The following is a 72,089-nucleotide window of genomic DNA, read 5'->3' as shown; positions in this document are numbered from 1 at the left end:
TCTCTTCGTAATTCCTAAGCCGGATCAAACTTTTATGAATTTCTTCAACAGATCTGACCAACGAAGCGTCCAACTCGATCGTTGCTTTTGTACCGTACTGAGCAAAGATCGAGAACATGTTTCTCATGTTGTCGTCGTTCATGAGCTTCATCTGACTTAACCGCACAGTCCCTGCTGAGTCAATAGATGGACGTCAATACTCAACACCGTCCACCCTCCTCATGTCTCTGTGGTTGAGTTGACAGTTGATTTGATCCAGCTAATCCTTCAACTCGGAGAGGGTGACATCAATGCGAATCCTGAATAGATGGGATAGTTTTCCCCTGTTATAGTAAACTGTAACTAGCTTGGTATTCGGATCAATGGCAGAAATTTCCCTGAATTTTTTTGTGTGTTTTACTGCTTATGAAAACAAACACACTTATTTATAGAGGTTTATGGGCATCAAGGACCACAGAAACTGTCGGTGCAATGTGGACCACACAAAAAATCATGTACATTTTATTTTTGGATTGTATAACCCGAAATATCCCTCATCCTACAAAATGCAAAGTTTGAGTCATTTTCACCTATTATTGAAGCATTTCGGATTATATAATCTGAAAAGCTTTGATAATTTTTGGATTATATAATTTGAAACAAGTCAGATCTTTGTAACGATAAAAGTAACTCATGGAGCACATTGTTTAAAGGGTTTTACCAGCCATTAAAGCTAGTAAAACCCTTTGAACACGTTTTTTGACTCATAATTAAGAGTTGTTACACTTTGAACCAAAATCTTCACAAATTTCCCCTATAAATACCCTTCAAATCTTCACCAGTTCTCAAACCATCATCTCACACACTCTCCTCCTCTTCTTTTACAACAATATTTTTCCATTGGCCTTTCATAAAAAAAGGCTACTTTTGAAATTTAGGGATTGTATGAACGGTCAATGAGGATGGTGTCACGCTGCAAAGAAGCGCCTAGGTGTTAGGTTGGTCTGTCTTGCACCACTGATTTAGCTTTGAGTTTTTAATAGATTAGCACTAGGTTTGAATATTTTATGTAATAAGCTTAAAAAACATTAAGCTTAAACATTATTTTATTGTAAGTGTATTGATATTTTAATAAAATGAGGTTTTGCTTGTATCATTTTGTCCTTTTAATTTTGTTTATATTTGCATTTATTTTACGTTTTTGTCATTTATATTTATGTCATCGAAATAATATAAACAACAGATTCTTTAAAAATCTAGGCAAAGCATCATAATCCGAAAAACCTAACAATTTGTTTCAGATTCAAAAACCCGAACAAATGATATTTTTGAAGAAAAAAAAATTGGTGCGTGAGAAACTGATAGGTGGAAAAGTAATAGCCATGCATAATAACCCTAATTCTTAACCACAATCACCATGCCTCTAAAACTCGAAGCTGCCACCATTACATTCATTTATACCTTTTAAACACATCTTTCTTTTTCTTCTTTGATTACTTTATATCCTCTCTGATGTATTTCTTCTCAATCCTTTCTTCTTAGAGTGAAGGGTGATACAGAGTGCAGATACAATTTTACTTTTTCTTTTGTTGAAAAACAGCTTGACCCGGTCCGAGTTGAGTAGCCACTGATTTACCAGTTTATTTGAAAAATCGACTGAGTCATCCTGTTCACGCTGGGTCAATTGCATGGCCGATCAAATTAGTGACTCGAACCGGCTATACAACCGGTTCACGGTTCAACCATCCGGTCCGAGCAGTTTTTTTTTTTTTTACAAAATCAAAAAATATTCATTCATTCAAATCGATATATTACATCATTCAAGACCGATAAAATAGTAAAGGATGAATCTGCGAACAAACTCACAACATCCAAGTTAATACCATATAACGTCATAATGTCTACAAAAATATATGATAAAATTATATAGACCAGAATACCCATGCCTTCGATTCTGCAACGTTGATGTTCAATTCTTTGATTGAATAATTGATCTTTCAATATGAATCAAATGAACACCGTAACAATACGGGAAATCAAACGACGTTGCACAAGACGACGAACAACATAACACCACTCTCGGATGATGAAATCACGAAGAAAAACCTAGATTTATGTGAAAAATCACTTATTTAGATTGAATTAGAGAGAAAAAGATGAAGATGGGTGATTTCAAGTCAAAAATTGATTAAAAACCACCTTCAATAAAGAAACTGAAAAAGAAAATCTAGAGACAAAAAACTAGCACCGGCTTTTTGGAGAGATAGAAAACCTTAGGATAGACAAAACAATGGTCCGAGTAGGGTTTTAAAACTAAAACTACAACCGAAAAAAACCAAAATAAATTGAGAGGAGAGAGAGTCTTGTAGGTTTTGTTAACTACGCTTTCTCACTTTCGCCACCCTCCTATCTGAACCCTAACCTATTCTGTAGAATCGTAAGAGAAGAGCCTTGGGTTTCTCTCTCTCCAACCTCTTTACATTCTTAGGTATTTCTTCTTCCTCTTTGATAGGTTCTTCTACTAATCTGTAATTTATTGACTTTTATTTTCATATGAGATTTGCTAGGTTTAGGGTTTTTGTTAAAACTTGGTATATCACATCAACATTTATGCTTCTCTGATCGAAATCAATTTTATGTTGAAATCATAAAGAGAAAGATCCATAATAACATTTGCATAAGCTTCAAGTTTTCAATTTTGATATATTTCATATATGGCAAAATTATGTCACTTCTTCTTATTGATCTTTGTTTATTTGTTTTGTTATGTATCGTTCCATGACTCTTTTTCATTTGTCTTTCTATTTGCTTTTTAAGAAATTAAGGTCATGTGTTATTTTTATCTACTGTAAATTAAATTTGTGATAACTCCCTATCTCATTCTCTTAGGTCCTGGAAACATTTCACTCCAAGGATTTAGTGTAAGCATCAACGCTCAAAGATTTCAGCAACTGAAGCATTTGGTAGATACACACCAACACTCAAAGGATTTCTCCCTTGATTAAAGAAACCAATAATCAAAATCAAGATTCTCGGAAACCTACTCTTGGTTTTAAAGAGCAAAGTTCTGCAGTACAGCGACCGATTAAAGTGGTTGGCCTCTAAAACTTGTGCCTTTATTTGTTTTCTCATTAACTCGTAAAAGTTGAGTGTTGATACGTAGTAAATTCTTTGAATTTGATATTATTTTTAGATGGCATCTATTTCGCCTAAAGCATTTAGTGCAACACTTGATGAAATTTAAGACATTGTCCATTTTAAGAATGAAATACCAGAGGAAAAATTGTTATATCAAATGCCAGAGATTGTTCGTGAAGTAGGATTACCGACCTTTATTGTTCTCGAAGGCGAAGTCTTGCCACTAAAGTATTTAAATTACATTGAATATTGATGCATGTTCATGAGCAAGATTCTGACTTGCAATTATTTGTTCCCACAGGATGGAAAAAGCCTCGCAGCTTTTTTGCAACCACTTTTGGTACTCCGCGTTAATGCTAGAATGTGCGACAATTTCAATCAGTTCACCCACGTTGCAGAATCGGACTCGAATTCATTCGCCATGAAATGAAAAGTGCCGTCGAATTGTGGTAATCTTAGTTTTTTCTTCTACTATTGAAATTTACTAGCGTAGTATGCTGTTATATTTTTCCTCACTTCTTTTAAGAACTTTAATGTCACATTGTTAACTCTAACATGAAAATCAGAATCTTTTAGCAAATATAATAGACATAAACAATCAATTGTTTGACAATGAGGTGGTTATCGTTGAAAAGGAAAATATGAAAGTGCGCTAGGAGTAGCTTTCGAACAAATTGAATGATTACTTGTTAAAATCATGTACATTGCAATGACTATCAATCAAAGCCATGTATCTCACTTCATTTCTGATAAAAATGTAAATGATTTTATATTATGTTTTCAATTATTCACATTGATTATTTTGATTTTCATTTCATTGACTATGTATATAAGTTTTGCATCATTGATCAAACCATGGCGGTTGCTCATTCTTGTAAGTTATCCATCTTCCTCTCTTCTTATTCTGTATGAATTGCAACTAAAAGTCAGGTTCGAGACTATGATTGTACTCTTTTTCTTTTATATTTTTAAGCAACCATTGGTAGTTATCAATGGTTAGAAGCTACTTTGATCCAAAAAAGATATTAATGTAATAAAACAGATTTGTCCCATTAAGGTAACTTTTGGAAAGATTTGTTTATGTTTTTGATATTTCAAAAGAATTATTTTTGATTTATCCAAATTATTAGTAATAATGCTGATTATTTCCGTAGTCTAATTATTAGTAATAATGGGGATTATTATATCCTATGAAACTTAATTTTTCTCTATACATAGAGATTCTGAGAATGGTTAAAATGAGTTCGAGAAAACGAAATTGATTTATTATGATAAAAACATATTTTTATTGGATCAAAGCAGCTTGTAAATACAAAATAGTATCAAAGTATCCAAACATAACTGGATAACTACTTACAACTTGATGCATAGTTGCTCAAAAGTATAAATGAAAAGGAGTACAATCATAGTCTTTAATGTGACTTTCAACCACAATTCATCCAGAATATAACAAGAGAAGAAGAGATATAACTTGCAGGAATAAGCAACCTCAACGGTTTGATCAATGACTACAGAATCAATATAATAATCAATGAGATGAAAATCAAAATAATCAATGCAAATAGTTGAAAATAGAATATAAAATCACTTACCTTTTTATCATAAGTGAAGTGAGATACATGGTTCTGATTGATAGTCACTGCATTGTACATGATTTTAATACGTGACCCTTCACTTTGTTCGATGGCTACTCCTAATGCACTTTCAATATTTTCCTTTTCAGCGATAACCATCTCATAGTCGAGAATCGATTGTTTATGTTTTTTATTTCCACTAAAAGATTCTTGCAAGAAGTGAGAGAAAATAATGACATACTCATAGATTTCAATGGTGGAAAAAAAAAAACCAAAGATTACCACAACTTGAGGGCATTTTCCTATCATAATGAATGTGTTCAAGTGATTCTGTAGCGTCAATGAACTTATTTAGAAACCTTCACATCTTCTCGCACAAAATGACATGTGATTGATCATTCTGACATTTTGCTTGGATCGATGAGTTGGGACCAAAGGAAAGGAAAATCATCATAAAAACAAGAAGTTGCCATAGACAAGACAATCAAACCCGTCTTCGTCCATTACTTTCAAGAACTAGGACTACTGACCTTTATTGTTCTTGAAGGTGAAGTCTTGCCACTAAAGTATTTAAATTACATTTATTATTGATGCATTTTCATGAGCAAGATAGTGACTTGCAATTATTTGTTTCCACAGGATAGAAAATGCCTCGCAGCTTTGTTGCAACCACCTTTGCACGTTTGTGCTAGAACGTGTGACAATTTCAATTAGTTCACTCACATTGCAGAATCTGACTCGAATTCATTCACCGTGAAATGAAAATGCTCTCGAATTGTTGTGGTAATCTTCTTATTTTTTTATTTTCTACCATTGAAATCTACTAGAATACTATGCCGTTATATTTTCCTCACTTCTTTTAAGAACTTTCCTGTCACATTGTTAACTCTATCATTAAAATCAGAATCTTTTAGCAAAAATAATAGACATAAACAATCAATTGTTTGACAATGAGGTGGTTATCGTTGAAAGGGAAAATATGAAAGTGCGCTAGGAGTAGCTTTCGAACAAATTGAATGATTACTTGTTAAAATCATGTACAATGCAATGACTATCAATCAAAGCCATGTATCTCATTTCACTTCTGATAAAAAATGTAAATGATTTTATATTATCTTTTGAACTATTCACATTGATTATTTTGATTTTGATTTCATTGACTATGTAAATAAGTTTTGCATCATTGATCAAATCATTGTGGTTGCTTATTCTTGTAAGTTATCCATCTTCCTCTCTTCTTATTCTGTAACGTGACTTTCAAGGGCAATTCATTTAGAATAACAAGAGATGAAGAGATATAACTTGCAGGAATAAGCAACCGCAACGGTTTGATCAATGACTGCAGAACCAATATACATAGTCAATGAGATGAAAATCAAAATATTCAATGCAAATAGTTGAAAATAGAATATAAAACCATTTACCTTTTTATCATAAGTGAAGTGAGATACAAGGTTCTGATCGATAGTCACTGCATTGTACATGATTTTAACAATTGATCCTTCACTATGTTCGGTCGCTACTCCTAGCGCACTTTCAACATTTTCCTTTTCAGCAATAACCATCTCATAGTCAAACAATCGATCGTTTATGTTTTTTTATTTCCACTATATGATTCTTGCAAGAAGTGAGAAAATAATGACATACTCGTAGATTTCACCATATTTCCACTATATTGATAATGATCATTCTGATATTTGGCTTGGATTGACGAGTTATGGAGGTTAGGGCCAAATGAAGTAAAATCATTGTAACAACAAGAAGTTGCAAATGATGGAAAAGACATGTAGGGACACAAATATATAGTTCCAACTTCTAACCGTCATAGTGACACAGTTATATGAAAAACTTGTAGCCTAACTAGTACTCCAACCCTTTTAGTACATATTTTGGATTGAAATTAGTTTCACAAATAATTTTGTTGATATAAAACATATTCCAATGTTCTCATATGTATTTACATAATTCTAGAACGATTACAAGAAAGTATAAATGCTACAAGCACAATACCATGAAGCTGCATCAGCTATGGCTTTTAAACTTGAAATTGGTCCCTTTATTGAGTTGAAAGTAGCCATAATATGATCAAGAAACCAAAAAGAGAAAATATGAATGATATGAGAGAGTGAAATATATATGAGCAAAAAGAATGCTTTGGAAAGTTATAAAGAAAAAGAAAATACGGGCCCGATGTGAGTGAGGCTCAATTTTTGGCTGTTACTAAAAAAGGGAGTTGATGTGGAGAATCAATCACATTCTTTTGTTTTTGAGAGGCAATGACATTATTTTATGGCTAAAATATGGTTTTAGTCCCTGCAAATATGCCTCGTTTTGGTTTTAGTCCCTGTAAAAAAAAATTTGTTTTTGGTCCCAGCAAAATTTTGTTTTGAATATAGTCCCTGACCCCACTTTTGTGATGATTTGCATACGTGACACATTATAACTAAACCAATTTTGTAGTTTTTGGTCCCTGCAAAATATTTTATTTTTAAAAAAGGTCTCTTCAAAATTTTTGACAAATTTTTTTTTACAGGAACTAAAACCAAAACGAGACATATTTGCAGGGACTAAAACCATATTTTAGCCTTATTTTATTTATTTATCTATCTATTTATTTATTAAAGCACATTCTTTGTTTAGACTAAACTAACATTCTTACTTCTTATCTTTAATGTTTACTTTTTTTTTTTTTGCACTCAAGGTTTGTATTATATTTGGACCTACACCATCTTGCAAACCACTGAAATAATCCTCCCTTTACTAATTATTCAATTTTTATTATTTTGTTCTTACATGGGGGTGTGGGGGATAGAGGGTTACATGCCACCACTATAGATTATATGTTAATTATTATCTTGTCAAAAAAAAAAAAAAAATTATGTGATACAAAATAGGCAATTATACATTATCCATATATAGTCGATCTTATCGAATTTGAAAGGAAAAAAAATATCCATATAGCCAAATGTCAAAAAAAGAAAAAAGTAATCATTCATACAACGAGATGTCAATTATTTGACTAATAATTGAACAATATAATCACCAAACAAATTATTGTAACAATATTTATCAGACATGGTATGAATTTGGTTAATTGAAATGTTGTTGATTGGTAGCTTACATACTTTTTGATTAATGATTTAGTGCCTGTTTGTTTGAGCGGTGACCCTCGGCTGCCGCACGTTTTCACTCATTTTTACCGTGATAATGAAAAGCTACTAGTTGTAGGGTGTGTTCGGTAAAATTAAGCTATAAGCTAGCTGGTAGCTGATAGCTGGAAGCTTATGGCTGTAAAGCTAGTTGATTGAAATTAAAGTGTTTGGTAGAATTAGCGTTTAAAGTGACTGATAAATATAAAATAACAGAAAAGTACACATAAGTTTAATATGTTTTATTAAGGACATATATTTAATATGTTATGAATTATATTTATAAACATTTTAAACTCGGGGACGGTTTCATTGCCCGGCAACCCCGGGCGGTCGCCCGGGCTCGATCGATAATTTTTGCACATTAGACTCAACCCAAAAGCCAATTAACACACTTACAAAAAGAAAAATTTGGGCAATCTTAAAACTCTCACACGCAAATAGGTCTTGGAATTTTATTTAGCACACTATTGACGGGTTCATCTCTCTTATTTGAACGGGTTAATTGTTTAAATTGACTCTGTCATATACCTTATGTCTGAAAAATGACCCTTAAAAATACAAAACATATATTATAGCATTGTAACTTGAATTTCTTCTTATTTTTGACCACCCTGTAATATACGTGTAGTCTAAAAATGTGACCTACATGTTGAATTTTTTCATTATTTTTTTCATACATGATTAGCACGTTAAAATATAGCTTTACATAAAAAATTAAATTTCTTCGACCAGAGATAAATTAATTATGAATTTTCATTCCCTCATAATTATGAATTTCTTAAACAATTTATAATTAATTTGTATCTCGTTTAAAGACTACAAAATTTCACTGTGAAAGTTCTTATCATGCTCTAGTCATGCCTACAAAATTAGGGAACTAAATTTGACTTGTGAGTATACGCTTACGCGGAACAAAATTTCAATTTTGCACGTTTTGGTTGAAAAATCATAATAAATTTAAACGACTTCGAAATGCTATGAAACTTTACATATCCTTTTTATATATTTTTATAGATGTCTCTGCAAGTAATGAGCTCAAAATTCGATTTATAGGTCGAGATTTTCATTGTTTTGTTTTTTGAGTTTTTGACACTTTAAAAATTCATAATTAATTTGTCGTTTGTCGAAAATTTATAAATTTTTTGTGTAAAACCGTATTTTAACGTTCTTAACTCGCCTCTAACAAATCATGAAAAAATTCAATCTCTCGGTTGCTTTTTTGGACTTCGCGTATATTACAGGGTTATAAATAGTAAAAATTTCGAATTACATGGTCAAAATACATGTTATTTAATTACAGGACCAATTTTTAGACTTCACATATATTACATGGTCAATTTTAATTAATAAGCCTATTTTAAATTGTACTTTTATTGACAAATTGATAAACCTCTTTTATTTCGATTTTTTTAATTATTAAAATTAAAAAAAAATTGATTTATGACTGTTGATATAATTTGGGATAAATTTTTCGCCCGGGCTCCATAAATTTCCTGGCTCCGCCACTGTTTTAACTAATATATTTATTATAACAATTTTAATTTATTTCAAAGTATTTTTTGCCTTTAAAATGATAAATGTGATATATGAATTTAATTGAGATTATATTTAATAAATTTTGTACATATTATTACAAAAAAAATTGAATGAGACCGTATAAAAAAATACAAACCTCAAAACATAAGGAACATTAAAAAAAACATCAAATAGAAAGAAAAAAAAAGTGAAAACACAACGTGGGTAGTTCTGTTTTCTTGAGTGGGTAGTTTTCTAAAATAAAAAATGATATAAAGGTCAAAAATTGAAGAAAATATAAAAAGCTACCAGCTATAAGCTAAAAAGCTACTTGAATTAGCTTTTCAAAAAACGTTATAGGCTGTGTTTGGCAACACAAAAAAGCTAACTTATAGCTTCTTGGATTAGCTTATAAGCTTGTTGAATGAAAACGTGATGTGTTTGGTAACAAACTTTTCTTATGAGCTTATAGCGTTTTTTGAAAAGCTATTTCAACTAGCTTTTGAGCTTATAGCTGGTAGCTTTTTATATTTTCTTCCAATTTTAACCTTTTATTAATATAGTTTAATTTAATTTTAATTAAAAAACCTACCCACATTCTTATTCAATTGCCCACGTTTAAAAAAAAAACTACCCACAATCTTTTTCAAATTTTCTTGTTCACTTTATTTTTTACATACTCTTAATTCAATAATAAATAATTTTACATAAAACTTACAATAAAGAGTGAAGAAAGTTTAGTTGAGTAAAATTCATTAAAAGAAAGTTTTGTTAAATAAAAAATGTCAATTGAATTCATAAATACATTTATCATTTGGGAGATGAAAATATTTTGAAATAAGTTTAAACATTTAAAATGAAATACAATAATTAATAAAAATTGTATATATGATTTATAAAAAAAAAAAATTGTCCTTTTACGTCATTTTATATTTATCATCCACTTGAACAACTAATTTTACCAAACACTTTTTATTTTAATAAGCTAACTTTTCAGCTATCAGCCATCAGTTACCAGCTAGCTTTTCAGCTATTAGCTAGCTTATAGCTTCTTTTTACCAAACACACTCATAAGCTCATGAGAAAAGCTTGTTACCAAACACGTCACGTTTTCATCCAACGAGCTTATATTTATCAGCCACTTGAACAACTAATTTTACCAAACACTTTTTATTTTAATAAGCTAACTTTTCAGCTATCAGCCATCAGTTACCAGCTAGCTTTTCAGCTATTAGCTAGCTTATAGCTTCTTTTTACCAAACACACTCATAAGCTCATGATAAAAGCTTGTTACCAAACACGTCACGTTTTCATCCAACGAGCTTATAAGCTAATTTAATAAGTTATAAGCTAGCTTATTTATGTTATCAAATACAACCGTAGCTTCTTATCAAAAGTGATTGTTGGCCGCGATATTGTTAGTTTTCAAACACATGCTTAGATTTACTAAAACCACGTGTATGGAAATTGGAAGCTTAATTAAGTGTTTGTGGATGGTGGGCTCTTAACAAGCTTATTGTGGTCGGTCATGTCTGAGTGCTTGGAATTTGCCTCACCCACTCAAAGAAGAAATATGGAAAATTTTAGCTGAGAAATCAGGAAATGGGACGGTTGTAGTGGGTAGTACAACTTTATATAGCTTATGAAAATCTAAGATTATTTCACGTTGCAATAACCGCAATTTCAACAGCAACATCGCATATGCGACCGACACCGCAATTTAAAATTAGGGTCTGGTGCCCCTGGGCACGGGTTAATCATACCATAAAAGAGAATTATTATTATAAAAGGAAACTGTTTTTGACTTTATTATAAATTAATTACACAATTTCAATACATTAACTGCTATATAATTTCTTTTTTCATATCCTTAACCAGTGCCCTGGAGCACCGGTTAGCATTTCCCTTAAAATTATGGCACTGAAGGTTATCTTTGTGTATTGTTTGTTGAGAAGCATACTAGATATGTTTTGCAGAATGATTTCCACTAACTGTAAATTTTTGTTATCAATCAAAGTTACAAGAATTATAGAGTGAGTAATAGCAAGGTTGTTTTAGAGCCTTTCTGAAGATTGAAAATATGATTGAACAAAACTCCCATTAAACTCTAAACCTTTTAACAAGATATTTCATTTTATCCATATCTAGTGTGACATAATAAGAGCATACTTTATCTATTTATGTAAGTAAAAACATCCCTTGTGACAGATGCCACGTGTTACTCAAAATTCTCAACTAAAATTTTCCAAGTTTCTTTCAAATCAGAAGAAGCACTTAAGTCATGACCGACCTCAACAAGCCTGTCAAGAGCCCACGTACCATCTAGGCATCTACAACCCAGCTCTATAAATATAATATCCTTTGGATTTGAGTAATCATTATGTCTGAAATACTCTCAACCAATCCCAAGCCACCATTCAATTTTCAAGATGTGTATCATTTTCATTTTTTTTTATTCTATCTATCAACATTGATTGCTCTCGTGAGTTATGCTAGAAGCCATCCATGAAGGTGTTTTTAGCAACCCACACCTCAAGGTGTGATTTCCATTTTTTAGTTATAACTTTGCTACCTTCATAAAAATTAGTTGGTGTCTTTTAACAAATGTTAATATAATAACTTGCTAAAAGACACCTTCATAAAAGGTGTCTTCTAGCAAAACTTTATATATTCAAATACCTTAGTTAGGGTAGGACAGAAAAAAATATTCAAATATATCTTTATTTTATGATAGTTATACCAGTACTTTTTAGAGACAAGAAGATTGTATTGTATGTAACTAATACTAAAAAAACCATTAAATTGATAAAAATTGGGAATTTTGACCACGAAACTATTTCAAGAAAAAATCGATTAAATTTGTGGTGGTTAGACAGTAGTAAAATAATAAAAATTAATGAGGGAAAATATGAAATATCTATCTAATTCCATTATTAAATTTTGCAATCAAATAATTTGTGAGATATATTATATTTTCAATCACTAATTTTCGTTCCTAATTTAGTAGTGAGGAGTTATACTTTTAACGGTTTGCAAGATGTCACATGTCCAAATCTTGTTACAAAACACTGTGTCTACAAACAAAAATATATTAAAGCATAAAGAATAAGAAGTAAGAAGTAAGAAGTTAGTTTAGTTCTCGACAAAAAGAAGAGAGAAAAAGAACGTGATTGATTGACGTAAACACCATCTTTCCCCATTTTTTTTCTCCCTCTCAACTCCCTTATATAATAATTTCCAAAGCACTCTTTTCTCTTATATTCATCTATCTATCTATCTCTCTCTCTCTAATATCTTGATTAATAATGGCTACTTTCAACTCAAGAAAGGGAGCAATTTTAAGTTCAAAAGCCATAGCTGAAGCAGCTTCATGGTATTGTGCTATTTTTCTTGTAGCCCTCATTCTTCTAAGCATATTTAGAGATAGCTCTATGATTCCAAATAATAATGATCACAACATGATAGAGAGCAACCATTTCTTGTCTTCCAAACCATGCGACGAAATCTATGTAGTTGGTGAAGGTGAGACACTAAACACAATTAGTGATAAGTGTAATGACCCTTTCATTGTTGAGAATAATCCTCATATACATGATCCTGATGATGTCTTCCCTGGCCTTGTCATCAAAATTACACCTTCATATTATCATACTTAAATTATTATTCTTTGTTTTGTGTAATTTATAGGAATTTGATCAACAAACTTTTACTTTCTACCTCTATTGATTCTTGTAATAGTTATAGAATTATGTAAATACATATGTGAACATTGGAATTATATGTTTTATATCAACACAATTATTTTTCGTCTTTTTGTATAAATAATTTAGTTCGAAATTTGGTTTTTCTTCTTCTTCTTCTTCTTCTTCTCAAGTTTTGGCTTACAATGATATATAGCATGTAATTGAGGATGGCATTAACCTTAGTGAATAATGAATATGCGGTTGATGACAAGATATAAGAACAAGCTTACAAAGCTTTCATTGTCAATGAATCATTCTCATAGACTCATAGCTAACGTGCAAGTCTTGAATATGATCGTCAATACATATAAGATTTTTCTTTTAATAGCTAAATGATTTTGTTTTTCACGCAATAAGTTGATCTTATTTTGTTATATATGTGGCTGAAGGGTGTATAAATGACTTACACTAATTAAGGCAAACATTTAGTCGTCAAGTCTATCTTTTATTAAGCAAAAAATAAATAAAATAGAGCAAGTTTTATCAATGTTTTCAAAATCCTATCGGATATTGAACCAGCAAGGTCACTGGATTATTGGTCGAACCGCGTTGAACTGCATGATAAAACCGGATAAAATCATATGACTTGATCGTATAATAAATCAGATTTAACTAGATGATTTTGCCTCTAAAGAATTAAAAAAAAAAAACTCATATCACTTGCCAAATTTTAATAATCATCGAAGAAATTAACATTTTTCACAAGTTCATTCTTAAAATTCATCGATCATAACATATTATCTGAAACAAGAGCTATTCTTTTATGGTCACAAGACCAAATAAATAGTCTTTGGACATACACACATAAAGATATTATCTTTAAAATATTCGATCACTTTTTTTTTTTATCATTTTCCTTTTTATTATTAAAAAATGCTTTTTAATATGTGTGTGTCCAAACACTATTTATTTGGTCTTATGATCATATTAGAATTTCGCTTAAAACAAATCTCATAAACTAGTTACAAATATTATAATGTCTATAAAGTTCATACATATTTAAGAATTTTTTATATTATAAAATAATAGTGGGAGTGGTTAAATCCCTCATTGGTGGACCACCTTAAAAAGTAACTATGAACCATTAGATCAATCTATCTCACACATTTTATTATAGACCGTATGCACCACGTCACAACTTTCTTCTTCCAACTCTTCCTCTCAGAGCATCCCTGCTCCCAAACCTTGTCTCAGTTGAGCCCTAAAAGTACATCTTTCAATTATAATTTCAGAGTTCCGATGAAAACCAACTAAGTTATATTAATTTGATTTGACTCAAACCTCCTATTTTAATTTTTAACGAGTTGCCAATTACTTGATATTTTCCGTACAAATGTTAAGTTGAAATCAATAGTTTACTTTCCTAAAATCAAGCTTCTGAGACCTAATTTCAACATTATTTTTCGAGAATTTCTACCGAAAAATTAAAACCGATGCTCTAGTCACTAGACTATTTGACCAAAAATAAAAACCCAAATAGACGAAATTGCAATTATTATTATTTTCCTTAATTATTATTACTTTTACCAAATTCACGACTCTCCCTACGGGTCAAAGACATCAGAGGGGATCAGATTTATTGGAAAAATATGTAACACATTGGCTATCAGAAAATAGTTATCCTTTTTGAAAATGAATACCGATGAGTCTCTAAATCTTCACCAAGATTCATATTCTCTTTGTTGATTTGGAGAGATAGTTTATGCTCAACATATTTAATTACACTATATGTGTTTTATTATTTTGAAGTCTTACTTATGGTAATGGCTATGCTATGTTTGGGAGCAAAGATGGGGAAAACGAAAGAGGAAAGATGGAAAATAAAAATAAAAAGGAATGTTGTGATGTCGTGCATGAAGTGTATAATAAAATGTGTGAGATAGATTGATCTATTGGCTGTTAATTGCTCTTTAGAGTGGTTCATCGTGAGAGATTTAATTGAACTCTCATTCTAGAATCCACCTATATTATACCGAGAGATTTTTTGTTTTACTAAATAATAGATTTTTTGTTAGGTATCTCTCCATGCAAAGAGTTCAACACACCCCAAGGTCATAAAGTCTTTTCTCATCATCCTCGATCACATGTCAATGTAAGATGCATGTATAAACATAGATTAAACCATGAGAATGCAGAAATAGAGTAGAGTAAACAAGACAATATAGATCAGTAAATTATCGTAACGTTTCGATTTTTTGGTCTAAAACAGCAAACTTGTGTTCTTTCCATACAACTCAAACTGAAGATAATCAAACAATATGCATGATATTCCTCAACCTTCTTGCAAAGTCACACAACGAACAAAAATGGAGAACAAAATCCGATAAGTGAAAGGGAATCACCGTAGAAACGTCCATCCATTGCAAAACTAAAATCAAATGGTGCCAAAATAACTGCACTACGAAAACAAATGATCAACTTATTCTTGTTGGCCACAACCAGCAATACAAACATTTAATTAAATTATGTTGGAGGATTCCGCACATAACAAGATTATCCTTTGTAACAATATGGTTCCTAAAAAACCGCTACACAAAAATAAAAACATTTAACGGAACTATTTTATTCCAAATTATATCTTGAATGTCATCGCGATATTGAAGCTCGTTTATCATCTGGGTTTTTTAGCCCAACCTGAAAAAGCCTCAGAATGTTATAACTTGGCTTGATGCTGGTCCATAAACTCATTTTTATTAGCTCTATTCTTCATAATTTATGGCCAATTTTTTTTCCCAAAAACATATTTTTTAGAAATATAGATGATGATTTTCGCAACACAAAATCTGAGTTGTGTCATTAACCATTTTGACAACTTCATTAACCACAAAAATGTACGTTGTTAACCATTTTTTTAACTTAAATTTCATTAAACACAAAATAGCAAAACATGGACCACTTATTTTACATAAATATATGTATTTCGACCATATTTTTGAAACTATGTAAAATAATTGGTTAAGAACTTGACATTTTGTTTTCATTAACGAAGTAGTAAAAATGGTTAGAAAAACTTAAGTTTTCAAAAGTGGTTAACATCATATATTTTTGTAATTAATTTAGCTTCGAATTCGATTAATAACACAACTCAGTTTTTGTCTTACAAAAATTGTGAAATATAATAAAAAATAAAAAAAAAGTGTAATGAAAGGCACTTTTCATTGTATTTTTTTTAGTGCTACAAACAATAAAATAAGTTTATGTTTCTTTTCTAAAAATGACTGTTTCTTTGTTGGTTGTCTTATAGTTTTTACACACCAAAGTTAACCACATTTTTTAATAGGTACATGTTTCATTCTTAAAATGACTTTTTTCTGGTTGGTTGACAATTTTTTTTTTTTTTTGAAGAATCTGGTTGAGACATTCTTAAAAGGATTTCGAGTAGAATTTAAATTAGGTTCAATTCACATCCTTAATCCTCGGAGATAATTTATAAGAAAAAGATCACAATGACATGATTAAAAAATAAGATAGTGGGCTATTTTATGTCATACTCCTGCCCTATTCCAACTCGCCCACTTAGTTCTCTTAACCTCAAAACAACTCGTCCACTATCTTATGAATATACAAACCAAAGTTAAATAACTGTAATAAACATTGCAGCAACCAATTATGGAATGATTTTAATATGAAACGATTGTAATGGTTTTTTTTTTGTTGACACACATTGGCCGAATAATAGCAATGACTTTGGTTAACAATTATGTAGGCTGGTATAATACTCAATTAAATTAGTGGTTCTATCTATTAATTAATTTCAAATTAGAGACAGTTCGACAAGGAAATAGAACAAAGAGTGAAAAAGGCGACAATTCAATTACGAACACAGTTGGTGCACAACTCGCTAAACTTGTTTTATACTTTGATTCTATTCCATGGGAGAAATATATGCGTAATTAAATAATAAAGGAACGCAACTGAATCCTTCTCGCTATGAGACAACATCAGATGCGTGGTTGAGAGATGAAACTTGAGGCTTAGGAATCGGTGGTGGATTTTGACTTATTTTGTTGGGGTGCCAAATATTCGTAGAATATATAGTTAATTTGTTTCATTTGATTGACACAAATTGATATATTGTTTAGCGGTTTTATTGTGCTTGAGTGCTACCTAATGAGTTATGAGCATGGGTTCAAGTCCTAGCAAGACCCTTTTTAGGAATAAAACTAAAAATGCAGAAAAATAATAGAAGAAAGAGCAGGTAGGACTAGAACTCGCAACCTCATGTTGCAAAACATCTCTTTAATTTCCACTGCAACACAATCAAATATTTTAATTAATAAATTACACCTAATATAATATTTCGAGGCCATCATTTGGAGAAAGCCAGAGGGGTTTTTGTTTGATGAGTACAAACCTAGGTTAGTTTTACCGAGGCCCCACGGTGGCACCAACTGTACTGGCGGTGAGGAAGATATCAAAAACTAAGGTCTAGTATATGTTTAGGTCACGTCTTTAGAATGCTCGAAATGAGGGTATTTATAGCCTCTTTGGACTTATATTTTCGTGTCTTAGGCCCAGAGATAGCAGGCAGGCATTCTAGAAGTTTCTAGAAGCTGGGAAAGGTGGTTTACACCTTATAAGGCCAAAGGCGCTCCCCGAAGGGTCGACAAGCCTTTATTTAAGGACGACAAATCTAATATAATATTGGTGGTCCATGCCTATAAAAAGGTTGATTGGGGTTGAATGAAAACTCACCCCAACTTTTTAATGTGAGGGTGGTTATAAAACTACTAGACACAATTTCAAACACAATTTTCAGTATAGCACTAAGGTTCAATATTTACCAAGCATGAATATCACTAAGTCCCCTTACCATTTTGTTCATATCTCATATATTGTTGGAGGAACCTTTGAAACTGATTATCTACCTATTGATATTCTTAATTTTGTTGTTTTTAAAAAATTTACTCTTCTAGCGTTGTTTACCTTGGTTTTAGTAAACAACCGCTGGTTTACAAATGGTTACTTGCAAGATCAACCAGTAAATTTTAAGAATATTGTATTTATTGTTTTTCTAGTAAATGATGAATGTTCTTGATGTTGTTATGCAGAATATGAATATAACCGTCGAATCCAACAAAGGTTGAATCAGTCGAGATTATCTTCAAAGAATTAATGTAAAATGCTTGATAAAAATTAGTAAATTGCAAGGAATTTAAAGGAATGAACTTAAATTGCATAAATTGAATGTAAATTGGTACACAAATTCATACATTGTGACTTGTTACTCGTTAGTTTGAGTGTAAGTTTTCTGTATGATTGAATTGTGATCCGTTTTTCCTATGAAAAACTATTATTTATACTAAGTAACTACCTACACAGAAACGTTCGGACGTAACTGCTAATAACTAACTAAGATACATCTTAATTGAATTTCAACTAAGACCCTTCGATGGTAACCACTACGTGATTCCTTCGTCCGACATGAACTTCTCTTCGTCTCTTGCTTCCTTGCATTGTTTATCGAACCAATCACCATGAAGACAATTAATCTTTTTAAGTCCCAGAATTCGACCAAATTAAGGAATCGAAACTCATTAACTCTTCTTCAAAATATGAGTCAAACTTCATTGACTACATTTATTGTAGCCTGTCAAAAATACAGGCTAACAACCGCGCATTACCTTCAATAACCTAATAGTGGTCTTTTTCTTGGTTATTTTGTTGTCCTTTTTTCGTTTGAATCTCATGCGATATCAATAATAATTTTTCCATTTTATTTTTCCATTTTAAAAAATATAACAAAAATAATAATAATCATGATTCATATGTTACAGTTGGCCGATGATTTGATATTAAAAATTAAATGATTTGAATTCATGTTTTAGAAAATTCATACTAACTATATAATATTTTCCATCTCGCGAAACATTTTATTTTATTAACTTAAATAATAATTGTATATGTTTGATAATTCATATTTATTGCATCACTTAGTATATTGCCTTTTTTATTTTTACGTAAAGTAAAAAAAGACAGACTACAATGGATACTTCAACTTTGTAGAACATTACCATTCTTGACATTGTACTAGACTTTCTTTTTAATTTTAAAATATATAAAATTGTATGAACATAATTATTTCAAATTCTTGGAATTATCCAGGTACAATATATAACTGGAAAAAGAACAATTTTTTTTTAACGATGAATTATCTTCCATATATACCTGTAAAAAGAGATATGTTGATAATCTCTCAATCTAGTAAATATTTTATTTTGTAATGAAAAGTCACAACTTTCGAAAAACAACCGCTTCTTGAAAATATATTCACAAAATTTGAGCGGAAATATACTCACAAAATTTGTCTATAAAATAACTCCTTGACGCCCAATTCCAATGTATCATTTCTTAGTCTAAATTTACAAATACACTCACCTACCCTTTTCTTTCTCTCGTTTTGTACTTCAACCATGTCGAGTGAAAGGAAAAGCCGAGGTCGCCAAAAGATTGAGATGAAAAAAATGAGCAACGAGAGCAACTTGCAAGTGACTTTCTCGAAGCGCCGTAGTGGGCTCTTCAAGAAAGCCAGTGAGCTTTGCACTCTCTGTGGTGCAGATGTTGCTCTTGTTGTTTTCTCACCTGGGGAGAAGGTATTTTCATTTGGCCAACCCAATATTGATACGGTCATAGATCGTTATCTCTCTCGAGTCCCACCCCAAAACAATGGTACCATGCAATTCATTGAGGCTCACCGCAACGCCAACGTGTGTGAGCTCAATACCCAGCTGACTCAGATCAACCAGCTACTGGACATGGAGAAGAAACGTGCTGAAGAGCTGAGTCACTTGCGCAAGGCGACCGAGGCTCAATTTTGGTGGGCTGGTCCCGTTGATGGGATGAATATGGCCCAACTTGAATTTTTCAAAAAGGCTTTGGAGGAGACTAAGAAAGTGGTTGCACATCATGCTGATAGGCTTGTAATTCAGGGTGCTCCTACTCAAACCTTTCCATTTTTTGTTGGAAATGGTTCATCCTCTAACATGCCTCTCCATCATCAACCAAATCCTTCGCAAACCCAAATGTTTCCAGCACAATTTTTTCAGAATCCTATGTTACAATCTCATTTGTTTGGTTCCAACAATATGAGGGGAGGAGGTGGATATGGACCCTCCAGATTCTTTTGATCCGAGCCCTTAGATCCACCTTAAGATGTCTGTGTTAATTATGTTTGTGTTTTTATGTTTCATGTTGTTTTAAATTAATTTTCAAGCACACATGCTTAACCCAGTTTCATGTATGTGACTTGGTTAGGATCGAGTCTTAGTGTTATTGAGTCTTTCATTGTATTTATAGTTTGAAGTTGAATTTGTACTTGTGTTGTATTCTTTATTATTTGAATAAAGGGCATCTTATTTATCTATATTTTCATATTGCTTCAAAATTTTATTTAATCTTTTTAAGTCCAATATGAATTTGTTGCATTCCCTCATCATTTTTTAATCATTAGTTGCGAGTTTCAAAATCATGATCAATTGTAAAAAAAAGGTGGGTCAGAGGATAAAAATTAGCATTTGTGCTAAAATCAATTAAAAGTTATGGGATAATTTACATATTTTTTGGTTTTTCACAATTTATTTCAATTGAAGATAATCCTATTAGAGGTATTGTGCTCGCGATTTTCGGATATCAAACCATTAATTGATTTGAATCGTCGATCTTTGAACTCTCGATTTTTATTCGTGGGAAGGGAAAAAATGAGTAAAAACCCTCATCGAGACTTTGGATTCGGGGGTTGGTTATGCGAAGGGAAGGTGCTAGCACCCTAAGCATCTACGGTATTCCGTAGGAACCTCTTACCTAAATTATCTTGTGCTAAATTCATTGCTTATTTGAAAATTAACTACCTAAAAATCTAAGTGAAAGAATGGGGGAAGAAGAAGCATGTTTTTGGTTATTTTTATTTGATTTGGAAGGATACAAATCCCATGCCTACATACCCTTGAAGAGAAGGGATCAAAACCAATGTAGTTCACCTAAAAAGTTTCTTTTTGGTGGGTTAGGTTGATTTTAACAATTTTGAAAAAAAGGTTTTAAGAAGGGATAAGAGGCCTCAAGGCATGAGAGAAAATAAAGTGCGGTTGGTCAAATTTTAATTACAAGAAATCAAGTCTATTATGAATATTAATTCAATTAAGCATTTGATTAAGAAAATAAAAGGAAAAAGGACACTTGGGTTACAAGCCAAGGTTTATTAAGAAAATATTTTTGGAGTTTTGCCTATTTGATTTTTTTGGAAAAAATGATTTTTCTAAACTAACGGTAAAAACTAACATAGCGGTGCAACGTCGCAAGAAATAAACGTGAGGTGTCGGTGCAAGTGTCGGTGCTTGTGTTACCTACATTATTACATCATTCCTAGATACATTCTATGGTCTCAAGAGAAATATAATAATGAGAAATAAAAAATGCGCAAGATAAATTACATCAATTTCCTAATTATACACACTAAACAAAATTAATGACAATAAAATGACAAGAAATTAAAATATGCATGAGATGATTCTAAATAAAAAAAATGGGAATTATAAAATAAAAACAGTAAATAAAAATTAAAACAAACACCATATTTTTGTAGGTTTTTTTTAGATAATTTTCCTTTAGCAAAGGGGTGCAGAAAGTAAAAAACAGAGGTGTAATTAACAAAACTGTAGTGAAATTTGAAAACAATTGGGCTTAGGCAAAAACGGGTCGTGGGTGGGTCGGTTAGACCCGCCCGGTTCGGATTAATATAAATAGGGTGTAAGACCCATTTTTCTTCATTTTCTCAAATCCTTTCTCTCTCTTCTCTCTTCCTCTCACGTGAATCTCTCTTTTCTTCTTCTTCTTCTCCGGCGAGCTTCGCCGCTCCGGCGTGGTGGTCCGCCGGCCCAACAGGGCGGCGCCGCCGCGCCGGAGATGTGAAAGTTCTCCGTTTTCAATTTTTTTTACATTTTTAGATACCCTTTTTTGTTTTAAACACGAATCTAAACTCAGTTTTTTGAAATACTACCTTACAAACTCTAGATCTACAATTTTAGAACCGGACAAAAGAACAACCAAAAACAAACAAGCAACACGTTCACCAAACATTAAGAAAGAACAGATCTACATGATACATGAATTAGCGAAGCTTTACCTCTGATTGGATCGGAGAAAAAGCGAATTTAAACGAGAGGATTTCGATCTGCTGCTTGCTATGCCAGAGTCGGAAAACTCTTTCCCTCTTCCGAATATCCCACGAACCTGTTGTGTTGTTTATGAGCCTGAAACAAAAAAACAGATCGAAAACGAACGTTGGTGACAGATCCGAATTCGTTGTTGTTAGCGATGAACAATTTTCGGGTTTGGAATTAGATGCTCTTCCTATTATTCATGGTTCCTGGTAATATTTGGATGTTATACGATTTTGTGGTTTGTGAGTTTCTGGTGAATTTGTGGCTTATGGAAAATTTATGGATAAACATTCATGAATTGTTCATAAGGTGTTCATGGTATTTTTTGGATTTGATTAGGGTTTTGGATGATGTGACTGCGGTTGAAAAGTCTCTGTTTTTTCTGTTTGCGGCTAAGTTTTTTTCTTCTCGCGGCTGTTTTGTTTTTTCTGTCCCATTCTCTTTTTGCAGCCCTGATTTTATACCATTAGGGTTGAAGATAATAAGGAAATAACTTGCAGATTACTACTGAGTGGCTGGATTTGGCAACATTCATTTGACCCTATGAATCTGCCTAAAATGAGGCATGCGAAGAAGGAAAGAAAAAATATGGACCCTTGCCGGAAATTTTCGGACTTACTGACAATATTGGACAAAAACGGAAAATAAACATTCATGAAATATTAAAAAGAAATAACTGGCTTTAAAATTAAAATTAAAAAATGGAAATTAGACAATGCAAAATAAAAATAAAAAAGAAAATAATGGGAGAGAAAAGGGTCCGATTCAGAATAAAAATGAGGTATTTTAAAATACCTCCCTGCCGAAATTTTCACTGGATCATGAGATCGGCTAGAGTCAAACAACGCGTGTCCGTGGGATCCTTGGTCAAAATTTAGGGTATGACAGATGCCCCTATTTAAGTTTTTCCGTCACAGGGATTTTACAAATATCAATTTTAGAATCCATGGGTCGGAGAGACTTAAATATTAAGTACGCTAATTTTGACCAATTGAAATGCTAAGAATGCCATGCTCATGACTGTAATATATGAACACTTACGATGCACTTACGAATGCAAGGGTACTGAACCGATACTGACCGGGGGACATACCGATAGGTATCACTGGGGAGGAAACACTGCTTAGACGAACGTACGAAATGAAATACTGTCTATTACCATTACTGCGGTAAAGACCAACATACGGAAAGAGATACTGTCCATTATCTCAACTCGGATAACGACCAACATACGAAAGTGAAATACTGTCAATTACCTCGACCAACTTACGAAAAAGAAATACCGTCAGTTACCTCGACTCGGATAACGACCAACTTACGAAAAAGAAATACCGTCAGTTACCTCAACTCGGGTAACTACCGACTTACGAAAAGGAGATACCGTCAGTTACCTCAACACGGATAACGACCAACTTACGAATAAGAAATACCGTCAGTTACCTTTACTAGGGTAACGACCGACTTGTGGAAAGGAGATACCGTCAGTTACCTCAACACGGATAACGACCAACTTACGAATAAGAAATACCGCCAGTTACCTCAACACGGATAACGACCAACTTACGAATAAGAAATACCGTCAGTTACCTCAACACGGATAACGACCAACTTACGAATAAGAAATACCGTCAGTTACCTTTACTAGGGTAACGACCAACTTATGAAAAGGAAATACTACCGTCAGTTACCTTTACTAGGGTAACGACCAACTTATGAAAAGGAAATACTACCGTCAGTTACCTTTACTAGGGTAACGAACAACTTATGAATAAGAAATATCATCAGTTGCCTCAACACGGGTAACGACCAACATGATAAAAGTCAACTGCTACCAGTACGAGGATAGCTTTCATAAGGTACTAGGGAGCTGAAATATATATTGAGACAAAGACTATTGGATGGGACCTGCCTCTTGAAATAACCTTTAATTGGTGACAACCTTGAATCAAACACATTGGGGATGACACTTTTTACGGGATACATTAAAATATGACACTTGGTAATAACGTAACTATGCATGAATGATATTTGTATGCATGCTATCTATGCATGAATGAATGAACATGTACGAGACACATATGATAGTACAACGACAAGATTATTGAGGGATGATTGGGCAGGTCCAGAACGGAAATGGCCCGGTATCATAGTACAAACAACTCGGTAATCTTCATCAGGGCACAACCCTTTAAGCACAACACTGATGGGGCAATGAACCAAAAGTCAGACCACTAGCCGAAGTCGCCATTTCTGGATTGAACTGGAGTACTTTCACAAGCTCATGCTTCAAATAGTCATTGCTTTTCCTTTGGTATACTTTGAAATCCCTAACTTTTGCCTGGACTGCCCTTTCGGGTTTTCAATCCACCGGGATGCTCTTTTTTGCCTAAGCCGCCCTTTCGGGTTTTCAACTTAGCGAGTTCATTTTTTTTCTTTTTTTTCTTTTATATTTTTTTAGCAATGACCATACCCGTGCTTTTGAATCGAACATTGACACATGTTTCTACGATACGTGAATTAAAGATAAAATGTTTGTCAATTTTGCTTTTTCCAAAAGAAAACATAAAGATTTTTTTTTTTTTTTTTAAAAGGAATTTTCAAAGTTTTTACCTCAAGTATTAACAGTAAAAATGGAAGAGAACTTGCACATAGAATAAATAGGAACTTCAAATAAAAGGCACGGGCTCAAATTGATTTAAAATAAATGGTAACCAACCAAAGGTATGGCACCACAGATCACAAAGTTTGGAACATGGTAATTAATATGGGGAAGGTACATTGAACACAATAACCATCATACTTCCTACCAACTTTGGATTCCACTATTTCGATTGCTTCAATATCGAAGATCTTTTGACGGCTTAGGTGCCCCAAGTGAATGATGCTTCATCTGATGCAGTTACTTGTCATAATCCTTAAATTTTGCATAGATCGCCCTTGCGGGTTTTCAATCTATCAGGATATATTTTTTTTTTTTTTTTTTTTTTTTTTTTTTGTCTCTAATTTTTGCCTGGACCGCCCTTTCGGGTTTTCAGTCCACCGAGACGCTCATTTTTGGTTTAGGCCGCCCTTTCGGGTTTTCAACCTACCGAGCTGTTCTTTTATAAACATTTAGACAAAGTATTTCTTGACTGCATCAGAATTCACAGGACGAGGTAAATCCTCTCCATCCATGGTTGTAAGAATTAAAGCACCACCAGAGAAAGCTCTCTTCACTACATAGGGACCTTCATAATTAGGTGTCCACTTGCCCCTAGGGTCTGGTTGAAAAGACTTGATACTCTTGACTACTAGGTCTCCTTCTTTAAATTCACGGGGACGAACCTTCTTATCAAATGCTTGTTTCATCCTTGTCTGATATAGTTGTCCGTGACACAAAGCAGCCATGCGCTTCTCCTCAATCAAATTCAACTGATCGTACCTATTCTGACACCATTCAGCCTCTGACAACTCAGCTTCCATCAAGACTCTCAAAGACGGGATTTCAACTTCTACAGGAAGTATCGCTTCCGTACCATACACCAAGGAAAAAGGGGTTGCCCCTGTTGAAGTACGCACTGAAGTACGGTAACCATACAAAGCATAGGGTAACATCTCATGCCAGTCCTTATAGGTGACCACCATCTTCTGCACAATTTTCTTGATATTCTTGTTTGCAGCTTCGACTGCACCATTCATCTGGGGTCTATAAGGAGAAGAGTTATGATGCTCAATCTTGAAAACATCACATAATTCCTTCATCATCTTATTGTTCAAATTCGTACCATTATCCGTGATAATCTTGTTAGGGACACCATAGCGACATATGATATTGTTCTTGATAAACCGGACCACCACCTGCTTGGTCACATTAGCATAAGAAGCCGCTTCAACCCACTTGGTGAAGTAGTCAATGGCCACTAGTATGAAACGATGTCCATTGGAAGCTTTTGGTTCGATCCGACCAATCATATCAATGCCCCACATAGAGAACGGCCACGGAGACGAGATAACGTTGAGCATAGACGGTGGTACATGAATCTTATCTGCATAAATCTGGCACTTGTGACATTTCTTGGCATAGTGATGGCAATCAGCATGCATTGTTATCCAGTAGTAGCCTGCCCTCAATGCTTTCTTAGCCATTGAATATCCACTAGAATGGGTCCCAAATGAGCCTTCATGTATCTCATGCATTAATAAATCTGCTTCTCGTCGGTCCACACATCGGAGCAAAACTGAATCAAAGTTCCTTTTGTACAAAACATCTCCACTTAGAAAGAAGTTACCAGACAATCTTCTTAAAGTTCTCTTATCTTTACGGGATGCCCCAGGAGGGTACTCTTGAGTTTGAAGAAACACCTTAATATCATGAAACCACGGCTTATCATCGAAAACTGCTTCGGCTGCAAACACATAAGCAGGCCTATCAAGGAATTTGACACTGATCAGCGGCACGTCATTGCCATGATTCACTTTGATCATTGAAGATAAAGTAGCTAGGGCATCTGCCATTTGATTCTCATCCCGAGGAATGTGGTGCAGTTCCACCTTGTTGAAGAAAGTCAACAAACGTCTTGCATAGTCTCTGTAAGGTACCAAACCATCATGGTGAGTTTCCCATTTTCCTTTGATCTGGTTAATCACAAGAGCTGAATCTCCATATATGTCAATATTTTTGATCCTCAAGTCAATGGCTTCTTCAATACCCATGATGCAAGCTTCATATTCTGCAATGTTGTTGGTGCAATCAAACCGGAGTCTTGCAGTGAAAGGAATGTGAGTACCCTTTGGAGTAAGGATAACCGCCCCTATTCCATTACCATAGACATTAACGGCCCCATCAAATATCAAACCCCACTTAGAGTCTGGATCAGGACCTTCACCGAACAATGGTTCGTCACAATCTTTCATCTTCAAATACATGATCTCTTCATCTGGAAAATCAAACTTGATAGGCTGATAATCTTCAATTGGTTGATGAGCTAAATGGTCAGCAAGAATACTACCTTTGATGGCTTTCTGAGTGCGGTAGACAATGTCATACTCGGACAATAACATCTGCCAACGAGCAATTCTTCCTGTTAAAGCCGGCTTCTCAAAAATGTACTTGATCGGATCCATTTTGGATATCAACCAAGTAGTGTGATTAACCATATAGTGACGAAGACGCTTAGCAGCCCATGCCAAAGCGCAACAGGTTTTCTCAAGCATAGAATATCGGGACTCACAATCAGTAAACTTCTTACTCAAGTAGTAAATGGCGTGCTCTTTCTTTCCAGTCTCGTCTTGTTGACCCAACACACAGCCCATAGAATCTTCTAACACAGTCAAATACATGATCAAAGGCCTCCCTTCGACCGGAGGGACAAGAATCGGGGGTCCTAACAAATACCCTTTGATGCTGTCAAAAGCTTTCTGGCAATCTTCCGTCCAAACAATCCCTTGATCTTTACGGAGTAACTTGAATATCGGCCCACATGTGGCAGTCATATGAGAGATGAATCTGGAGATGTAGTTCAGTCTTCCTAGAAAACCTCTAACTTGTTTCTCTGTCTTTGGAGCAGGCATTTCCCTGATAGCTTTGACTTTGTCGGGATCCACTTCAATACCCTTCTGGCTGACAATAAAACCCAAGAGCTTGCCGGATCTAACACCGAAGGTACACTTATTAGGATTCAAACGGAGTTTGTACTTTCTCAACCGTTGGAACATCTTCAACAAATACTCAACATGTTCTTCTTCAGTACCTGATTTGACAATCATGTCATCCACATACACTTCAATCTCTTTATGTATCATATCGTGGAATATTTTAGTCATGCCTCTCTGGTAAGTGGCACCAGCATTTATCAACCCAAACGGCATTACTAAGTAGCAGAACGCGCCCCAAGGCGTGATGAACGACGTCTTTTCTCTATCTTCTGGAGCCATCTTGATCTGGTTATACCCGGAGAATCCATCCATGAAGGAGAATACCTTGCATCTAGCAGTACTATCAACCAATACATCAATGTGAGGTAAAGGGAAATCATCCTTCGGACTAGCTTTGTTCAAATCCCGATAGTCAACACACATTCTGACCTTACCATCTTTCTTTGGAACGGGCACTATGTTGGCCAACCATTGAGGATATTCAGAGGTAATCAAGAAACCTGCATAAATTTGCTTTCGCACTTCCTCTTTGATCTTGAGAGCCATATCTGGATGAGATCTTCTTAACTTCTGCTTGACTGGAGGACACTCGGGCTTTAAAGGCAAACGGTGTTCCACAACATCATGGTCTAACCCCGGCATGTCTTTGTAGGACCATGCAAATATATCATCATACTCTCTGAGAAGCTCAATTATCTTTTTCTTGACAGACGCCTCCAACGACGCTCCAATCTTAATTTCTTTTTTATCATCCTCAGTGCCCAGGTTGATTAACTCTATTTCTTCCTTGTGAGGCTGAAAGGCTTTTCTTTCTTGCTCTAACATCCATCGGAGCTCATCGGGAATCTCTTCATCCTCTTCTACCCAAGCTTCGTAAACTGGGAACTCAAAGTTGGAAGGCAGCATAGGGTCACTATGTTCAACGGGCTCATGTATGTTCAGTCTGCATATGATTCATGATTGATTTTTTAGCAAAAGAGTGAATGCAGACCTTTGAAATTGATATTTTTTTTTTTTTAAAAGAAAAAGAGAACAAGTTTTTTGGTTTTTTGTATTACCATTTTTCCAGAAAAAGCACTAAAATAAAATAACGGCCGTGACAGAAACGACAATTTTCATTAATACTGAAAATAAACTCAAAGCAAAAACAAACCCTACAAGATTTCACTTTCGTCTGGGGTAGGACGAAAGGAGTTTTCTTAAAAAAGCAACAAAAAAGACAAACACATTACTTAGAAAGAGGTATCGCAGAAGGGATGTCAACAGCAATCCAATTGCAGCAGTTTCCACCCGGAGTCACAAAGTCAGGTGCCACCTCTTCTGATTGATCTTCCAAGATTGCATTAGTTTCAGGTGGCGCATTAATGAATCCAGCACTGTGAAAAGTACCTCTAGTTGGGTCGAACATCACTTGATTATTGCCGGAGAAACCCAGACCTTCCTTGCGCTTGTTCTCAGGCAACTGTACTAACTTCCCCCAACCTTCTGCTTTTCCTTCTTGAATTACTCTCTGAGCATCCTTTAGAGAGGCCATGCATGTTTCACCTCTTGTAGTACCGCTTTCGACCGAAAGCCCTTGGAATGACGTTCCATCCGGACTTTCACCACCAATGAAGGAAAAAGACGACAAATGGCTAACCAAAAAAGCTGATTCCCCACTTACTGTAACAAGTTTTCCACGACTCACAAACTTTAACTTTTGATGAAGGGTGGATGTTACTGCCCCGGCTTCATGAATCCATGGTCTACCAAGTAAACAGCTGTAGGAAGCTTGAATATCCATTATCTGGAATGTAACTTTAAACTCTTGGGGCCCAACAGTGATAGGTAAATCTACTTCTCCCCATACCGTCTTCCTGGATCCATCAAATGCCCTTACTGATACACAACTAGGCCTAATGAATCCATCTGAATATGTCAATTTATCAAAGGTCGTCTTTGCCATCACATTGAGGGAAGAACCGGTATCTATCAAGACATTGGACAAAGAATCCGTTTTGCACATAACAGAGATATGCAAGGCCATATTATGGTTCTTCCCCTCCACTGGGAGGTCTTCATCACTGAAACTCAGATTGTTGCATGCCGTCACATTTCCAACAATGCTCCCAAATTGACCCAAAGTCACGTCATGGTCTACGTAGGCTTGATTCAACACTTTCATCAATGCATCCCTATGAGCATCAGAGCTTGTCAATAGTGACATGATAGAAATCTTTGATGGAGTCTGCAATAACTGATCCACTATCTTATAATCACTTTTCTTGATCAGCTTCAAAATCTCATCATTATCAGTTTCACCAGGTTGAACCATACTCTTACCCTTGCTAGGATCTGGTATTGGCACTGACTCTATCACCGGAGCTTTCTTCTTTGCTTGCACAACTGCCGGAAGGATGCGTCCACTTCTCAGAATTTGACTATTCTCTGCAATGTTACTCACGGAAGTTGAGGGACTCCAGGATATTTCTTTACCATTCTCTATGCTTATAGGTTCATAATTATACGGCATGGCGTTTTGAGAGAAAAACGGCTTGGGTCTCGGCACACAAATTACCAGAGGAGCGACAGCTGGCTTGGAACTGTCCTTGAACACCGGAGTAACACCATCAATTGGTTTCGCACTATCCTTGAACACAGGGATTACAACACAGACACTCTTCTCTTCCCTTGTGACAACCAGCTCTTCCCGATCCATTAGCCCTTGCACATCATCTTGAACCTGCGCGCAACCGCGGGGATCCACAGAACATACCTCACAAATATTATGATTGTGGCTAAACATAGCTGCCTCACACATCTTCACATGTAACAGAACCAACGGAGTTTTGATATCCTGAGAGCGAGTGACAAGACCCCCTTCTTGATAATCTTCAACCATGTTAACAGTAGGCCCATGGGGTGGCAGAGGATGGTCTGGAGCAGCAGGGTTCGGGTCAGTGAAGGATAAATCTTTGCTGTGAATCAACTTTTGAACTGCCTCTTTAAGGGGGTAACAGTGTTCAATGTCGTGTCCTGGTGCCCCTTGATGGAAGGCACAATTTCGATCAGCACGGAACCAAGGGGGTAAAGGGTTCTGCACACGAGGAGGTGGTAGGGTCTGAACAAGACCTCGGGCAAGCAAGGAAGGTAACAAGGCTTCATATGTCATGGGGATAGGGGGAAATTGGTTTCTTTGAGGGCGAGTATGTTGTTGTTGAGCTCGAGGGCGAGGCTGTTGCTGTTGAGGTGGTGGGGGATAGTATGGTTGTTGATAAAACGGTTGGGGTTGATAAGGTTGTGGTTGATATAGTGGTGGATAATATGGATGGGGTGTTTGAGGCCTTTGTAGTTGATAGTTTGGATTTTGTGGAGTTGGGGTAGGTGGTGGAATGTTAGCAACATAGGGGTAGCTAGGGTATATAGGCTGGGATCCGCCATGGGCCACCATGCCAACCTCTTGAGCGTTCTTCTTTGAGTACCCATTTCCGAACTTCCTATTACCATTAGATGAACCAGCTGAAGAAGCACCATCTCTACTTACACGTCCCTTACGGACCCAATCTTCAATGCGCACACCCATATCTACCATATCGGTAAACTTCTGTGAAGCACAACCAAGCATCTTCTCTGAGTAGAAAGGGCTCAGAGTCTCATAGAATAGATCGGACACTTCTCTTTCATCCAGAGGCGGACGGATTTGAGCAGACTTCTGAATGAAGCGTTGAGCGTATTCCTTGAAAGATTCCTTATCACCCTGAGTCATAGATTGCAGTTCTTTCCGGTTAGGTGCCAGATAAGAGTTATACTTGTACTGTTGGATGAAAGCATTGGCCAATTCCTCAAAGGTTGTGATGCCCTTCAAATTCATATACCATGTGTGTGCGGGACCAGTCAAACTGTCCTGGAAACAGTGAATAAGCAGAGGCTCATTATTCTTGTGAGCAACCATCTTCCTGACATATGTGACTAAGTGCATCTCAGGGCAAGTATCCCCTGTGTACTTTTCAAAGATCGGCATTTTAAACTTATGAGGTATCACCACATCTGGAACCAAGCAGAGGTCATTCACATTCTGACTGAACATTTCTTTACCGCGGATAGTCTTTAACTCTTTGTGCACCGCCTCAAACCTTTCTTCCAAGTTTCCCACCCTATCATCACCAGCCACACTATTGGAGTGATAAACCTGTTCTTCTTCTTGATGAGCAGCATGAACAAGGGGTCCAGCATAGGTCATAGTGGCCTGAGGACAAGGCTGGCCGGACTGATAAAACGGTGTTTGTTGATGTCCAAAAGAAAACTGCATTTCTGGTGCATTATGACGAACACCTTCATTATTTGCGAGTGGCATGCCCCACGGATAGCCTGGCGGCATATGATACTGAGGAGGAATAGAAGAACCAAGAGAGCCAGCAGGACGAAACCCTGAACTATACATATTTGTCATATCACCAGAGGAAAACTGATTCACCAAAGGCTGTGTAATACCAATAGTTGCGGTAGAACCAGCAGGCTGTGAGACTTCAACATCTGCCCGAACAGTCTGAACAACTTTTGCTTGAGAGGCTTGTGCCTGTGCGGCCAACATGTCCATCATCATTGCAGTTATTTTTTCCATACCTTCCTTGAGGCTACTAACCTCTTCCCTAAGGTCACTGTTCGTTTGTTCAGCATCTGCCATTTTCCTCTTGAGGTATGCTCGGGTATGATGAACACGGGTAGGTTTGTACTGAATACGCCGGGCCACCTTTGCTTTTTTCCTGAGGCAGAAATGAGGAAAGTATGAGACTTGGCTTTGACACTTTTTATGAATGCAATATGATGCATGATATGCTATATGCCAGAATATGCAATTTTTATATATATATTTTTTTATCGAAGGACCTATAGAAGCAATTTTGTAAACATATCAACCTAAACAATTCACTAAAAAACAAAGTTGATCACAAGATAATTCCCTTTCTAACAACAAAGCCAAGAGATAGACTTTAAAGTAAAACACAAATAATTCCCTTTTAACAAACTGAGTCAAGGGATAGACTCCAAAATACATAAAGAAAAACTAAGAAAAAGACATGAAAAACAAACTGAGACTCTCAAGCTCCTGAAGCGGACTAATCCTCAAAATCAGAATGTGGACCATCAAAGAGATCCATACGCTTCTTCTTTCGCCCGGGAATTCGATCAAGGGCGGCATCCTTCTCCTTGATTCTTTCATTCAGCTTGGCGATTATCACATCTTTCTGTCGGCTATCATAGGCTTCTTGCTCCAGCAAGCCCATTACAGTCTCATAATCCTTATCCTTCTTCTGACACTCCCTTTTCCACATATGTATCTCACGTTCCGCTTCGGCTAAACGCTCTTGGTACTCTTCCTTGGTTTGTGGGAGTAGAGGTAAAGGTATTTCTGGAACGGTCGAAGATAAGAATCTTGGCAAGGTATAAGGCATACCAAAAGCTGTAGCTCTATCAATCACCCACTGTGTATACGATTCATGTGCAAAGCTCTGTTTTCTTCCCAATTGGATTCCATCAAACTTACGAATAGAGTGCCAAGCTTGCACAAACCGCATCCTCAAATTTGTATGATCATTTTTGTTAAGATAAAACTCATTGGACAGAGAAAGACTGTCAGGTCTCCCCTTCATAGGGTATCCGTACTGACGCATAGCAAGAGTAGGGTTGTAAGTAATTCCTCCACACGTACCGATAAGGGGCACATTTTCAAACTCTCCACAACTGCCAATAATTCCTGCGGTGTTAGTACCCGCATGGACCCACACAATGTCAGCTGGAGTGAGAGGCATGATCCTCTCAGACCAAGAAGCTTTCCCGGAGTTCTCTTTGGAGAAGACAGACTTAGTTAAATGTGAAGCATACCATCTGTATAGCAGGGGTGCACAACAAACAATCAGTCCACCCTCTCGGATATTTCTGTGGTGAATAGAATGGTAAGTGTTTGCAAGTAAAGTGGGAACTGGGTTCTTGGCTAGAAAAATCTTAATTGCGTTGAGGTCGACAAAGTTGTCCATGTTGGGAAACAAGAAAAGGCCGTATATGAGTAAGGTGAAAATAGATTCAAAGGCATTGGTCTTTTTGGCTTTCACAAAGTCGGAGGCTTTTTGGTAGAGGAACTTGGCGGTTAAGCCTTGGAGGTTGTTTTTAATGGTGAAGTGAGGATGAACCAAGTCAGAAGGTTTGAGGTGAAGGGCTTCTGCAATAGTTGCATTTTTGGGGCTGGGTTCAAGGCCGTTGAAAGGTTCTCCCTCGGATACTGGTAAGCCAACCCAAAAGGAATATTCTTCAAGAGTGGGGACCAACTGGTAGTCGGGAAACGTGAAGCAGTGACAAATTGGGTCGTAAAACTGCACCAAAGTCTCTAAAATTCCATCTTCGACCTTCACTTTGAGGAGGTCAAGTAATCTCCCATGACGTTCTCGAAAATCTCTTGGATTAGTCACATGAGATGCTAACTCCCTTAGCCTTGTCAAATCCGGTTTCTTGAAAGTGTACTTCTTAATACTCCTCGTCTTAGAATCCATCTACAATATTTACAAAAAATGCTTGTCTAAGTCCTTCGACAATTTAATGGATGAAAAAAATACATTTATGAATGAATGCATGGATGCATGCTTATGCTGAAGTACATAGAATACATAATGAGGTTAAGTCCACAATGTTGGAGTCAAAAGGTGACAACGCCATTTGGTAAGGACTATGGTTTCAAATTGTACCTGTATCACGGGTTCTACCAAGTTCCCAAATTACAACTTCCCTTATGAACATATCGGTGTATAGGACCGCTCCTAGTCCAATAACATCCATAAGTAAGTCTAGTTTGAGTGTAGTATCGCGTGTCGACCAAAGTCAAGACTGCTCTTGGTTTAGCCACCGCACTACGTCCTAAAAAAAAAGCCAAGATGGGTTAAGGGTGATCTAAAGGTCCTCAACGTTTAGCGGACTTCAAAAATAATAACGCCAATCACGACTGCTCATGACGACATATTATTACTTTTGAAAGACCTATGTTGAGTGGAGTTACATCACGTGTACACATATCGCAGGACCGCTCCTGGTATGGCACTATGATCGTACTCCGTCCTATCTTATGCTTCACTCAAGCCCGGGTGTAGGACTTATCTCACCACTCACGTAACAAGGTATGCAAGCAAATATGCACAAAGCATAAACAAATAGTACAACACAAAATAAAATAAAAATAAGGTGGGTTTAACCCGCGTAGAATTTAAGTCCCCAGTGAAGTCGCCATTTCTGTGCTCGCGATTTTCGGATATCAAACCATTAATTGATTTGAATCGTCGATCTTTGAACTCTCGATTTTTATTCGTGGGAAGGGAAAAAATGAGTAAAAACCCTCATCGAGACTTTGGATTCGGGGGTTGGTTATGCGAAGGGAAGGTGCTAGCACCCTAAGCATCTACGGTATTCCGTAGGAACCTCTTACCTAAATTATCTTGTGCTAAATTCATTGCTTATTTGAAAATTAACTACCTAAAAATCTAAGTGAAAGAATGGGGGAAGAAGAAGCATGTTTTTGGTTATTTTTATTTGATTTGGAAGGATACAAATCCCATGCCTATATACCCTTGAAGAGAAGGGATCAAAACCAATGTAGTTCACCTAAAAAGTTTCTTTTTGGTGGGTTAGGTTGATTTTAACAATTTTGAAAAAAAGGTTTTAAGAAGGGATAAGAGGCCTCAAGGCATGAGAGAAAATAAAGTGCGGTTGGTCAAATTTTAATTACAAGAAATCAAGTCTATTATGAATATTAATTCAATTAAGCATTTGATTAAGAAAATAAAAGGAAAAAGGACACTTGGGTTACAAGCCAAGGTTTATTAAGAAAATATTTTTGGAGTTTTGCCTATTTGATTTTTTTGGAAAAAATGATTTTTCTAAACTAACGGTAAAAACTAACATAGCGGTGCAACGTCGCAAGAAATAAACGTGAGGTGTCGGTGCAAGTGTCGGTGCTTGTGTTACCTACATTATTACATCATTCCTAGATACATTCTATGGTCTCAAGAGAAATATAATAATGAGAAATAAAAAATGCGCAAGATAAATTACATCAATTTCCTAATTATACACACTAAACAAAATTAATGACAATAAAATGACAAGAAATTAAAATATGCATGAGATGATTCTAAATAAAAAAAATGGGAATTATAAAATAAAAACAGTAAATAAAAATTAAAACAAACACCATATTTTTGTAGGTTTTTTTTAGATAATTTTCCTTTAGCAAAGGGGTGCAGAAAGTAAAAAACAGAGGTGTAATTAACAAAACTGTAGTGAAATTTGAAAACAATTGGGCTTAGGCAAAAACGGGTCGTGGGTGGGTCGGTTAGACCCGCCCGGTTCGGATTAATATAAATAGGGTGTAAGACCCATTTTTCTTCATTTTCTCAAATCCTTTCTCTCTCTTCTCTCTTCCTCTCACGTGAATCTCTCTTTTCTTCTTCTTCTTCTCCGGCGAGCTTCGCCGCTCCGGCGTGGTGGTCCGCCGGCCCAACAGGGCGGCGCCGCCGCGCCGGAGATGTGAAAGTTCTCCGTTTTCAATTTTTTTTACATTTTTAGATACCCTTTTTTGTTTTAAACACGAATCTAAACTCAGTTTTTTGAAATACTACCTTACAAACTCTAGATCTACAATTTTAGAACCGGACAAAAGAACAACCAAAAACAAACAAGCAACACGTTCACCAAACATTAAGAAAGAACAGATCTACATGATACATGAATTAGCGAAGCTTTACCTCTGATTGGATCGGAGAAAAAGCGAATTTAAACGAGAGGATTTCGATCTGCTGCTTGCTATGCCAGAGTCGGAAAACTCTTTCCCTCTTCCGAATATCCCACGAACCTGTTGTGTTGTTTATGAGCCTGAAACAAAAAAACAGATCGAAAACGAACGTTGGTGACAGATCCGAATTCGTTGTTGTTAGCGATGAACAATTTTCGGGTTTGGAATTAGATGCTCTTCCTATTATTCATGGTTCCTGGTAATATTTGGATGTTATACGATTTTGTGGTTTGTGAGTTTCTGGTGAATTTGTGGCTTATGGAAAATTTATGGATAAACATTCATGAATTGTTCATAAGGTGTTCATGGTATTTTTTGGATTTGATTAGGGTTTTGGATGATGTGACTGCGGTTGAAAAGTCTCTGTTTTTTCTGTTTGCGGCTAAGTTTTTTTCTTCTCGCGGCTGTTTTGTTTTTTCTGTCCCATTCTCTTTTTGCAGCCCTGATTTTATACCATTAGGGTTGAAGATAATAAGGAAATAACTTGCAGATTACTACTGAGTGGCTGGATTTGGCAACATTCATTTGACCCTATGAATCTGCCTAAAATGAGGCATGCGAAGAAGGAAAGAAAAAATATGGACCCTTGCCGGAAATTTTCGGACTTACTGACAATATTGGACAAAAACGGAAAATAAACATTCATGAAATATTAAAAAGAAATAACTGGCTTTAAAATTAAAATTAAAAAATGGAAATTAGACAATGCAAAATAAAAATAAAAAAGAAAATAATGGGAGAGAAAAGGGTCCGATTCAGAATAAAAATGAGGTATTTTAAAATACCTCCCTGCCGAAATTTTCACTGGATCATGAGATCGGCTAGAGTCAAACAACGCGTGTCCGTGGGATCCTTGGTCAAAATTTAGGGTATGACAGGTATGTTAGACACAAATGTGGATACATCTTTCAGCTGTCACGATGTGCTAATTTAATTTCTTCCATTAGACCAAACTTCTCGTTGGTAGTTTTGGCATTATGATGATGCATGTAATTAAAAAATTTAAATCATTGTTAAAGGCTTCGCTATATATAAGCTTTATTGTAAATTCTCATTGAGGTTGGTGGTTATTTTTGTGATTTTTTATGAGGTACGTCTCCGTTAATCTAAACTTTTATCCGCAAAAAACTTTAACATACATATGTACCATTTAGTTAATTAGATTAAATGTTTGAGATTTATGCTTCAACTAGTCAAAAAAAATTTATCGAAATGATTTGCATTGAAGAGGATAATATCGTAATTTTAAATTTATTTTCTTTTCCATCCGATACGTCTCTTCAAAAGAACGACTAAAATTTGTTGAAACTAGTATGAATTTTCGGTGTATGATTGAATGGACAAGAGTTGTGTGTGTATATATGTATTTAATTTTTTGTATAGGAAGAGTTGTGTTTATTAGAAGATGAATTACTCATAGAAGAGTTATGTTTTTTATATATCAAATTTTTTAAGTTGATATATAATCTATGTTTTGGTGCCTCCATTATTTTCAGGTTTGAGTTCTAATAATTGTGTGAGATTTTATGTTTTTTTATTTTTTGGTTTTCCATCTTTGTTTGTGTTGTATTGTTATCTTTAATTTGTTTCAAGTTTGTACTTTGTGTTTGATGGAATATTTGATAGTGACTCATTTTGTCGATACTTTAATTCGAGTAAGGAGTGTATTGTGGTTTTCATCAAATTCAATATTCTTTTTTTATCAACAGTGGTTGAATTGGTCATTCAAAGACCACGTATAGTCGAAATGAGCAAACGCTACCAACAATTTCTTCTTCTTCGAGGATTGATGCAATTAAATACTGTGGATCTTTCATTATTCTTTACCATTGGTCAACTGATATGTGCATCTAGCATTCTGCACAGCATAATTATGATCTAAAGAAACACAATTCTTATCAAGCTCCTTTTTTCCTGCTTAGAGTATTGCAAATCAAAACAGATAAATGCGTCTCATCAATTAGTCACATGATCTCAAGTGATAACAACAATATGCAGAAAAAATTTCTTCAAAAGAAAACAATATGCCAAAAAAAAATGCACAATGATGTGGTGCATAATTCAACCAAATTATACCAAAAAAAAAAAAGTAACAGATAAAGAGTAATGCAAAGTTCTAGATACTATTTGTTAGACCATATCTCTCAACCTTGGGAATCGGTTGCTCCAAGGCTTCTTCATCATCTAAAGATTTTCTTGTGTGTGATTCCTCCTTCTAAACATGTGATTCTATAAACCAATAAGACAGAGATAGTTAAAACCAAAAGGATCCAGTTTGGGACCATTCAAACTATTTTCTTTAAAAGTAAAGAAAGATGAAGATCAAAATTAGAAACATGCATATATAACAATGCTAAACCAATAAGACAGAGAGAGTTAAAACCAAAAGGAGAATGTTTGGGACCATTCGAACCAAAGTTATCTGTGAGAGTTAACTTAAAATCAGAAATCTGGAGCATCGTGCCACGATGGAGAGGCATCGCGCCACGATGGTTGAAGCAAGATTCCTGGGAAGCTACTGGAAAAATCGTGCCACGATGGTCGCGCTGAAGATAAAAATAAAACGTATTTTCAGTTAGATTTGTTTCAGTTTTATAAGGGTTTACTTTCCACTATAAATACAGCCTTGTATCAGATGATAAAAGTGTGTAGAAAAAACAAGGTTTAGACCAACAAACAAACTAGGGTTTATAGAGAATCTCTCTTGACAACAACTCTAGGGTTGGGATTGTTTTGATTCACCTTGAACAAAACACTATTAGGATTGAGTCTCTTGGTCACGGGAAGAGGCTGGGACTTGGGTAGAATTAGGTTTGAAGACTGATTCTTGAAACTCATTATCTCTTTGTAAAGAAACTCATTCATTATAGTGGATCGGAGAGCTGCTCTCTCCCCCAGACTAGGTCATCATTAGACCGAACTGGGTAAACAAATATCTTGTGTTCTTTCTCTCTCTCTCTCTCTCTCCCCTTTATCTCTTGCTGTTTTTGTTTGGATTATTTGCTACCCGCTTGATTTGATTACTTGGTATTAATTTGCTCCACGCATCAAGTTTTTATTGGTGTGGTTTTTCTCAACGAATTCACAACAATTGGCGCCCACCGTGGGGCAAAGGTCAAATCAATAGCCAGGTATCATGGGTTCGAAGTGGGATATTGAAAAGTTCACCGGTAGTAACGACTTCAGGTTGTGGAAGGTGAAGATGAGGGCAATCTTAATTCAACAAAAGTGCGTTGAAGCACTAAAGGGAGAAGCACAAATGTCTGCACATCTGACACCTGCTGAGAAGACGGAGATGAATGATAAGGCGGTCAGCGCTATCATTCTGTGTCTTGGGGATAAGGTGTTGAGAGAAGTATCAAGGGAGGCTACTGCTGTGTCTATGTGGAATAAGCTTGATTCATTATACATGACCAAGTCTTTGGCACATAGACAGTGTCTGAAACAACAACTCTACTTTTATCGTATGGTGGAGTCAAAACCTATAATGGAGCAACTGACGGAGTTCAATAAGATTATTGATGATTTGGCGAACATAGATGTTAATCTGGAAGACGAGGATAAAGCCTTACACCTATTGTGTGCTTTACCTAGGTCCTTTGAGAATTTCAAGGATACTATGCTTTATGGCAAAGAGGGCACTATCACTTTGGAGGAAGTTCAAGCAGCTTTGAGAACCAAAGAGTTAACCAAGTTCAAAGAGTTGAAGGTTGATGATAGTGGAGAAGGCTTGAATATCTCAAGGGGGAGAAGTCACAACAAAGGAAAAGGGAAAGGCAAGAATTCCAGGTCAAAGTCTAGGTCGAAGGGTGATGGCAATAAAACACAGTACAAATGTTTTATTTGTCATAATCCAGGTCACTTCAAGAAGGATTGTCCGGAGAGAAAGGACAATGGAGGTGGAGAATCATCCGTTCAGATTGCAAGCAAAGATGAAGGTTATGAGAGTGCTGGAGCACTAACTGTGACAAGTTGGGAACCTGAAAAGAGCTGGGTCTTGGACTCTGGGTGCTCTTATCACATTTGTCCAAGAAAGGAGTACTTTGAAACGTTAGAGCTGAAAGAAGGTGGAGTAGTTCGCCTTGGTAATAATAAGGCTTGTAAAATTCAAGGTATGGGCACTATCCGACTCAAAATGTTTGATGATCGTGATTTCCTTTTGAAGAATGTGAGGTATATTCCTGAACTTAGGAGAAATTTAATATCCATAAGCATGTTTGATGGTCTAGGCTATTGCACTAGAATTGAACGTGGTGTGATGAGAATTTCTCATGGTGCATTGGTTATGGCTAAGGGGTCTGAAATACAAGGTCTATATATTTTAGAAGGATCTACCGTAATAGCAAATGCATCGGTTGCTAGTGTTGACACTCGGAACATAACTAAACTTTGGCATTTGAGGTTAGGTCATGTCAGTGAGAGGGGTTTGGTGGAGCTAGCTAAACAAGGTTTGCTAGGGAATGAAAAATTGAACAAGCTAGATTTCTGTGATAACTGCACATTAGGCAAACAACACAAGGTGAAGTTTGGAGTGGGGGTGCATAAATCTAGTAGGCCTTTTGAGTATGTTCATTCGGATCTTTGGGGTCCAGCATCGACGAAGACACATGGGGGAGGTTCATATTTCATGTCTATCATTGATGATTATTCTAGAAGAGTATGGGTTTACATTCTGAAGAAGAAAAGTGATGCTTTTGAAAAATTCAAGGAATGGGATACACTTGTAGAAAATCAGATTGGTACCAAACTGAAAGTGTTGAGAACTGACAATGGCTTGGAGTTTGTTTCAGAACAGTTTAATGAGTTTTGCAGGAAGAAAGGTATAAAGAGGCATAGAACTGTGGCATACACACCTCAACAGAATGGTCTTGCTGAAAGAATGAACAGGACTCTGTTGGAGCGCGTGAGGTGTATGCTGTTAGGAGCTGGATTGTCCAAGAGTTTCTGGGGAGAGGCTGTTAGTACTGCAGCATATTTGATTAACAGATGTCCATCAACAAGGATAGATCTCAAGACACCTATGGAGGTTTGGAGTGGAAGACCGGCAGACTACTCTAACTTGAAAGTCTTCGGAGCTTTAGCGTTTGCCCATGTCAGGCAAGACAAACTTGATGCTAGAGCTGTGAAGTGTATTTTCATGGGTTATCCTGAAGGTGTGAAAGGTTATAGACTGTGGAAGATGGAACCTGGAGAATCAAAATTTATAATAAGCAGGGATGTTACTTTTGATGAGACCCGAATGGGGATGAAGTGCAAAGACCTGGATACAAGCTCAGAAACGGGGACAAAGAAACTTCAGTTTGAGGTGGAGCCTATCACTGATGAAAGGGAAGAGGAGGATCAGACTCCAGTACCTGATGAGGGTGAAGGCCAAGAGATAGTGAATCCTGACTATCAGCTAGCAAGAGATAGGGAGAGGAGACACATTAATCCACCTAAGAGATACGGTTATGCTGACCTTATTTATTATGCTTTGAATGTGGCTGAAGAATTGCAAGACTCGGAACCAAAGAACTTCAGGGAGGCATTAGAAAGCAATGAAAACAAGGACTGGCTGAAGGCAATGAATGAGGAAATGCTTTCATTAGAGAAGAACCAGACTTGGAGACTTGTTTCATTACCTGAGAATCAAAGGGTAGTGGGAAGCAAGTGGGTGTTCAAGAAGAAAGAAGGTATACCAGGGGCCGAAGCACCAAGGTATAAGGCAAGACTTGTAGCAAAGGGCTTTACTCAGGTGGAAGGGATTGATTACAATGAAATCTTTTCACCGGTAGTAAAACATTGTTCTATAAGGGTACTTATGGCGATTGTTAACATGTATGATCTTGAGTTAGAACAAATGGATGTGAAGACCGCATTTCTACATGGAGAGTTGGAAGAAACTATCTATATGCAACAACCAGAAGGTTTTGTAGAAGACAATACAAAAGTGTGTTTGTTGAAGAAATCTTTGTATGGGTTGAAGCAAAGTCCAAGGCAGTGGTATCGTCGGTTTGATGAGTTCCTAGTAAAGGCTGGTTTTGTGAGAAGCAACTATGACAGTTGTGTTTACATGATGAGAAGGAATGAGAAAGTCATTCTCTACCTTCTCCTTTATGTAGATGATATTCTTATGGCAAGTTCTGACATGCAAGAGATTCAGAAGCTCAAGGAAAGATTGAATGATGAATTTGAGATGAAGGATCTTGGAAATGCAAAGAAGATTCTTGGTATGGATATCATAAGGGACCGGAACAAAGGTGAGTTGTTCTTATCTCAGCAGGGGTACTTGAGGAAAGTGGTGGAGCGGTTTAGAATGAAAGATTCTAAAGTCGTTAGCACTCCTCTTGGTCACCACACTAAGCTATCTATAAAGCAGTGTCCTCAATCCGATGAAGAGAAAAGCAAGATGGAGGGTACTCCCTATGCAAGTGGGGTTGGAAGCATCATGTATGGTATGGTTTGTAGTAGACCGGACTTATCCTACGCAATCAGTGTGATAAGTCGGTTTATGGCAAATCCGGGTTAAGTGCACTGGCAAGCTTTGAAGTGGGTTCTGAGATATTTGAATGGATCTTTGAGAGGTGGTCTAAGGTATACAAGGTCACAACCAGGTAGGGATGCTTTGGAGGGATATGTAGATGCGGACTATGCAGGTAACGTAGACACTAGAAAATCTTTGTCAGGTTTTGTGTTTACATTGTTCGGCACAGCGGTAACTTGGAAGGCAAATCAACAATCAGTTGTAGCTCTTTCAACAACTCAAGCAGAGTACATAGCCCTTGTTGAAGGGGTCAAGGAAGCCATATGGTTGAAAGGTATGATTGGAGAAATGGGGATTAGTCAAGGATGTGTGAAGATACATTGTGATAGCCAAAGTGCCATTCATTTGGCAAATCATCAGGTGTATCATGAAAGGACAAAGCACATTGACATTCGTTTGCACTTCGTCAGAGACATGATTGAGACTAAGGAGATCATGGTAGAGAAAGTGGCATCGGAAGACAATCCAGCAGACATGTTCACCAAATCATTACCAAGATCAAGATTCAAGCATTGCTTAGACTTGATAAACTTCATTGAAGCATAGATGAAGGATTGGAGAGAGCAGCAAGGTGATTGATGGTTAAACTGACATCATCACTAATTTGAAGTCAAGGTGGAGAATTGTGAGACTTAACTTAAAATCAGAAATCTGGAGCATCGTGCCACGATAGAGAGGCATCGCGCCACGATGGTTGAAGCAAGATTCCTGGGAAGCTACTGGAAAAATCGTGCCACGATGAAGCAGGGTCGTGCCACGATGGTCGCGCTGAAGATAAAAATAAAACGTATTTTCAGTTAGATTTGTTTCAGTTTTATAAGGGTTTACTTTCCACTATAAATACAGCCTTGTATCAGATGATAAAAGTGTGTAGAAAAAACAAGGTTTAGACCAACAAACAAACTAGGGTTTATAGAGAATCTCTCTTGGCAACAACTCTAGGGTTGGGATTGTTTTGATTCACCTTGAACAAAACACTATTAGGATTGAGTCTCTTGGTCACGGGAAGAGGCTGGGACTTGGGTAGAATTAGGTTTGAAGACTGATTCTTGAAACTCATTATCTCTTTGTAAAGAAACTCATTCATTATAGTGGATCGGAGAGCTACTCTCTCCCCAGACTAGGTCATCATTAGACCGAACTGGGTAAACAAATATCTTGTGTTCTTTCTCTCTCTCTCTCCTTTATCTCTTGCTGTTTTTGTTTGGATTATTTGCTACCCGCTTGATTTGATTACTTGGTATTAATTTGCTCCACGCATCAAGTTTTTATTGGTGTGGTTTTTCTCAACGAATTCACAACATTATCAAAATTGGAACTTTACTTCAAGTCGAAAGGGAGTAGCAAAATTGGGACTCGTAAAATCGCAAACAAAATCGAAGGATTTTACTCAAGGAATTTTGTAGAATTGATGTAGGAAAGCAAAGTCGGGACTGGTAACATCGCAATCAAAATCGAGGATACTACTAAAACAAAAATAATGTTAAATATATGTTATAAATTGCATATAGTCATAAATGAGTAAAGTTCAAAGTTCATAAAATACATATACATAAATTGGGGGAAGTGAAGGAATGAAAAATTTTGGCCTCTTGGGTATTTATAGAACGGGTCATGGATTCAAATCTGGTCAATTTACGAACCGGGTCAAAAATTGACCCTTATAAAAAAAATTAACAAAATCCTTCAAAATCCATCAAAATCCTGCGATTTTGAATGGATTTCAGATTTTGTGCGATTTTGATAGGATTTTGCCTATTTTTGGGACATGAATTTGAGTCGTTGAAGCTTCGCATAGTCGCAAAAACTAGGATTTTGAGACTTAAGTTGGATTTTTTATAACAATGATTCGAACTATTTTCTTTGAAAGTAAAGAAAAATGAAGATAAAAATTAGAAACGTGCATATATAGCAATGCCAAAACAATAATAAACAAAGTAATATGGTTTGATTTGCGTAAAATACATCAAATTCTTAAAGAACGGTTCAAGACAATTTCAAGTATGGGATTGAATAGCCTTTTTACATGATTTTTTTTGACACATGTACAGCCTTTTTACATGATGAGAACAAAAAAATACAGAAATAAGCAATTCAACGTTAAATCATATGAAACACAATCAAACCCAGATTTGTAATCTTCGAAATTAAAAAAAATGAAACAAATAGATTGAGCACTTGGAGAGAGGTAATTAGGTCAACAAATTCAATATGTTGCCATGAGTTGTAACCAATATGGAGATCCATATGATTTTGAGATTTTGATTTTGACAATGGGAAATAATCTAACGGTTCTTCCGATGAGGTGGCTGGACGTGGTGGCCATGAGTTGAAACCAATTAAGTTTGTCATCCATTGCATCCTTTTGTGTAAAAATCCATGTTCAATGTGCTTCTTGTACCAAAAGAATGAATAAATAGTTATCTAAAAGCCTAGCTGTGTCTTTATGTTTCAAGTGATGCTGCAAATATTATTCATTTATGTCAATATCTTTGTACCAAAATTACCTTATAAAATATTCACCATCTTTGTGCATGTAATTGTTTGGAGAACAAACATTTTGATTTAGCCATTAATTAACGAATACTTACTTCTTGGATGCTTAAAAAATATGTCTATGTTTAGTACAATAACATGAAATTGTTCTTAAACATGTAGTTGTATCTCTTATCTTGTTGGTCAGGAAATTTAGCTCGCAAACAACTTGTTGGTCGCATTTTGTAGTAGTTGAAATCGGTATTCTTAGTTATTTGTTTTTTATTCATCTATTGCTGATCTTTATGAGTCAAATATGCACCAAACAAAGTATATGTTTTTTGAGAGAAGTTGCTGGAAGCAAATCTGAGATCAAGGCTGCGGTTTTGGATGCAGAAGAACAACAGCAGGGCCCCAACAACTATAGAATTAAACTATGGGTGGAGAAGCTCAAAGATACTCTTGATGATGCTGATGACTTGCTTGATGATGTTTTTACTGAAGACTTGTAGCGTCAAGTACTGACAAAAGACAAGAAGGCTAAAAAGGTTCGCATCTTCTTATCCTCTTCCAACCAGCTTCTCTTTTCGTTTAACATGGCTCAGAAAATTAAGAAACTTAGGAAGCGAATTGAGGGTCTTAACGTTGATAGGAAAATTTTCAATTTTACTAATCACACTCCTGAGAAACGAGTTATGAGGCAGAGAGTAACTCATTCCTTCATTCGTGAGGAAAAAGTCATAGGAAGAGACGACGAAAAGAAGGATTTGATAAAGTTATTGTTGAACACTGACATCGATGTCAAAGGAAATGTTTCAGTTATTTCCATCATTGGAATTGGAGGACTTGGAAAGACCGCATTGCTCAACTTGTGTACATGATAAGACCGTTCAACAACATTTTGAATTGAAAAAGTGGGTGTGTGTTGCTGACGATGATTCTGAAGTGAAAGGTTTTGATGTAGAAGGTATTGCTGCTAAGATCTTAGAATCTAAGACTCGTGATGAGATGGATCAAGTGCAACAAGAACTCCGTACAAAAATTGACGGAAATAGATATTTGCTCATTTTAGATGACATGTGGAATGAGGAGCGTGAAAATTGGCTTCAGTTGATGACACTGTTGAGGGATGGAGCAAAAGGAAGTAAAATTGTCATAACTACAAGGAGCGAGACGGTGGCCAAGATAAGTGGAACATCTTCCCTCTTCTCTTTAAAGGGTCTTGATGAAAAACAATCTTGGAATTTGTTCAGTCAATTAGCTTTTGAGAATCGAAAAGAATCAGAGAATCCAATTTGGGTGTCAATTGGCAAGGAAATTTCAAAAAAATGTTCAGGGGTACCTCTTGCTCATAAAAGTATTGGAAGTTTAATGTTTTCTATGGAAACTGAGAAGGATTGGTTGAACTTCAAGAACAAAGATCTTATCAAAATTGATGAGCAGGGTGGCAATAAAATTTTTCAACTTATCAAACTAAGTTATGATCATCTACCCTTTTATCTGAAAAAGTGCTTTGCATTTTGCTCTTTGTTTCCAAAAGACTATCGAATTGAGAAGAAAAAGTTGATTCGACTTTGGATTGCACAAGGTCTCGTTCATTCATCCGATGAAAGTACAAATTTAGAAGATAATGGTGATAAGTACTTCTTGACTTTACTTCATAGATCTATCTTTCAAGGTATAGTCAAAGAACCCCTTGGTGACTGATCTGTCTAGATTCATTTCTGGAAATAATTATGTCATAGTAAATGAAAAGGAGCAGCATATTGAAAAGGGAACCCGTCATGTCTCTTTTGGCTTCGCGTTGGATATTTCATGGCAAGTTCCTAGTTCTCTTTTGGAGGCAAAAAAACTAAGAACATTTCTATTGCCACAACGTTGTAATGCACATTTCTTTGATGTCCAAGCATCCATGGAAGAATCTGCTAGTAATTCAATCATATCAAGTTTTAAGCAATTTCGTGTATTGAATCTTAATCACATCATTACAAAAAAGATCCCGTCTTGCATTGGTATGCTGAAATATCTGCGCTATCTTGATCTTTCTCACAATGAACAGATTGAGGTGCTTCCAAATTCTATAACCAAATTAATTAACTTAGAGACTCTCTTACTCAATGATTGTTTCTGATGGGTTTACAAAGTATGTGAATGAAGGAATGAAATAAGAAACAAGAGAATATAATGGAATTATTCAGAATAGTGATAATAAGATCCAATAGTACAGGAATTATGAAAGTTTGTAAAAGAAGATAACAATTGATAGTGACTACTAACAATCCCCAAAAGCACGCAGGCTTCCCCGTATCACCACAGGTGACCCCACTAAATCATAACAGAAAGATAAATGCCATATTCCTTCTCATTCCTTGTACTTATATAATCAGCTTTCTTTCTACTCACGCATACTTCATTGCCACGTTACCCTTCTTTGCTCCTTTTGTCCTTTTCCTAGTGTAAACCTTCCAAACTCTTGAAAGAGGCCCATAGTCCAAGCCCACTTCCTGATTCACATTTCTATCAATTCCCACCTCCTTAGAAACAGCCTTGATCTCAAGGCAAAATTCAGGAAACTGGCCCTTTAAAAATTCATCATCTTCCCACGTGACATCTTCCATTGTCTTGTGCTTCCACTTAATCAAGCTTTGACTGACCTCAGTATCTCCTTGCCTAACAATTCTGGAGCCCAGCACTTGTTCAGGATACACATCAGCAGCTTCATCAATTTCCAGTTCCTTAGGTAACTGACCTTGCACCTGATAATTCCCAATTGCCTTTTTAATTAAGGAAACATGAAACACTGGATGAACCTTGGATTCAGCTGGTAGTTTAAGTCTGTAGGCTACTTCACCAATCTTCTCTTCTATCTGAAATGGCCCATAGAATCTAGCAGCTAGCTTTTGATTTATCCTTCTTACCAAAGATTGTTGCCTATGCGGTCTTAGTTTAAGAAAAACCCATTCCCCCACTTCAAAACTCAAATCTCTTCTCTTCTTGTTAGCATAGCTTGCCATCTGTTCTTGTGCTCTCAGCAAATGTTTCTTGAGCTGCAACAGGGCCTCATCTCTTTCCTTCAACTCTAATGCAACAGCAGCCACCTTTGTTTCATTGGTCAAAAACTTCACAATGGAAGGAGCTGGTCTCCCATACACTACTTCGAAAGGAGTCTTACCAATAGATACATGAAATGTTGAATTGTACCAGAATTCTGCCCAAGGCAACCAATGGGACCAGGTTTTAGGATGATCTGAAGCAAAGCACCTTAAGTAACTCTCTAAGCACCTATTTATGACTTCAGTTTGTCCATCAGTCTCAGGGTGGTAAGATGAACTCATTTTCAACCTAGTGCCTTGCAGTTTGAATAATTCTAACCAGAAATGACTAACAAAGATAGGGTCCCTGTCACTGACCAGAGAATTTGGAATCCCATGTAGTCTCACTATCTCCCTTACAAACACCTCAGCAATAGATTTGGCAGTATATGTTGGAACAAAATGTGTTTCATAATGAACCTTAATAAGTTTTGATGATAACAAGGTATTAAAAATTGTCAATTGGTTATTGCTAATGATTGTTCAAGTGTACAGGACCAAAGGCTAGTCAAGTAATTTCAATAGGTCTTGGAAGAACAATGGAGAGCAAAGGAATTCGAAGCATCTGAAGAAAACTGCGTCTGAAGCTAAAGTGCTTCTGAAGCTGAAGTGCCTCTGAAGTGATGACGTCATCAGAAGCAGAAACTCATCAGAAGCAGAAGGTCATCAGAAGCAAGGTTTTCATCAGAAGTGAAATCATCACCAGAAGCTACAATTGATTTGTAAATTCAAACTGAAGATCCAAAGTAGCTGTTTCTCATTTCAACCTCGTCTAAGAAGAACGAAGAATTGAAAGGGAGGTATCAACGGTCATTTGGATAGCACTGAGTATTTGTCCTTCGTTAACAGAGTTGACAAAGTACAAGTGTACAACCACTACCTCCACTACTCTGTTTTGTCCACGCTACAAGACAAGACAACAACTATGCCTGCAGAATTTGTGCCTTCAAGATGGAAATGAATTTGAAGCTAATTCTTCAAAGGACTACACCTAAATCAGGCAAAGGATTACTGGTGAATGATCAAAGGAACTCAACGACTCTTTAGACGTGCTAATCATCTCAACGTCTCTTTCACGCCTCTATATAAAGGAGTGAAGACTTGAAGATTGTAGATAGAGATATACACAAGTTAAAAAGCGCCAAAACTCTGTCAATTTGATTCTACAAAGCACACTGAATTTCTGCACTGATTTGATACATCTTAGAAATTCAAAAGTCTAGAGTCTTTATTGTATTGTATTGTGAACACCACTGATTGTATATCAAGTGTTCAAGTCAAACTTATTTCTTTGTATTTTTGTTTGATCAGAAGAGTCTTGCATGCGTGCTTGAGCATTAGAAGACTCTTGCTTAGTGCTTGAGCATTGGAAGACTCTTGCGTGTGTGCTTGAGCATTTTTGAGAAGTCTCATACTTAGAGAGTATTGAGCATTTGTAATCTTTGTGATTATAGTAAAATCTCCTTGGAAGTGCAAGGGGGACTGAACTACTTCCATTTTGTGGAAGGAACCAGAATAACTGCTGGTGTCTTGCTTTTCTTTTCTCTGCTTTGATCTTTTCCGCTGCATATCTGATTCTGATAATTTCATCGGAAGCATTCACAAACTGCTTCTGAAGTTTTATCAGAAGAAGTTTTTTTTAAGAGAGAAAAAGAAAACACAATTCAACCCCCCCTTCTTGTGTTTTTCTCACCTTCAATTGGTACCAGAGCTTGCTCTGTTATCATAAGCACTTAACCGTGTGACAGATCAAGATCCAAAAGAAAAACATGTCTGGAGGAGAGGAATCAACTACATCCTTAAAATACACTAGTGTCAAACATGACTATGGTACTGCTGAAAGGAAATCAGATTCTGGAAAAGCTCCAAAGTTCAATGGAGATCCAGAAGAGTTTTCATGGTGGAAAACCAATATGTACAGCTATATCATGGGATTGGATGAAGAACTATGGGATATTCTTGAAGATGGAGTTGATGATCTGGATTTGGATGAAGAAGGAGCTGCTATAGACAGAAAAATACACACTCCTGCTCAAAAGAAGACTTACAAAAAGCATCACAAGATCAGAGGGATTATTGTTGCTTCTATTCCTCGTACTGAATACATGAAGATGAGTGATAAATCCACTGCTAAGGCAATGTTTGCATCACTCTGTGTAAATTACGAAGGAAGCAAGAAGGTCAGAGAAGCAAAGGCCCTAATGCTAGTTCATCAGTATGAGCTGTTCAAAATGAAGGATGATGAGAGTATAGAGGAGATGTACTCAAGATTTCAAACTTTAGTATTTGGACTGCAAATACTGAAGAAGAGCTATGTTACTTCTGATCATGTTAGTAAGATTCTGAGAAGCTTGCCTTCTAGATGGAGACCCAAAGTAACTGCTATTGAGGAAGCTAAGGATCTAAACACTTTGAGTGTTGAAGATCTTGTCAGTTCCCTCAAGGTACATGAAATGAGTCTGAATGAGCATGAGTCCTCTAAAAGGAGTAAATCTATTGCTCTACCATCTAAAGGAAAGTCTTATAAATCTTCCAAAGCTTACAAGGCTAGTGAATCTGAAGAAGAATCACCTGATGGAGATTCTGATGAAGATCATTCTGTGAAGATGGCTATGCTGTCCAACAAGCTTGAGTATCTGGCAAGGAAGCAGAAGAAGTTTTTGAGCAAGAGGGGTGGCTATAAGAACTCCAAGAAAGAAGATCAGAAGGGGTGCTTCAACTGTAAGAAGTCTGGTCATTTCATTGCTGATTGCCCTGATCTTCAGAAGGAGAAGTCTAAAAGCAGACCCAAGAAACCAAGTTTCAGCTCTAGCAAATTCAGAAAGCAAATCAAAAAGAGCTTGATGGCGACCTGGGAAGATCTGGACAGTGAATCTGGTTCTGATAAAGAAGAAACAGATGATGATGCAAAAGCAGCCATGGGGTTAGTGGCAACAGTATCATCAGAAGCAGTATCAGAAGCTGAATCAGATTCAGAAGATGAAAATGAGGTATATTCCAAGATCCCCAGACAAGAACTTGTTGATTCTCTAAAAGAACTCTTATCACTATTTGAACACAGAACCAATGAGTTGTCTGATTTAAAAGAAAAATATGTTGATTTAATGAAACAACAAGAAACAACTCTATTGGAACTGAAAGCTTCTGAAGAAGAACTTAAAGAGTTTAACTTCATATCATCAACATATGAAGACAGACTCAAGATTCTTTGTCAGAAGCTACAAGAAAAATGTGATAAAGGTTCTGGCAATAAACATGAAATTGCCTTGGATGATTTTATTATGGCTGGCATAGACAGAAGCAAAGTAGCTTCTATGATCTACAGCACATACAAGAACAATGGCAAAGGGATTGGATATTCTGAGGAGAAATCCAAAGAATATAGTCTCAAGAGCTACTGTGATTGTATCAAGGACGGATTGAAATCCACCTTTGTGGCTGAAGGTACTGATGTTGTAACTGCTGTTCAGTCAGAACCTGAAGCTTCTGGTTCTAAGGCTAAGATTACATCAAAGCCAGAAAATCTTAAGTCTAAGGTTATGACAAAATCTTATCCTAAGACTCCAAAGATTAAAATTCTGAAAAGATCATAACCTGTCCCTCAGAGTCTGATTAAACCAGAATCTAAAATCCTAAAGCCAAAGGATCAGAAGAACAAAGCAGTTACTGCTTCTGAGAAAACAATACCCAAAGGTGGAGAGAAAGATCTGTTCCTTACCCTTACCATGAAAGATGGAGGAGAAGTGAAGTTTGGTGGCAATGTGTGGCTTGTAGATGGTCTGAAGCATAACCTATTGAGCATTAGTCAATTTTGTGACAATGGGTATGATGTAATGTTTAGTAAGACCAACTGCACACTAGTCAACAAGGATGACAAATCCATTACATTCAAGGAAAAGAGAGTTGAGAATGTCTATAAAATTAATTTCTCTGATCTGGCTGATCAGAAGGTAGTTTGCCTTCTGTCAATGAATGATAAAAAGTGGGTATGACATAGAAGGTTGGGACATGCTAATTGGAGATTAATTTCTAAAATTAGCAAGTTACAACTTGTCAAAGGATTGCCTAACATTGATTATCATTCAGATGCACTTTGTGGTGCATGTCAGAAAGGGAAAATTGTGAAAAGTACTTTCAAATCCAAAGACATTGTATCAACCTCCAGACCCTTAGAATTACTCCATATTGATCTTTTTGGACCAGTTAACACTGCATCTTTATATGGAAGTAAATATGGATTAGTCATTGTTGATGATTACAGCAGATGGACTTGGGTAAAATTCATTAAAAGTAAAGATTATGCATGTGAAGTGTTTAGCAGCTTCTGCACTCAAATACAATCCAAAAAAGAATTGAAAATTTTGAAAGTCAGAAGTGATCATGGTGGAGAATTTGAAAATGAGCCATTTGAATCTTTTTGTGAAAAATATGGCATTCTCCATGAATTTTCTTCTCCTAGAACTCCACAACAAAATGGGGTTGTAGAGAGAAAGAACAGAACCTTACAAGAAATGGCCAGAACTATGATCCATGAAAACAATTTAGCTAAACATTTCTGGGCAGAAGCAGTTAATACTTCATGTTATATTCAAAATATGATCTATATCAGACCTATGTTGGAGAAAACTGCATATGAACTCTTTAAAGGAAGAAGACCCAATATCTCTTACTTTCATCAGTTTGGATGTACTTGTTACATTCTAAACACTAAAGACTATCTGAAGAAATTTGATGCCAAGGCTCAAAGAGGAATCTTTTTAGGTTACTCTGAAAGGTCAAAGGCGTACAGAGTGTATAATTCAGAAACACATTGTGTTGAAGAATCTATGCATGTTAAATTTGATGATAGAGAGCCTAGAAGTAAAACTCCAGAGCAAATAGAAAGTAATGCAGGTACAACTGATTCTGAAGATGCATCAGAATCTGATCAACCTTCTGATTCTGAAAAGAATTCAGAAGCTGAATCAAGTCCAGAAGCTGAACCTATTCCAGAAGCTGAGTCTATTTCAGAAGCAGAACCTAGTCCAGTAGTACAGAATGAAAATGCTTCTGAGGACATTCAAGATAACACTCAGCAGGTTAATCAACCTAAATTCAAGCACAAATCTTCACATCATGAGGAGCTAATCATTGGAAGCAAAGATAGTCCTAGAAGAACAAGATCACACTTCAGACAAGAAGAATCTTTGATAGGATTGCTTTCAATAATTGAGCCTAAAACTGTTGAAGAAGCTCTCTCAGATGATGGATGGATATTAGCTATGCAAGAAGAGCTAAATCAGTTTCAAAGGAATGATGTGTGGGATCTGGTACCCAAACCTTTTTAGAAGAACATTATTGGAACAAAATGGGTATTCAGAAACAAGCTGAATGAACAAGGAGAGGTAACCAGAAACAAAGCTAGACTTGTTGCACAAGGATACAGTCAACAAGAAGGCATTGATTACACTGAAACATTTGCTCCAATTGCAAGATTGGAAGCAATCAGGTTACTTCTATCCTATGCAATTAATCATGGCATAATATTATATCAAATGGATGTCAAAAGTGCTTTTCTTAATGGTGTCATTGAAGAAGAAGTGTATGTCAAACAACCTCCTGGGTTTGAGGATCTTAAGCATCTTGACCATGTTTATAAACTTAAGAAATCACTATATGACTTGAAACAAGCTCCCAGAGCTTGGTATGATAGACTAAGTAATTTCTTAATTAAAAATGATTTTGAAAGAGGACAAGTTGACACAACACTTTTCATAAGGACTCTTAAGAAAGACATTTTGATTGTGCAAATATATGTTGATGATATAATATTTGGTTCTACTAATGCATCTCTTTGCAAGGAATTTTCTAAGTTAATGCAGGATGAATTTGAAATGAGCATGATGGGAGAATTGAAATTCTTTCTTGGAATTCAAATCAACCAAAGTAAAGAAGGAGTATATGTTCATCAAACAAAATATACAAAGGAGCTTCTAAAGAAGTTCAAGCTAGAAGATTGTAAAGTGATGAACACTCCAATGCATCCAACCTGCACCTTAAGCAAAGAAGATACTGGAACTGTAGTAGACCAGAAGCTATACAGAGGTATGATTGGCTCTCTGTTATACCTCACTGCATCTAGACCTGATATTTTATTCAGTGTATGCTTGTGTGCAAGATTTCAATCAGATCCTAGAGAATCTCATTTAACTGCAGTTAAGAGAATCTTCAGGTATCTGAAAGGAACAACTAATCTTGGACTCCTGTATAGAAAATCCCTAGATTATAAGTTGGTTGGATTCTGTGATGCTGATTATGCTGGTGACAGGATTGAAAGAAAATCAACCAGTGGAAATTGTCAATTCCTGGGAGAGAATCTGATATCCTGGGAAAGCAAAAGACAAGCAACTATTGCTATGTCTACAGCAGAAGCAGAATACATTTCAGCTGCAAGTTGTTGTACACAACTACTTTGGATGAAACATCAGTTGGAAGATTATCAGATTAATGCTAACAGTATTCCCATTTTTGTGATAATACTGCTGCTATTTGTTTGTCAAAGAATCCAATTCTACATTCTAGAGCCAAGCATATTGAAATCAAACACCACTTTATCAGAGACTATGTTCAAAAAGGAATTTTAGATATACAATTCATTGATACTGAGCATCAGTGGGCTGATATATTTACAAAGCCTTTATTTGTTGAAAGATTTGATTTTATAAAGAAAAATTTGAACATGCACTTTGTGTCTGATTAAAAAAATTTTTGCTTGTCTCTGAATAAGAAGTTTGGTTCTGAAGTCAATTCAGAAGCATCTGGTCCATCAGAAGCTCTTAACTGAGGTTCTGAGGAAAATGTGCTTCTGAAGATGACGTCAGCACTAAAACTTCAGAAGCGGTATTCTTTGTTTCTGAATAGCAAGGCTAGTGGGATCGTTGGCAGTTACTTTTTGTAATAGCTGTCCCATTATCCAAAGGTTAGTTTTCTGAAAAGTTTCTGACGTGGTCTATCTGTATGGGTAGAAATCTTCTTGAGGTAAACAAACTTAAGACATTTTTGTTACCGCATGTTCATAGTAGATCCATTATTGAAGAACCTGCAATAAAACTGGTCATATCCACATTCAAAAAACTATGTGTGCTTAGTCATAGGAATATGATCACCTTTAACATTACTTCTTGTATTTATGAGCTCGGTCATAGCACTTGTATTCAATGTCTCCCATACTCTTTGATAGAATTGTACAATTTGGAGAGTTTTTTACTCAATGGATGTTTAAGCTTGAGAAAGTGGCCAAAAAACATTTGGAAATTCACAAAACTTCAACATTTAAAATTCATGGGTTGTTCTTTATCCACTTGCATACCACCTGGTTTCGGTAAATTGACTAGTCTTCAATCTGTGAATCCATTTCATAGTGTCAGAGCTAGTGAGCTTGGATTCTTAGATAATTTGAATAAGTGCTCATTGTTTCAAGCAATGAATATTTATGGTTCAATCCAACATAAGTTAAAAAAATGAAATTACATAGCAAGTCGCGTCTAAAAAGGTTTGAGATGCGACATATTTTGTAACTTCATTCCTTTAACTTATGTTGGATTGATCTTAAACATTTCATTGCTAGAAATGATGAGCACTTCTGTCAAATTATCTAAGTCTCTTATCTCATTAGCTGAAGCGCTATGAAATGGTATCACAATATGATACTAATCAATTTACCTAAACCATGGTATGTATGCAATTGGACAAAGGACACCCCATAAATTCTAAATGTTTCATTTTAGTGAACTTACATGCCTTTTCCAACCATTTTCTAAATCTCAAACGTTTATTGAATAAAAAGCCTTAAATTGTAGAGTTTGGTGAAAGAGTTTGGGATACTTTGAATACATGTACTATCGAAAATGTCGAGATCGAGCGTATGAATGAGTTTACCAATACAAGAAGGAAGTTTGGTGGTGAACATATTCTAAAAGCGGCACACGTAGTTTTTTTAAAGCGGATATGATCAGTTCTATTGAAGGATCTTCAAAACGCAAATCAACGTCAAAATGCTATAACAAGAATGACTATAATATGTCCCCTCAAAAAATACCACAGGTTGCCATGAATCTAAAAAGAATAGTTAGAGAAACGAGACATGACAAGTTCTTTGATGGATATTACTTGGCTGCGTTCGGCTGATCTAAAAAAACTTATTAGAAATTGCAGTTGCAAACTCATGCATCATAGTGTTGAAATGTAGTTAGCTAGCCTTATAGTTAGTAAGTATATAAGGAGGAAGGTGGATTCATTAATATAACCAACTTACATTTTATCATTCATGTTGTTTTAAGTTTGTATCGAAAATAATTAGATTGAAACAAATGATAAGTTAATTACAAATGAGCCGACCTTTAACACTTTATATAATACTAATTAAACTAACTCTACATATTTCAGCACATGAACTTGAGTTTTTTGGAAAATTGATGTATGTTTTATACGATAATATACACCTTAAAAGAAAACGAGACCGATGTAATGGATGAAATATATTGTAATGTGATAGAAAAAGAAAGATAAAATGAGTGTGTGAATGGAATCTTGAGCTATTCATTTATCATTGTTGGAACACAACATGGAGAAAGGGAAATGGCTATGAGAGAAGAACAAGGAAGAAGAAAGAGGAAACATCAATAAGGAGAATATTTCTCCACTTTTTCTTTTTACTTATTCGATTCTCTCTTTTTCAGCCCCTTTTGTTTTGATTTATACACATATTTATCCTCAAAATCTAGGTTAAGATCCTTGTAGAATGAAAATTATGCCAAAATTGAAAGGTAGGTAGGATCAAAACTGAAACCGAAACCGTAGTAAAATACAGGGCCGTTGGTGCCTACATTATCTAATATGTTTGAAGCACAAGAATAGAAAAACTAAAAACAAATAATAAAGAAAAAATGGGATGATACTAAAAATATCAAAATAGTAGGGGGCACATGGTTGCACATCCTATCCTCAATTATTTATTGTTTTTGGTACAGCCTCAATTATTTATTATTGTTTATATCAATTTCAATTTTCAAATCCTAGAAAACACCTAGGATTTCAATTTCCCTTAATCAAAGTGGATGAATATATCTAACATGAGTTATTTTATTGAATACAAATATAATATGTTATTTTTCAACTTATGGATGAATTACATTTAGTCCTTCCATATTGTCTACCATGTCGTCATTAGATTGCTTATGTCGCGCCATTTTTCGGAGGTCAAGGTCATTTGATTAGCTTTTGACTCACTTTCTATCTCACGACTGAACAAATTTTTTTTAAGGGGAAAAAGTTCCAAACCACCCATTTTGAAGAGATTTAGGATTCGGGGGTTGGTTATATTTAGGGAAGATGTTAGCACCCTAAATATTCGTAGTACTCTACGAGAACCTCTTGATTTTATTTAACTTTTTGTGCTATAACTTGCTTGCTTTTGAAGAGATGAAAATGGAATTGAATGATGAGTTGAAAAGGAAAAGAAAATTGATTTTAATTGAAGAGAAAAAAGTAAATTGTTTTTTAGTTGATGATTTGGAAGGACAAGGTCCTCTACCTACGTACCCGTGAGGGATCAAAACCTCGTAGTTCGAGGTAGAAATTGACGTTTGATTTGTTTTGTATTTTTTTATATGTTTTGAAAAAGGTTTTAAAATGAAAAGTCAAGTGGCAAATGAGAATGTGTTTGTGTTTTTTAATATTGAAGAAAGTAGACTCAAAGTAGAATTAAAATTGATTTGAAATTTGATTAAGAAAGAAAATAAAAAGAACGATCACTTGATTTGAGAATCAAGGTTTGTTATGAAAATGTTTTTGTGATTTTTGATATTTGAATGTTTTTGTTGTTTTTGAATAGTAAATGAAAATTAAACTAAGGAGTAATGAAAATAAAAGCATAGGACCAGAGCACTCTGGAGAATAAAAATATAATATTAACAGTTAACTTAGGACCAGAGCACTCTGGATCAATTTAATTAACAAGGACCAGAGCACTCTGGATTAATTAAATTAAACAAAAATATAATATTAACAGTTAACATAGGACCAGAGTCCAGTGCACTCTGGATTAACAAATAGAGTGAGAATTAAAATGCATGATAGAAATGGGAATAAAATGCGAGAAACAAAGTAAAAATGAGATGAAGGGAGTGCAAGCAGTAATAAGGGGTGTGCATAAAATAAAATAAAAACTGAACTGGGCTTTGGGAAAAAACGTATGGGCCTGGATTAGACCGGTTCAGAGATTGAACCGGTTCGGTCTAGCAATATAAAGAGGCAGGCACCGGTTTTTTATTCATTTTTATTTTTCCTTCTCTCTCTTCTCTTATTTCTAGAGAGAGAGGTTTTGCCTTCTCTCTAGAATTTCTTCATCTTCTCCGACAAGAAGAGGCTATCAGAGATGTTTCCGGCGCGGTGGCCGGCGAGTTTTCGCGGCGGCGCCACCGCGCCGGAGTTAAAACTCCTCCTTTTTTTGATTTTTTTTTTTACTACAAGATTACCCTTTCCTTTCTCCTTCCTTTTTTGAAAACGTTTTTTTTTAAATGAGTTTTAACGGACCCTAGATCTAAGATTAGAAAATACTACCTTTTCGATTGAACTGTTTTTTATGACGGTTTGGTTCGTTGCCGGATTCGGATTTTGTTTGAGAATAACGTGCGTGTGTGATTGTGTTGGTTTGTGGTTGTTTTGCGGTTTGTACGGGTGTGTATGATATTTGGTTTTTGAATGGTGATTGTTAGGTGAAAACACAATTCTGATGAGTTTGTGTAATGTTTGGATCGGTTTGTTCCGATTTGGATTGCTGGTTTATGTTTATTGGATTTGGTTGTTGTGGTTTTGGTTTTGATTACAGGTTTGGAAATTATGAGTTTTTCTTTGTGAACTTCGGTCCCCCTCCTAGTGTGTTTGAGCGTGTTTTTGATTTTGGCTCTTGTTGTTGTCTTTTTTTTTTGCCTGGTTTGTGTTGTATTTATAGAACTGGATTGGAGACATGGAACTTGTTAAAAGACAGACAGTAACTGCCTTGGCTTGGGATTAAGGGGACATGAATGGGCTGGCGACAACTGTGTGGATTGGAACAAAAAAATCTGATATTTTTGGACATAAAAAATAAATAATAATAATAAAAAAGAAAAAATAGAAAGACTAAAAATAAAAACTAAATGAGTTAATTAAATTAAAAGGAATTTAAATAAAAGATGGAAACTAAAAAATAAATAAAAAATGAAAATTGAGAGAAGAGGGACCGACTTGGAATCAAATATGAAAATACCTCTCTGCCGAATTTTTGCTCGAAAGGTTGAGACCGGTCGGAATTTAAATGACACGTGTCAGTGCTGTCTTAGGTCAAAAATTGGGGTATGACAGCTTACATTGGATTTGTGCTGAATTTCAACCTTATACGTGTAAAATATAGTTCACTATTAACTCATTAAGTGTCCTGCTTTACAATACCAATGAAATATTAATGTTATTTTTCCTATTATATCCTTAACTATTAATTACTCTATCTTCTTTCAATTATATCATTTATTTTTTCCATACCATTTATTAAGGATAATTTTGTAAAACAACTTATAATTTCTCTTCCCCACACAATATTAATTACATTTTTTAATACGTGTGAAATGATCAAAACATCATACAATTTGAGACGGGGGAGTATGATGATAGATAGATTGATTAGTTCATTGCGTACACTTAGAAATGTTTTTGAAGCGTTCCATCTAAAAATTCTCACTGTTTGTGAATTGAATACCCATATGCTAATAAAATGTCTGTTTAGTTCATATTACATAGAGAAACACTAAGGTTTTGTATACCTAATTGATAATTAATTTTACTTAGCAAAACCATCAATTCAATAATTTTATTGATATTTAATCAGACTTTGAGTATCAAATGTTACACTGTTAGGGGGAATTTATGAAAACAATTTATGACAATATTTATAAGCTTCTTTCAAGTTATTTTCATAAATTTTCCAATATAGTTTATAAAGACAACTTATAACATGTACAAAAACTATTTAATGTTATTTTATCTTTTGCTATCAAAATAGTTTATACAAGTTTATGCACAAAAGCTTCTTATGATAAGTGTGTGTGTGCTGTAAGCTCCAATCAAGTTGTCTATCCAACCAGGCCCATATTGCTTGGCAATGTACGTAATATAGCAAGTTTAGAACTAAAACAACAATTGTAAAAAAGGAAAAAAAAAATCTTCACTAATTTTGGAGAGGATAAAAAATGGAGAAGATATTGACTCAAAGTGCATATGGCTTGAAAGACACGTGCAAATACAAAACATACCACAAATATATAATTACAGTCCCAAACACCATAGCTTGTGCTTTTTTATTTCGGTCAAGCAGTTAATTCCACACTCCTCAACTTTAGAACCAGTGACTTGTAGTAAACGGATCAACTCGAACCCATAATAGAGAGAAAATGGACACAAGAATCGAGCAGACCACAACAATGGTCGAAGTTCGATTATGACGTCCCATAAAACCTTTAAGAAAAGGGTAGAGATGAACGATAACCCAAAATGCAAAGAAAAAGTTTACCAAGAGGTACCCTATGATTAGTAAGCATTGTTGATAGCATAAGATATACCAGCAACAACTTCTACCAAGTTTATTATGAGAAGCGTTGTTGGAGGAATGAGAAGTGTTGTCTATTTGAACATGTAGAGTTAGGTGGAGTCTCCGTCTTCATCTGATGCTTTGGAAGTGACAGTGAAGTTTGTGTCGATTCTCGCAAGTACTTTTAGTAGACCTTGAAACACGGCAAAAAGATGCGCTGACACACCCCCAATGACCCAAAATTGTTCATTTCTCCACCACTCGTGGATTCCAACACCACTCCATCTCATCTCGAGGATTCCAGTTGCAAAGATTGAAAGAAAGAGAGAGAGAGAGACAAACCATATACTAGCTAGGTTGTTAATCTACAAGCAAAATAAAATTAGTCAATTAGTACACTCCAAGGTCTCAAGTCAACACCAACAATCTCTATAAAACAAAACAAATGAACAATTGAAACTATAAAACCAATATTTAAGGGAATAGACGAAATAAATGAGAGTAGAGAATAAATCTATTTACTCTTTGTCTTCGGCTTAGGGTTTCTTTTCCTTAAAACTTACAAATGGGTATGTCTCAAGCTTGATTGTCTAATTCTATTCAAAAAGAAAGTTGGTGATTAATTATGAAAGAAACATGTTAATCCATTATATCATTTTACAAAAACAAAAAATGCATAAAGAAATGGATGTTTGGACAACTAAAAAAGAGAAGACAAAAAAATTCATTTTACTATTAGCCTTGGCCACACTAAAGAAACCATTAGTGGAAAAATAACTATAAATGAACAAAATGTGCACAAAAACTCTCTAAAGGACAACAATAGTATTTATGGACTATTGATTTATTAGGAAATTGAAAAGAGATTCAACTGGAAAAAACTCCAGATCTAACATTTAAGAGACTTTTAAAGAGCATCTAACATATAAGTAAGACAGAGAAATAAAGCAAAACTTGATGAAAAAAAATTGAGTGAGATTTTTGAAGAACTGGAGAAATATAGAGAACTAGTTGGTGGTGGCTACAAGCAAGGAATGCGCATTGAATAGACTATAAAAGAGACTAGCATAGGAACGACGTGCGAGGAAGAAATGTACACATAACATACTGAAACCAAGAGGAATGCAGGAATGAAGGAGGAACAAGCGGGGGAGGAGCCTACTAGAATAAACTAATAAGGAACAAAGTAATTTTTTCAATTTTGTTGGAAGACACAATGAGTTGATTCCTTTTAGTGTTTGGAGATGGATGGATTATTTTACCTAATTTTCACCAAGAGGGAAAATATGTTGGAGATATTCTAAATCTGTGTTTTGGTGAAATAAAGGTTACAGACAGATTATTTTGTTTTTAATTTAACTTTTAGTTACAGACAGATTAATTCAGTCTCTAATAAAAAAATGTTGTCTAACTCGAGAGAAAAATAGGGACGAAGTTTATTTGATATAGAAAAAAATCTGCCTTATCAAAACAACTTATAGCATATACAAAAACAATTTAAGTTTAGTTTATCTTTTGCTATAGAAATACCTTTACATAAACTTATGCATAAGTGCTTATTATAGTACATGCTTGTGTGCTACAAGCTGTAAATAAGTTGCTTATCCAAATTGTGCATGATCACCCGTATAGATAGCACAAGAATCAAGCTCAAAATTCTGACCAATAATATGCCAACAAATTTTATATGTACATAACAAGTAATTCAAGAACAAAATCATCAAAGCCAGAAAACAAAAAGAAATGATCCATGGAAAGATCTATTTTCCTAAGTAAACCAAGCACTGGAAACGACTTCAAATTAGAAAAATGGAGATGGTACAATATAAAATTATTCAATAAATGAATATTTAGGCTAGCTGCATATGATTGTGGAAACTAGAGAGAAAATATGAAACACTACGGAATGACTTCAAACTTTTATGTAAAACCGTTCACTACTCTGTCTCAGGAGTGATCACCTCGAAGTATTGTCAGGTATAAAAGCTGAACAAAACATACGGACCAGAATTGCTTTTGATTCCTCCATTCTATCTCCTACGACAAATCATGCGCATAATCATAGCAATAACTTTGTTTGATAGTGATAGGATGTGTGCTAACCCTCGGTAGAAGTTGCAACTTCAAAGTTGAGAAGAGGCAACAGAGCTAGAATCTGGAGATATTCAAAGAAATTCTTTAACTGAAATCCACTTTTCACTAAGCAGTGATATCATAGGTTAAAACATAATGCACAGAATCAGTCATCTTAGTTGTGACATTCTTTTCCGCTTCCGATTCTTCTTGTACACAACAACACTTTTTGTGCTACGGTTACTAGAAGGAGTAGCCGAAATTGAAGATTGTTTGCCAATGTTGTTTCTGGGTTTCTTCGAAACCCATTTCAGAGGCATATTGTTTACTACAGTACCAATATCAGTGGAATTATTCAATTCAAAAAGTTTTGAATTTGATCTAGCATTTGGTGGGTCCAAGCCAATGACAAGTCCAACGCAAACGAATCGTCAACTGGTTTTCTCAATAGATCCATTAAAACCTCTTCAAACGACCGAAAAGACATTGACGATTGACAACCTTGAAGATTTTCACAAATCATGTTTACCTTGATGACATGCTTGCAAACGTTACCATGCAATGACCAAGAACAATCACAGAATGAACATTCAGATCCCGGATTCCACACTATATGTGTTAAGCTGCTGTCTTTCTTGCTCGCAACTTTGGCAAAGAGGCGGTTTTTATTGTCCAAGGTGACAGCAGAGTCGGGAATTTCAAGTGCTCGGTGCCATGATGTAGAAGCAATATAACCTTCTTTCACATTCTGGAAAGAATCACTTTCATCAGTGAAACGATCAAAGCCAGTAGCTTGAATGCAGCGCACCGAGATGTGAATCATCAAAAAGTTTGGCTTTCAGTTTAACATGGTAGGCTTCTAATGCTCCAGAGGCTTCCTGGCTGGCCACTGGCACATTTCTCATTGTTGAAAGCCACATTTCTGCACAACAGAGGAAAGGAAGGGTAAGACACTGCGATTTAACATATAAACGACTAATTGACCACTACACCGAAACTTCTGAAGCAAAATGAAGAAAAAATTTCAGCTACAGTATATGGTGAAACAAGGATATGTAGTTCTGGCACTGGTGTGATCCATTGCGGACACGAGAAATTTTTAAAATTCAAGATACAATAAGGCCTTGATACATTAATAAAAAAACTTTATAAAAAAAAGTTATATTGCTATAGGTGGATCAATTAAGTCCCTCACCGGTGGAACAGAGAAAATAAACCATCAAATTTGACCAATGATTGAGATTCATTAAAAACAAAAATAAGAAAATTTACATATTGTCACACAATTTTTCTCCTATCATCGTCATCAAGAACCCACAAGTGCAAATTAGGCATCGGAACATCAGGATCATCAATTTTTCTAAATTCATCAAAAAATTTAGAGGAGTTGGAAGATTTTTAGATCCAAACTTTACAAAATTTCGAACTTCACATATTTTTAGATCGATAGATATAACCGTCAACATTTTTTTTTGTTGATCCAATATTATTATGTTCTTGTATGTTTACCAAATGCTACCCCCATGAAAATTCTCCAAAACAAATGGGACGCATAAATTTTATTTTCCATAATAGAGAGCAAAAACCTTCACCATCATTATTAATATTAACACTATTGTTATTTCTAAATGTCTCATGTTCTAATGGATGAATAACCACTATATCTGAATCTGATTTAATCTTCTCGTGAATTGCTCTCTCTATCATGAAAAATTATCGAACAAGTAATGAAGAATTGATTAGGGTCTGTGAATCAAAAACATCTCAGAGGATTTTGTCTCAAGGACTAAATTGTGCATGAGAAAGGACTAGATTGTGCGTGAGAATGTGTAGGTGATCTTACTTTTATTTTGAATGAATCTGAAACATTGATTAAATTTAATGGTTTATTTTCCCTGCTCCACCAGTGAGGGACTTAATTGAGCTCTCTCACCCTGGAATTCGCCATTACTATAAAAATGATCATTCCTCGTTAATATATTACAATAAAAATGATCACAATTTACAAAAAATACTACTTGTAATCAAAACTAGTTTAAAAGATATATTATTATTTTAAGGGGAAATTTATTTGACCTTCCCTGAGGTCTGTTCAAATGTATAACACCCCCTCTATTTGTTAAAAAACACTAACCTCCCCTAGACACTAATTATTTTTTTCATGACACCGTTAAAAATCAAAAGTCTAACTACCGCTTTCACTTTTTGCTCTGCCTATTACTATTATGTTAACAAAATTGAAACATTGTCTCCTTTCTTTGTTTCAAGGTTGGAGCCCACAATCTAAAACATTGGGAAGAAATTGCAAGAATTTTTGCATGAATACCAAAGGATGGAGTCCATTAGTTGATGATCATAAATCTGAAATTATTATTTAAATCAAAGTATTTAAATACCAAAAAAAAAGTAAGTTATTTTGAATTTCACAACCATTTGTAGGTTTGTGGGAAATGTTCAGAGGCATTGCGTGATTTCCAACGCAGCAGCTATCATATCCTAGCTTTCACATACAGTGACTAAGGGGTGTTCTTGCAGAATGCTCAGGATGGGTTATGAATTTGAATGGGCCTTGATGACGGTTTTGCTCTTGATCTAATTTTTAATTTAAATTTGTTTATTGCATGTTAACAGTGTGATACCTTTGTAAAAGATGTCTTTTTAACTTTTAAAAACATGAAGTGTACTCGTCTGCATCCCCTGCATATAAGGGTAGAAGAATACGACCTATTATGGGAGGCATTGAAGTCTAACCTCGCAGTATTGCGCTGTATCCGTGATGTATCTCAGTATTTTGTTGTACCTGTGATGTATCTCATACTTATCCGATAGTTTTTATATTTTCAATAAAAAATAGTTCTGATATTTCTATATTCAATATTGATAGCCTGAAAATTCACCTATTTTATGTATCCGGACTATGTATAATATGCCTTAATCCAAACATGTATGTTTTATGTGTATGCAATAGAAAAGCTTCGTGTAATGATCCATGCGACAGGAAGGGCATGCATGTTGTCTTGAATCAAAAACAAGTAGCGTGAACAAGGGATACTGCCAACATGATAAGATAACTAAGTCAGGTTGATTGTTGTGAATCAGATTACTATAATTCTCTTAGGTCTAGCGTAACTTAGCTCGTGAATGAAAAATAATTACTTTTAAGTCTCTTCACACCAAAGGATGGATGAGTCTGCTGCAACAGCACTATGTTGACCAAAACGAACCATTTGTTGTAGCTGCCATTGTGTTTGGATCCCTAAAATGAAAGGGTGGAAACAATATTATAAAGGGTTAATTAAGTTTTTGATCCCTATAAATATCTGCAGTTTTGTTTCTAGTCCCTATAAAAACAGGGTCGTTCCTAGAGTTTTACGGGCCTTAGGCATAATATGAAAAAAAGGTCCCTTACATAATACATCATAATTCTTTTTAGCTCATTGTTGTGCTTTTTTAGCTCTTCATTTCGTTTTTCTATTTCGCTTTTCACTACCAAATAAATGTTTTTTAAAAACATCTGAAAATAAATTAAATACTCTATGTACACCAAAACAAAATAAAATATCGTAGAAGTAGAGAAAAATAGCACATGCGAAGTAGACTGAAATTTTAGTAGCCCATTTTCAACTAAAATAGAATTTGCTTTGTTAAGAAAATTATCCCAATTTCTTGGATAATAAATATCGTCGATATTTTTAATATTAGTGAAGCACATTATTAAGAAAAAAGGGCCCAAAAAAATATCACCAATTTCTTCGATAATAAATTTTCGAGCATATTATTAAAAACAACCAATTTTTTTATAGGAGGGTGTATATAGAAATTTTTGTGCTGCATGGGATATATATAGCAAATCTCTCTAAAAGGGCCAAAAACATTAACAGATTTCAGCCCATTCCTATATCATGTCAAAGTTTGGGCCTTTCAGATAGTTTTGCTATACATACCGCTCCAAATCCAAATATTTCTATATACACCTCCAGCTTAAATTTGTTTTGGGCCCCTACCGGCAAGGGCCCTAGGCCGTCGCACTCGTGACCTATGCCCTAGGGCCGGCCCTGTATAAAAATAAATCACACTTTTTAGTCCCTACAAAATTTTCCGTTAGTGTTTTTAGTCCCTGTTAAATTAAAATTTGTTTAATTATGTTTAAAATTTTAAATTTTTTATTAATTTTTTACATACTTGTTTAAAACATTATTAAAGGTTCCACCACAATAAATTAGCTCAAAATTTTATTTTTAGGTCCAAATTTCCGTTAGTTTTATCTTGAATTTTTGGTGTTTTAAAAAAATTATATTTAATTCATTACATGTTAAAAAATTCTATTTTTTTATAAAAGAGATTATTATAATGTTATTAACATGTCTGTTATAAATCATTTAAAAATATAAAAGTTTAAGTATAATTAAACAAATTTCAATTTAACATGGACCAACACATACTTTTAGTCCTTGTAAAATTAAAATTTGCTTAATTGTGCTTAAACTTCTAAATTTGTAACATACTTACTTAAAATATTATACAAAGTTCCTCCGCAAAAAAGTAACTTAAAATTTTATTATTAGGTCCAAATTTTCATTATTATAATCTTGAAAATTTGGCTTTTAGAAAAATTCATATTTAATTCATTACATGTTAAATAACTAAATAAATTTACAAAAGAGTGTTTTACGATGTTATGAACATGTATGTAAAAAATCTTTCAAAAATTTTGAAGTTTAAGCATAATTAAACAAATTTTAATTTAACATGGACTAAAAACACTAACGGAAAATTTTGTAGGGACTAAAAAATGTGATTTATTTTTATAGGGATTAAAAACAAAACTGTAGATATTTATAGGGACCAAAAACTTAATTAACCCTATTATAAAAATGAAAATCTTGATCACATAACCCAAAAGAGTGGAAACTGTATTATAAAAACGAAAAAACTTGATCATAATAATTTTAAATAGTGTAAGAAACAAGGAAGAAACTTACAGCATGTACTCAAGATATTCATAATCCTTGTACTCCTTCAAGGAGCCAACAGTCTGTTTCCTTCCTCTCTCCATATGAATCCAAGTCGGGCACACACATTGGAGCACTCACCAATTATAAAAGCATCAACTCTATTGTAAGGAATAAGGGCAACCTCATCATTGTGTACTAAAATACCATGTCCAAGTCAAGTCAGCAGCAGAAGAAACCCAAATATTTCCCTTGTTATGTACTACATAAGAAGCACTGACTAGAACACCGTAGAATACCATTCAGGAAAACCCTTATATCTTTGTATTCACATACCATGTACATCACAAAAATCAAAGAACTTATCAGAAATAAATTCATGTATTAAATAAAAAACACAAATTTAAAGTAATAAATAATTTACTTGATGTCCCATCAACCTTATAGATAAAACAGATAAGTGGTGAAATAGATATTAACTTGCAAGACTTCACCACCGACCATAGATCAACAATGTACAACATATTCACATAATACAGTAGAAACTCTATAAATTAATAATGTCGGGACCAGAGAAATTTATTAATTTAGAGAGTTATTAATTTATCGATAAATTAATAATTATTAATTTAAAGAGTTTTTAAGTAATTATATTGTACATACCAAACAAAAAGGCAAATTAGTCTATGTCTCTTAGAATTACGTTGCACCAAATCTTGGGACTCAATGTAAATTAATAAATATTGTATTCATATCCATTGGAAATATGACTTTTGACTTTTGAAGTGTATAGTAAATGTAAACAAGTGGAATGTTCAATGTATTCTTAAGCAAGTTTGGCATATATAAATTACATGAATGTGTTAAAAGTATTCAAACCATATCTCACTCACGAGATGACTTTTGACTTTTGGACGATAGATGTTCGAAAAGAAACAATAGCGAATTGCTTCCGACACTGTAAAATTCATTCAGCTAGTGACGTTGTAGGAAATTTGGATGAATCCACTTTTGATGAAGAAACTCAAGACCTCCAGACTATGATCAATCAATGTGGCTATCGTAATAAGATGGATATCGACAATCTAATGAACTACCCATGTGAAAATGAAGCATGTTCGGAGGTTCAGAGTTTAGAAGATATTGTGCATACTATCATTGAGAACAATGCAGAGGATGACGACGAAGATGATACGGTGTCTTTGGAGCCTGTTACGCGAAAGGAAGCACTTATGGCGTCGAACACTCTTCACAACTTTATGATACAATACAAAAATACAACACCTCAGCTATTTGATGCAATAAGAAAAGTTAAAGATGAGCTCCAAACAGACTTGAACTTTAAAGAAAACAAACAACTATTGAATCATATTTCAACAAAGTGTAATATATTTTTTTTCAGTTTCTATAAATTATTAATTTATGATTTTCTTGGGACCGAAAATTATAAAGGAATCTCCCAAAAAATTATTATCTTATTATTTTATCGAATTATTCAATTTTTTACACTGGCCCAAGTCGGGACCGGACAAATTTATTATTTTAGAAAGTTTATTAATTTACCGAGTATTAATTTAAAGAGTTTCTACTGTAATAAGTTGATAAAAAATCAAACAGCGTTACATAACATATTCACCGAATAAGAAGTTGATTAAAAATCAAACACAACACAAACAACAACATTACACAACATATTCACCTAATAATAAGATTTAAAAATGAAACACAACACAAGCCACATTATAGAGCATGATTATGCAAGTTCACAAATTATCAAAATAACATTACATAACATATTTGTCTAATAAGAAGTTGATTAAAAATCAAACACTACACAAGCCACATTATAGAGGATGATTCTGCAGGTTCAAAAATTATCAAAGCAACATTACACAACATATTCACCTAATAATAAGTTTTAAAAATCAAACACAACACAAACCACATTATAGAGCATGATTATGCTAGTTTACAAAATATCAAAACAACATTACATAACATATTCACCTAATAAGAAGTTAATTAAAAATCAAACACAACACTAGCCAGATTATAGGGCATGATGATGTTGGTTCACAAATTATCAAAGCAACATTACACAACATATTCACCTAATATTAAGTTTTCAATATCAAACACAATACGAGCCAGATTATAGAGCATGATTATCTTTGTTTACAAAATATCAAAACAAAATTACATAACATATTCACCTATTAAGAAGTTGATTAAAAATGAAACACAACACTAGCCACATTATATAGTGTGATTATGCTAGTTTACAAATTATCAAAGTAACATTACATAACATATTCACCTAATAAAAAGTTGATTAAAAATCAAACACAACACAAGTTATATTATAATGAATGATGTTATAGTTTACAAACTATCAAAACAACATTACATAGCATATTCACCTAATAAGAAGTTGATAAAAAATCAAACACTACACAAGCCACATTATAGAGCATGATTCTGCAAGTTAAGAAATTATCAAAGCAACATTACACAACATATTCACCTAATAATAAGTTTTAATATCGAACACAACATAAGCCACATTATAGAGCATTATTATGCTAGTTTACAAAATATCAAAACAACATTACATAATATATTCACTTAATAAGAAGTCAATAAAAAACCAAACACAACATTAGCCAAATTATAGAGCATGATTATATTGGTTCACAAATTATCAAAACAACATTACACAACATATTTCCCTAATATTAAGTTTTCAAAATCAAACACAACATGAGCCACGTTATAGAGCATGATTATGTTTGTATACAAAATATCAAAACAAAATTACATAACATATTCACCTATTAAGAAGTTGATTAAAAATCAAATACAACACTAGCCACATTATAGAGCGTGATTATGCTAGTTTAAAAATTATCAAAACAACATTACATAACATATTCACCTAATAAAAAGTTGATTAAAAATGAAACACAACACAAGCTATATTATAGTGTATGATGTTGCTAGTTCATAAATTATCAAAACTTCATTACATCACATATTCACCTAATAATAAGTTGACTAAAAATCAAACACAACACAAGCTACATTATAGAGCATGATTCTGCTGGTTCACAAATTATCAAAACAACAATACATAATATTCATCTAATAAGAAGTTGATTAAAAATCAAACACAACACAAGCCACATTATATAGCATGATTCTGCTAATTCACAAATTATCAAAGCAACATAACATAACATATTCACCTAATAATAAGTTGATTAAAAACTAAACACAGCATAATCAACAACTGAATCGTTGAATAATTTATCTTACCCAGAATCATGAGATTTTGACATGAAAACTTAATCTCTCCTACTTAATGCAATATCCATTGCTAATTGAAAAAAATAATTAAAAAATAAATATTAAAACAGAAATATGATTCATACATACAGTTACAGGAAATGATGAAGATGATAGCTTCTTAGAGCTTGATGAGAAATGTAACGAAGAGGAGAAAGTGAAAAGGGAAGACGAGGATGATAAGAAATCTAGCAGAGATAAAGACGAGAAGCAAATGAGAAAATGGTACTAACAATGAGTAAGAGTGAGTGCCATAAAAACACACTTCAAATGGGAAAATTTGCTCACAATGTTTACATGAGTCTAATTGATCGTTGATCCAACAT

General features: G+C 34.9%; 4 protein-coding genes and 2 pseudogenes across 4 annotated transcripts; 3 read left to right on the top strand and 3 right to left on the bottom strand.

Annotated features, from left to right (window-relative positions):
• The first annotated feature begins 12,663 nt into the window (after positions 1–12,663).
• On the top strand, positions 12,664–13,014 carry LOC11406186 (uncharacterized). Its single transcript, XM_003628060.3, has one exon. The coding sequence runs from the start codon at positions 12,664–12,666 to the stop codon at positions 13,012–13,014; it is 351 nt and encodes a 116-aa protein (XP_003628108.1).
• A 6,500-nt stretch (positions 13,015–19,514) lies between these two features.
• Positions 19,515–20,228, top strand: LOC11406185 (agamous-like MADS-box protein AGL62). Its single transcript, XM_003628059.3, has one exon. It carries the CDS (start codon positions 19,515–19,517, stop codon positions 20,226–20,228), a length of 714 nt encoding a protein of 237 aa, XP_003628107.1.
• A 1,976-nt stretch (positions 20,229–22,204) lies between these two features.
• On the bottom strand, positions 22,205–32,553 carry LOC112417339 (uncharacterized). Its single transcript, XM_039829021.1, has 6 exons — positions 29,123–32,553; positions 27,964–28,833; positions 26,021–27,885; positions 25,404–25,798; positions 23,298–23,452; positions 22,205–22,346 (listed from the first exon to the last, which is right to left on the bottom strand). The coding sequence occupies exons 1-6, from the start codon at positions 32,551–32,553 to the stop codon at positions 22,205–22,207; spliced, it is 6,858 nt and encodes a 2,285-aa protein (XP_039684955.1).
• Positions 32,554–46,296: 13,743 nt separating this feature from the next.
• Positions 46,297–47,407, top strand: LOC11407719 (putative disease resistance protein RGA3). Its single transcript, XM_024772916.1, has 2 exons — positions 46,297–46,518; positions 46,616–47,407. The coding sequence occupies exons 1-2, from the start codon at positions 46,297–46,299 to the stop codon at positions 47,405–47,407; spliced, it is 1,014 nt and encodes a 337-aa protein (XP_024628684.1).
• A 13,691-nt stretch (positions 47,408–61,098) lies between these two features.
• LOC11415380 (cellulose synthase A catalytic subunit 3 [UDP-forming]-like) lies at positions 61,099–63,422 on the bottom strand (annotated as a pseudogene).
• Positions 63,423–63,636: 214 nt separating this feature from the next.
• LOC112417338 (uncharacterized) lies at positions 63,637–64,386 on the bottom strand (annotated as a pseudogene).
• Between the last annotated feature and the right edge of the window lie 7,703 nt (positions 64,387–72,089).

The sequence above is a fragment of the Medicago truncatula genome, chromosome 8 (assembly GCF_003473485.1).
Source record: "Medicago truncatula cultivar Jemalong A17 chromosome 8, MtrunA17r5.0-ANR, whole genome shotgun sequence".
Taxonomy (NCBI): domain Eukaryota; kingdom Viridiplantae; phylum Streptophyta; class Magnoliopsida; order Fabales; family Fabaceae; genus Medicago; species Medicago truncatula.
This window is presented reverse-complemented; position numbering and strand designations above follow the sequence as displayed.

Excerpts from the sequence above, each read along its gene's own strand:
- LOC11406186 (XM_003628060.3), top strand. The coding sequence starts at position 12,664 with ATGGCTACTTTCAACTCAAGAAAGGGAGCAATTTTAAGTTCAAAAGCC.
- LOC11406185 (XM_003628059.3), top strand. The coding sequence starts at position 19,515 with ATGTCGAGTGAAAGGAAAAGCCGAGGTCGCCAAAAGATTGAGATGAAA.
- LOC112417339 (XM_039829021.1), bottom strand. The coding sequence starts at position 32,553 with ATGGCAGATGCTGAACAAACGAACAGTGACCTTAGGGAAGAGGTTAGT. Across the intron at positions 27,886-27,963 it reads ACTGAAGAAGAACATGTTGA|ATCCGGCAAGCTCTTGGGTT; the intron begins GTATTTGTTGAA and ends CTTCGGTGTTAG. Across the intron at positions 22,347-23,297 it reads CTTGCATTCGTAAGTGCATC|GCTCATAAACAACACAACAG; the intron begins GTAAGTGTTCAT and ends TTTTTGTTTCAG.
- LOC11407719 (XM_024772916.1), top strand. The coding sequence starts at position 46,297 with ATGGCTCAGAAAATTAAGAAACTTAGGAAGCGAATTGAGGGTCTTAAC. Across the intron at positions 46,519-46,615 it reads ATGTCAAAGGAAATGTTTCA|TGGGTGTGTGTTGCTGACGA; the intron begins GTTATTTCCATC and ends GAATTGAAAAAG.